Below are 67,702 nucleotides of genomic sequence, written 5' to 3' on the forward strand. Positions count from 1 at the left end.
GAGGACCCTGCGGCTGGGGCCGTGGACGCATGTTTTAGGAGACGCCGGGCACGAGGATGCAGAAGCATGGCCCGCCGGCCTCCGCACCCGGCTCTGCTCCGAACCCCGCGTGCCGCGTGTGCAGTCCTCACCCCGCACACGCCGCCCTGGTGTCGGGCGCCGCCTCCTCGCTAAGGCCGGCGGACTCGCGAAGGGGCCTGGAGGGTGAGAAGCCGGAGAGACGGCCCCAACACGCGACAAGTGAGACTGGGACTCGCGGGGGTTCCCGCCAGGAGTTAGCTACCGGGACCACGCCCTCCGTGACGGGACGGCGCCCCGCCCCAGGGCCGTCACCTGACCGCGCGCAGCCAATCAGTGTTTCATCCTCTCCCAGCCGCCGAAGTGTGGGCCTGGCGTTCGCAGCTCAGCCAATCCGGACGCGCCCCGGCCTCGCGGCCCCGCTTCCCCTCGCGAAGCCCAGAGCTGACAGTTCGGGCTTCAGTGGCTGGGCCGGTGTGGGCTGTGCCTGGGCCCGGTGAGCGGGAGCCGGGTCGCGGCGGGATCGGGATGGAGGCGGCCGCGGCACCGAGCAGGCATGCACGGGGGCGTGTGGCGAGTCGGCCTGGCGGCAGCGAAGAGAAGAGCCCGCCGGAGAGGTGCGCGCTGAGGGGGAAGGCGAGGGAAATCGCCGGCCCCCTCCCCCGGGATGTTCTCCAGGCGCCGCGGCGCTAGGGGTTGGCCTGTCCCGCCCAGGGAGGTCAGAAGCGGCGAGAGCGGGGCGCTGGTCACCCGCGGGGAGGAGCCCCCACGCGGGGTTGCAGCGCTGGCCGGCTGGCCACGGGAGAGGCCTGGGTTAGGGATGAGAGCTGGAGGGCGAGCTGATGCGAGGCGTGGTGTGGGGAGGGCCCCGGAGGGAGACGTGCGCTGTAGCCTGGTGACGTCCTGGAGTCACGGAGCCCGCCGCGCCGGTCAGGGCACGCCACGCGCGGGGGGAGGGAACGGCAGGTTAAAGGCCCCGAGCGCACCAACGAGCCTGGCCCGGGCCGGCGAGAGCGCGTCGGAGCAGTGGCCCGGCGGCGCCTCAGAGCCCAGGAAGCACTTTGGGGCGTATTTATTCTAAAGGTGTGGCGGAGCTTGGAGGTTTGAGCCCGGGAGGGATGCAATTTAATTTTTATTGTATCCTGGCTGCCTTGTGGAGAATAGGAATGGGGGTGGGGCAGGGAAGGAAGCAAGAAAAGCGACTGGGTCTCTATAATGATCTAGGAGGGAAGAAGTGGTGGCAGAAGCGAATGAACTGAGACCAAATCCGCTGGACCCGCTGATGCATTGGTGTTGGAGAGGAGGGATAAGAAGGATGCCTCCCACGCCACTGGCCTGAGCACCTGGGGAAGTAGGGATGAACTCAGGGAGAGTAGCGCGTCGGTCTGTGGGGGTGGGGGTGGGGGTGAGGGTGGAAGTGGCATTTTCTTGTTTGTGAATCTTGGCCCTCCTATTCAGTAATGTGTTAAATACTTTTTGTTTTGGGTAATCCTCTTTACCTGAATATGAAGAATAAATCAGACCAGCTCTTTCATTAGTCATTCTACTCTGATTGGGAGAGAACGAATGGGAGCTGGGAAGATGTCCCCTAGATCAGCGGGGGCCAGCCTTTCGGACCTCACGGACCACCAGTGGTTGGGGACTGCTGCCCTAAGGAGACCGAGTGGAGGGGAGATTCAGGGTGCCTTTTTGCCTGTTTAAATGGAATTTACCTTGTCCATACTATTGATAGCACTTTAAGGAAGTAGCAGGTAATGGAGCAGAGTAACCTGGAAAGTGTTCCTCTGAAATTCAAGCCATAAATGAGCCAAGCAGCAGATTGAAAAGCCAGTCACTCAGCTGACACTAGTAGCTTGAGGGGCTCTGGGTCACTTACTTATAGGAAGTGAGAGCCAAGCTGGGGCGCTGGCAGCTTTACATCACAGCAGGACTGGGAGTGTCCTAAAACTGGAACATCCAAGGATGGCTGGTCAAACTGCCCAAAGCCCCAGTGCCCTATCAGGAAACTCTGAACAATTTATAGACAAGATGCTGCATTAAAACATTCATGGTTAAAAACAAAAACAAAACCAGGCTGTCAGACCAGCGGTTTACTAGGAGTTGTAAATGCTCCGTTTTGCCGTCTCTGGGTTTGGGCCTGACTTGTGTCAGTGGGAAAAGAAACAGCCTGGTTGTGCTACAGCCGGGGCTGCGATGTCGAGACCAGTTCTGACCATGCTCCCACACACCATCCAGGTGTTCCAGTCTCTCAGGATGTGTTAAGGACTTGGTCTTGCTGTAAGAGAACAACTGATTTTTCCTAAGCATTGTAGGCTTTACAAATAGTAGACATAATTATGAAAAGCCACCTTAGCCAGTCAAACTTTAAGACTACTGAGAAGAAAGAACTGTCTGAATTGATACTCAAATTCCAGGAGAACATCATTCAAGCCCGTACACCAGCAGAATCAATAAGAGGCCAACCCCCGACAAATCTACGGTATAACAAATTTGGAATTAAAAGTCTCTGCCTCCTGCCGGGCCAAGGTAGCTCCGTGATTGAGTGTTGACCAGTGAACCAGGAAGTTGGCTTCGATTCCCAATCAGGGCAAATGCCCAAGTTTCCGGCTTGATCCCCAATGGCGGGCATGCAGGAGGCAGCTGATCATTGATTCTTTCTCATCATTGGTGTTTCCCTCTCCCTTCCTCTCTGAACTCAATAAAAATATATAGATATATAGATATATTTAAAAAGCCAAAGTCTCTTTATCTTTTTGTGCCACCTATTTTTCTTTTGAGTTACCTAAAATTGATTATTCGTTTCTCCTCACTAATAGAAGTATAGTATGTCCCATACTTGAAGAAGCTGGAAATTAACTCATGCATAGTTATAGTAGTTCTTAGTATAATATTATGATAAGCAGAGAAATATAAAGTAACATTTGTTCATATCTCTTTCTATTGTTTCACAGTTAGTAAGACAAAATGGAATATCAAATTTTTAATTAGTTTTTTCATGAGTCTGTGTTCCTATAGATTTTCCTTAAAAATCTTTAAGGAAAAAATGCTTTGCAATGTTTTTGCATTCAGAGCAGTTACTTTCTGTAGGATTAATTCTGAGATGTAGTAAGTAGTTAAAAAGGAATATATGCATTGATTAACAAATTGGAATTTGTTTGCAACTAATTGAAATAAAAAATTATATCAGTATCTATGTTACTTGCCAAACAGTATTATTTAAGAGTATAGGAAAAATTACAAATAAGATTTTAGATGTATGAATTAGGTTAAAAATAACTATAGGACTAAGCAATAATGTTAAATATCTCTTTCCTGATTATAAAGTCTTGGTATGGTGTTATGGCTAAATTGTATCTGAATTATAGCTTACACCCTCTTAAAATTTTGAATTATCTATAAAGAGAACTAAGTATATAATTGGCTTCCATGATGGTAAAATATATTTATAAAATTATATATTAAAAGGCTTAATGGAAATACATTAGAGTTTCAGAAGACTAAATATTTAAGCTTTGCTTCATGACAACTACCTATTGCATGTTACATAAAATAATTTCATTGTTTTATAAGGTGCTTTTAGTTTTCATGAACAGTTTGACAATTCTAGATGATACAACATTGATTAAATATTGTACTTTATTAAGGAGGGATCACAGAATTAGATTGTTTATGTTAACTGAACCCATAAAGGATGGGTTACTTTTTTTCCACATAGTGCAGAGCTCATGAAGAAAAGGACAAATGTCATGAAGGGCCAAACCTCTGACAGAATTGAATAAGTTTGGGCATGAATTATGCTTACATAGATTAAAATGATTTCCTAAAAACAAAAACAAAGTAACTGTTTAATAGTCATGGTTAGTAACTATGTTTGAATCTTCATGTGGCTTGGTTTAAACACTGTTGACTTAAAAATCAGGTAAAATAATTTCTAGTATCAGGCTGATTACCTAATGTATATAGTTAGGAAAATTTCTGAAGGTTTGTGATATGAGTAAGAAGAAACACAGGTAAATTCTACTGATGAGGATCTTTCTGAGAACGTGCCCTTCCTGTGACATTTACTTTGTGATCTTATGAACGGAGCCCTGCCATGTTCCAGCCATTGTTCTCGGTGCTGGCCTCCAAGCAGTGAGAGGAACTGGCAGAGCCCTTGCAGCTGACATCCTATTACTCTCCATTGATGCAGACAGGAATCAAGGGACAGGTCTAGGGAGAAACTGCTGGGTAGGAGGGGGTGGGAGGCTGCCGAGAGCCTCACCAGAAGGTCAAATTAGAGCAAAGATCAGAAAGAAGAAGTCGGGGAGCAATGGTCATTCTAGAAGGCAAAGAAACCTGCAAGTTCAAAGGGGAGAGCAGCAGGCCTGCCCCAGAGTCGACCTGCCCCCAGAGGGAGACGAAGAGGGAGAGAGTGGGAAGAATGGGTGCAGGGCTCACCCCGGCCTCAGCCTTCACAGAGAACTGGTGAAGCTATCAAAGCAAGCGGGGAAGAAAGGGCCTTTGGGACGCGCCGCTCCCCAGGCCGGCTTCGACCTGACCCCTGGCCCACGGACCCGATCACCAGTCCTTCTCAGGGGGGAACACGTGTAGGCTGAGGGCTCGCTGCTCTTGCTTTATTATTTATTAGCTCCTGTGATGTGATAGACCTGGTGCACCTGTAATCCCACTCCCATCTCCTTTCTTTCCTCCAGGAGGGTTTACATGGACTACAACGCAACCACCCCCCTGGAGCCAGAGGTTGTCCAGGCCGTGACGGAGGCCATGCGGGAAGCCTGGGGAAATCCCAGCAGCCCTTACCCGGCAGGTAATTCTAGGAGATGCGCACAGATGGCAGATAGGCTGCAGAGGCATCAGGGAAACGACACCACGCGGAGCACTTGGTTTTGAATAGATTTTCTGTGCACTGCAAGCCTAGCTTAATTCTTGGCAAGTTTTTTCTTTTTTTCGAGAAGTCCAACTTGGTATGTTGACCCTTGTTGTACCACCATCTTTAATCTTTAACATACGTTCCTGTCTCCCTTTCCAAGATGAACAGGATGTCTTAAGAGTTATAGCTGTGCCTCGAGCCCTGTAACGTATCTGTCTCAGTTGATCCTTATAAAGTTTGCAAAATAAGATTTTTAAATCATCAGGATCGAATATAATCCTGGCCTTTTAAAAAAAGAAAAGAAAATCACTTTTAAATTCTTTAATTATAAATATTCTTATTTCTCATTTAGTCTCATTTTAATGTAAAGTAATGCTTTTCAACCCTTTTCATCTAATGGCACATCTAAACTAATTATTAAAATTCTGTGGCACACCAAAAAAATGCTTTTTTTGCCCATCTGATGAAAAAATAGGTATAATTGTGATTGGTTTACAATAATAATAATAGTAATTACTTACCCTTTTTACTCCAAAGTGACGATGCCTATACTTGTGTATAAGGATTTCTGGTACCAAGAATTAACCAATCAGCTGAAACCTTAATATGTGTTGTGACCAATAAGATGCATCTCTATTATATGACCTATATATTTATGGTTCAAGATAGGCATTCACACCGGATGGCTACTGTGTGTTGGCTGTTGTCATTTTTTTATTTGACAATCTAAGGGAAAGAGGTCAATGCCCCTGGTTAAATAGTCATGTATTGCACATTTTTAAAAATTCTTGCAGCACACTGGTTGAAAATCACTGATGTAGAGCATTAAATTGGAGGTTTTGGAAAACAACTTAAAATCACTAGTTCCACAGCAGAGTTACATGATGTTTTTCAGCTGGTGAGCAAAATCGTACCCTTCTGATCTAATGTTTATTGGGGATAATAAAGATAAACTATCTTAACTGGATTACAGTGACCGAAGATAACATTCAAACCGACTACTGTCCTGGGATTTTGTAACACCTGGGTACAGTTTCACGGGCTATAGTGGACTTTCTTATCCATTTACTTTTGGAATTCCATAGCAACTTGATAACGGAAAGCATTTCTAAAAGCCGGTACTAGTCATCATTAGCATATTTGTTGGTTTATTTGGTGCATGTGTCTGGCTAAACTATACATTTCCTTGTCCCTAATATTTCCTCTAGTAAAATTGAGCTTTATGATACACTAAATGTGAGAATATGGAGAACAGTTAATTGCCAATAAAAAGCAATTAATATGAAGAAGTTTGGGAACCACCCCTCCAGGAGAAATAATGTTCTTGGCCCCATGAAGGTCGTCAATGGATTCTCAGTCCTTGTTTCCACAAATTAAGAGCCATAACTAAAAAATGCATCACAGTTCACTTTCTGTTGATACTCAGTAGGAATTCAGAAACATAAAGGAAAACCACCTTTATGACAGAATGACTTTATTAGGGGGTTGGCAGTTCCCCCGGGCCTGTCCAGTGGCATCTTCTGACACTCTTGAGGCCAGCCTGGCCTCACGTTAGAGACCTGGACTCACCTCCAAGGACCCAAGTCCTGCTCCACGACACACAACATGAGACTTCTGTGAGCGTTTTAACGTAGTCGTTCATCCAGCGTGCTTCACCTGCGCTTGCTCTGCGCCTGGTGGGTACAGCAGCAACAGCAAAGTCCCTGCCCTCATGAGGCTTCTGTTCTAGTGAGGGGGCAGACCGGGAGCCGACAAATGTGTGTTAGGTGAACAGGCTGTGGGGCCTGAGAGACAGGATGGATCTGGTCCTGTGGGGTGGGGAGGAGGGCACTGCCTTTGTGGTCGGACCTCTGAGGGTTCGGCATTCGCACCAAGGCGAACAGGACGCACTGCAGCTACAGGGAGTCATGGGTGAGAGGCGGGGTGTAGGCGGGTGGGCCTGGCTCTTACCTGACGGAGATGGCGAGTGCCTGGAGGGTTCTGAGCAGAGAAGAGACAGCGTTAACCCAGCTGTTAGGACAATTTTGAAAATGAAATTATTTTAATAAACACTGCCTTTATGGGATCTCATTTTGAGGGACACTATGTCTGTTCAAGTTTTATTTGTTTGTTCTTCTCAATAGGACTAAATAGTCAAAAAAGTTTGGAGACTGCTGGCAGTAGGCTACTTAAGTAAGCATGGCCATTACGGTTTTTAGAATTCCCCTCCTGGAGCCTTCCTTTCCGTGCCTCCTGACATTTGGTCCTGGTTTCCTGGAGCCAGTGAGCCTGGGAGGCGGCTGGGCTGCTTGCCCCTGTGTGAAAACAGGTGCTGCCCTGAGGCAGGGACCTCCTCGTTACCGGGGGGCCTGCACTGGGAGGCAGGGCATTGGACTTGATGCTGAGGGGTCATGAGTTCCAGTTCTGCTTATTTTTGTTGTTTTGCAGCGTGGCCTTAGGCTTTCCCGTTCTTTCATTCTCCTTTCGGGAAGAGCGGGAGGCAAAGCGATGGCCACAGCCTCCCTGTCCTCCGGCACCCTGTGAGGTGAAAAGCTTGAACAGGGACCTTCCACTCTAGGCTTCCCGCAGATTTGTTCCTGGCCCTCACTAGCTTCCGGGGATCTCAGCTGTGGTCCCTGAGTCACTAATACCTCTCTGCGGCCCTCTAACCGGGTTACTTCTAGGTGCTACACGTTACTGTGATTACACCGGCGGGACATGTTTCCTGTTAGAATTACCCACTCAGACCTCTCACTCCTTCATGGCTAGTCATTCTTTAAGCGTGTCAATTGCACTTGATGAAGTGACATTAATGAATGTCCATTTTGGTCCCTCAAGGTAGGAAGGCCAAGGATATTATTGATGCAGCTCGGGAGAACCTTGCAAAAATGATAGGCGGGAAGGCCCAAGACATCATCTTCACTTCTGGGGGCACTGAGGTAAGGTTTCTAAAGTTTCATCCTTTCAGCTGTAGTTTTTTGGCTTGTTTATTTATTTATTTATTTTTTTAAATTGATTTTTAGAGAGGGGAAGAGACAGGGAGAGAGAGATAGAAACATCAGTGATGAGAGAAAATCATCCATCAGCTGCTTCTGACTGGGAATCAAGCCCGCAACCTGGGCATGTGCCCCAACCAGGAATCCTGCCTTTATGGGATTTCTGGTTTAGTTTTAACAAGAAACAGAAGGGTGCCTGGCTGGTGTAGCTCAGTGGTTGAACATCAGCCTGTGAACCATGAAGTTACCCTTTCGATTCCCGGTCAGGGCACAAGCCCACCACACTCCCCTGTTGTCCACTTCTTTCTCTAGGAGACCAACGCTGTTAGCTTTGTGTCCTCCAGAGGTAATCTGTGGGTAAAATGCCAATAGACATGTGGGTTTATATCGTCTTTTCTCCTTCCTTCTGTACCTGCTCAGGGATCTTGGTGCACATACAAGCAAATGTGTATACACCTCGCCTTTCTGTGTAGTGTGTGGGACACTGTGTGTAACGTCAGCTGCCTCTACATTTAGCAAGTGTGTGCTCTTCTGGTGTCAGCCACAGAGCGCCCCTCAGTGTTTTTACATCTGCTCGTGCTCCGCTGAATAATGTTGCATCATTTATTTAACAAGCCCCGTCATTGATACGCATGGAAGGGCTCTCCAGGCATTCCCTGTTACAGCGCTGCAGTCAGTAGTCTCCTACGTCCATTGCCTTGCTTCTGTGCAAGGGCAGCCGTCGGACCAAGTCCCTGATAGACTCTGAGTCAGACTTTACTGATGGAGCTGCCAGAGTGCCCTGAGTCGAGGGGCTCCACCAGCAACGGGCCTGGGAAAGGTAGTGTTTTTTGACGGACTTTTAAGTTTGTTTTTTAAAAAATATATTTTATTGATTTTTTTACAGAGAGGAAGGGAGAGGGTTAGAGAACTATTGTAGAAACATTGTTGAGAGAGAAACATCGATCAGCTGCCTCCTGCACAGCCCCCACCGGGGATGTGCCCGCAACCAAGGTACATGCCCTTGACTGGAATCTTCTAGTCCGTATGCTGACGTTCTATCCACTGAGCCAAACCGGTTCCGGTAGGGTTTTTATGTTTTAAAAGTGCATAAGTTGCTTATGCAGACATCATCATGCAAAGCAGGTATAACTGACCAGAAATGAGTTCTGAGGTTTTTGAAAGTTTGAAACCCTCAGGTCTTTGCCGTTGGGCCTTTCAAAGGGCGCAGCTCAGGAACTGGCTTTCTCTTTCCGTCTTAGATGTTAGCCACGAGGAAGTCCCAACAGGAGAGGCTGCTGTCCCCAGTCTCCCCTCGGGGCAGTTTCTGTCAGTGGCTGTTTGCATGTCTCTGCAGTCCAATAATTTGGTGATCCGCTCGGTGGTGAGGCAGTTCCAAACCATCCACACCTCCAGGGGGGACACAGCCAAGCGGCCCAGCCCAGCGGAGGGGGCCACGCCCCATATCATCACCTGCACTGTGGAGCACGACTCCATCCGCCTGCCGCTGGAGCACCTGGCGGAGGAGCGAGTGGCCGGTGAGTGCCTGCCTGGACTGCAGCAGGGACGGCTGCCGCCCCGCCTGGCTGATCTGGTGGGGAGGGGCCCGGGGACAGGCTGAGCCATCGCCCTCCTGCACTCGGGCTTCCTGGCCGTCCTCACGTAGGGGACACAGCCTGACCCTCCTGGCTGCCCCCTGGGTGTCAGTAGATGCCATGAGGTTTTCTCTTAAAAAAGTGGCAATCAGATGTGTGTAGATGATGTTTCAGGCTCTTGTATACAATATTTAAATGGCATGTCTATAATGTCTATAAAATGCTAAATGGTGCTTTTCATTGTTTGATTTTAATAATTAAATTTTGGCTTCTACTCCTCATAGGAAGAAGGATCAAATAGGCATCCCCTTCAGGGGGTCAGCATCAGGGGGTCTTGGGGAGGCTGGGGCAGGTTGGCCCCGCCTCCCCCAGAGCAGTGCCTGGCAGCCTGAGGGAGGAGTCAGGCTTACCTGCAGTGACGATGGCCCTTCTTTCACTTTTCCTGTGATTCCAGGTTAAGACCACTGACTTGAAACCGTAAGAGCCATGGTTAAGTCTCCTTTACATAAATTATTTCTTCTGGTCGTCAGCTTTCCTACTGAATCTGCCTGGGAACCTGAAGGCGGACCTGGGAAAGCAGTTTTATCGCAGAGCTGAAGGGCTGTAACAGAACTGCTGGGGTAGGCCAGGTGTTGGTTTTCCTGTGTGAAGACTGGAAAGGTTTTCCTCCTCCTGGTCTTTCTGCTCTTGCCTGAGTGCACCAGTCTCATGAAGCGGGGAGAAGAAGGAAGCTCAGCTCTAACCTTCCTATTAGGTGGCAGTTCCTCAAATCCCTGCTGCCTCTTTTCTGTCTTACACGGGAAAGGCAACTTAGTATACAGTGTTATCAGTTCCTGTTGCCTTTTCCCTCTTAGTTAAAGTTACAGAAACGTTTACAAAGTATCAACATACTCATGATAGAAACAATGGAAACGTTATAGAAAGGTATCAAGTACAAAGTAAAGTGGCCCCCAGTCCTGTCCTACTCAAGCCCACCTGGAGTTTCTCTTATGGTTCACATTTCATTTTAATTACTTCCACCTTAATACTTAATCACTTACAAACGTAATCTCCGTTTCAGCTCAAGCATCTGTTTGCTGATACTCCCACCCCCATATAAAACGATGACTTTGACCATTTCATACCCCTTCCACCTCTCCCAATTGCTTTCTTTAAATAAATATATATTGGTTGCTTTCAGAGAGGAAAGGAGAGGGAGAGAGATAGAAACACCAACGATGAGAGAGAATCATTGATCGGCTGCCTCCTGCACACCCCACACTGGGATTGAGCCCAAAACCCCTTCATGTGCCCTGACAGGAGAATTGAACTGTGACCTCCTGGTTCGTAGGCCGATGCTCAGCCACTGAGCGACGACAGCCAGGCCAATTGCTTTCTTTATAAATCAGCTTTATGGAGATGTCATTTACATGCTGCAGAGGCCCTTAGGCTCCCTGATCTGGACTTCCATAGAAATGGAATCATGTAATGATATGTGATCTTTTGTGCCTGGCTTCTCTCAGCATAATGTTTTCAGGTTCATCCATACTGTAACTTGTGCCAGCACTTAATTTCTTGATGTGGATGAGTAAATCTCATTTCATGTGAATAATATTCTCATTTTATTCATCCATTCATCAGTTAAAGAGCATTTGTCATTATGATAATGCCAGTACGAGCATTTGTCTGTAATTGTATTTGAGTGTTTGTGGGCACCTTTTCATTCTCTTGGTTTTATACCTAGGAGCGGGACAGCTGGGTTTTTGCTAACGGTGTTTAACCTTAACCTTTGTTTCCAAAATAGCTGCACCATTTTGCATTCCCACCAGTAGTCATAAGGGTTTCAGTTTCTCTATATCCTCACCAACATTTATTAATGTCTGTATTATTTTTTTATATATTTATTTTTTAGAGAGAGGAAGGGAGAGGGAGAGACAGAGAGGAATATAGATGTGAGAGCAAAATATCAGTTGGCTGCCTCCTGCACACCCCCTACTGAGGATCGAGCCCACAACCTAGGCATGTGCCCTGACCAGGAATCAAACTGGCAGCCTTTCAGTGTATGGGACCATGCCCAACCAACTAAGCCACACCATCAAGAGCTTTATTTACAAGAGGCCTGGTGCACAAAATTTGTGCAAGAGTAGGCCTTCCTTTCCCCGGCTTCTAGTACCAGCTTCCCTCCCACACCTGGGACCTTGGCTTCCCTCCGGCTGCCAGCAGGCACCCGGGACCCGGGCTTCCCTCACAGCCCCAGCTTCATCTGGAAGGACGTCTGGGAGGATGTATGGTCTAATTAGCATATTATACTTTTATTATTATAGATTATAGCCATCTTAGTGGGTGTGAAGTGGAATCTCATTGTGGTTTTGACTTGCATTTCCCTGTGGCTATTGATATTGAGCATCTTCTTCATGAAAAGACAGTTCTGGCCAGGCTGCCCTCCCTTTGCCTCCTGTCCGTGTCCTGCAGCGGATGTGTGAGTTCTTCCCCTTCCCTCGGCCCTCCCTGTCCTGGAGCCCCTGGGCCTGCCCCTTCTGGCTTGGGCATGTGATGCCACCCACTTGCTGGGTGCAAGGCAGGGGTGTTCAGACACCAGAACCAGTCCTCTGCCTGCCTCGGTCATCAGCCCCACCCTGCTCTCCACACTGTGCACCCTGAACTTGGATGGTCACCGGATCTATTCAGACATTAATGTTCTGAGTTTGCTTATCCTATTTCTATTAATCAAATGCCACTCTTTCTGGGGATTCCTCAGCTTCCCTTATCTATAGGGGACACCTCTTAGAAATAGATCTGTTCTCTTGTTTCTGAGGGACCTTGAGGGGCAAAAGGGTGTGCTTGTCTTTTGTTTTGTTTTGTTTTGTTTTTAATCAGTATTATGTTCTCAATGTCCAGATGGCCCAGGTTCCTTCTAGCTACATTCTGAGAGAGAACAGATGAGTTACCATAGCCCTGGGGCAGTGCTATAAATGCCTTCTGTTGTCCCCTCAATGAATGCTAGGGGTCTCTGATCCTTTTTTATGATATGGGTGGGGAAATCACTTCCCAGATTCCTAGATCAGTGCTCCTCTACCTGAGGCCTGGTCTGTCTGCTTTAGCAAAGACACCATGTCTGGAAGAGCAGCCTTAAGTAAGAGCTTCTAACTGATGGAATGTGTGGGGTCTCCTGTCCTCTTCTGCGATCATGGCTTTTGTAAGGGTCAGACTGGTGAGTTAACAGGGACCACCATCCTTGCCTGTGTTGGGCAGCCTTGATTGGTTTACTGTCTTGGCTGCAGGGGCGGGCGGTGTCGGAGGCTTCCTCGCGCTTTTCTCCACTACCCGAGCTCTCACCCCGGAAGCCAAGGCACCAACTACTAAGTGTTCCCAGGTGTGTTCATGTTTGTGTTTGCTTTTGAACCCAAACCCTCTATTTAGTCACCCCACTGTTTTCCCTGTGCAGTGAGTGCCGGGAATGAGCACTGGCTCAGCACCGAGTGTGTGGAGGTCAAGTTCGTGGGCCCCTGAGACGCAGAAAGGAGAGCGTTCCACAAAGTGAACCCACCAACTGAGGCTTCATTAAAGAAGCGTTCAAGTCCATCATTTTGGTGGGATGGCAATTCCTTCTTTGTAGTTTTTAGAATGTTTACAATAAATTACGTTTGTAATCGTGGAAAATGCGTTTGTGAATCGTCAAGGAGGATTCTCACCTCGGTACTTTGTTTTATGCTCAGAGGTCACCTTCGTCCCTGTGTCCACGGTGAACGGGCAGGCAGAGGCTGACGACGTCCTGGCGGCCGTCCGCCCGGCCACATGCCTGGTGACCATCATGCTGGCGAATAACGAGACCGGCGTCGTCATGGTGAGTCCCTCCTTCCTCTTTCGCAGACCCGGTGGGAAGGGGGTGGTCAGCCCTGCCGGTATGTCCATCCTCTCAGCTGGGCCTCTTCCTCTGCTCTTATGTTTTTTAATTTTTATTTTTTTAAATGTATTTTATTGATTTTTACAGAGAGGAAGGGAGAGGGATACAAAGTTAGAAACATCAATGAGAGAGAATCAGTGATCAGCTGCCTCCTGCACACTCCCTACTGGGGATGTGCCCACAACCAAGGTACATGCCCTTGACTGGAATCGAACCTGGGACCCTTCAGTCCGCAGGTCGATGCTCTTATCTACTGAGCCAAACTCTTCCTCTGGCTTTTAATTCTGTAGTGTTTTTGGTCTGTCCCAATTAGTATCTCCTTCTTTCATTCAGTTTTCATCAAATCCAAGCAACATACCAACCCTTGATTTTTCCCTCTTCAGCCCATCCCTGAGATCAGCCAGCGAGTTAAAGCCCTGAACCAGGAGCGGACGGCTTCCGGGCTGCCTGCCGTTCTCCTGCACACGGATGCCGCGCAGGCCCTGGGGAAGAGGCGTGTGGACGTGGAGGACCTGGGCGTGGACTTCCTGACGATCGTGGGGCACAAGGTGCGCACCCAGAGGCCTCCTTCCCCCCCGGGGGAACATGGCTCCATGACCTGGAGGCTCGCCCTTTACCATCACCTGTCACCTCGGGCACCTGCGGGCCCACTGAGAGCTGGACCCTGGGATCCAGTGACAGCAACTCCCCGCTCGGAGGAGCTTACAGAAGGGGGCCAGCGACAGCTAGCGTGTCATGTGACGAGTGCCATGGCTGGGATAATGGGGCACCCAACCCATAGGGGCGGGAGGGGGCAGCCAGGAAAGGCAGTGGGAGGGCACTGAGGGTCAGGGGAGGTAGACACAGGTGGGCTAGCCAGGTGGTGTGTGTGCTCTGCAGCAGGGAGTGGCAGCCCGCTCAGTCCTCCCGCAAGGACGGAGATGCGGGCTTCAGGAAAGTGCTGCTTTCTCTCACGTGGTTTAAAGTGAGGCTCCTGAATGTAAAGGTTTAGTTCTGTGGCGCAGCTGTAAGGTGAAGAGAGGGCTGGCTCACGTGAAGACCTTGGCAGTGCAGGGGGCCTGGGCCTCTGATGCTTGGTTCTGCAGCTCAGGGCTTGCTGGGCTCCAGAGGCCGAGTGGCTGGCCTGGCACCGCGGCACCTAAAGCCCTTGTGGGATTTCTGTGTGAAAACGTGGACTCACACCCAGACACAGCCCTCGTCCAGCCTGCCCGCCTTCCGAAGGCTCCCGTGACTCCGGCATGTGCGGGGCACTGACCAGGCACAGCTGTGGGCCCGCACGGTGCAGTGACTCTGTGCCTCTCAGCGGTCAGTTTTCAACCTGGGAAGCTCCTTGCTTATAACAACTGCCTTCTCCTTTCAGTTCTATGGCCCCAGGATTGGAGCCCTGTATGTCCGAGGGCTCGGGGAACGGACCCCTCTGCACCCCATGCTGTTCGGAGGCGGACAAGAACGGAATTTCAGGCCGGGGTACGGTGGAGGTTAGCGAGGCTCTGGCTGCTGGCTGGGGTGTGCCCCCGGGCCGGCTCTCTCTGTCTCCGGCCACACATGGACCGCACAGCCCCTCACTGCTGAGCCAGCCCGGCTCTCCCTCCGAGCCCCCACTCAGCACTCACAGACCCACAGGCTTTTGGAGATGAAGGACATCTCTGTGTCTTTAAGTGCTTCAAAGTGTTGGTCTGTGTCCTGGACAGCATTGCTCAGTGGTTGGAGCATCAACCCACACGCTTAAGGGTTGCAGGTTCAATTCCCAGTCAAGGGCATGTATTTGGCTTTCAGGTTTGACCCCTGGCCCCAATCAGTGTTTCTCTCTCACATTGATTTATCTCGCCCATCCCACCCATCCCACACCTTACCCAGCATGACCTCAGAACAGATCCTGGACTTATGTACAATAAAATACAAAGCTGACACTTTGCGGGGAAACAAAAACGGAAAAAATTGCCCGGGCCTAGGACTTGGCAGCGCCTTCTCTGCCCCAAACCTCTAGTGACGGTTCATCCGTCCACAGTGGGGAGGCGCTGCTGGGCCTGTGGACGGAACAGGGAGGAAGAGCTCTCAGACTCCGCCCGTTGCAGTGGGGACCAAAGAGGCTGCTGAGGGTCTGCAGCAGGAGGGTGGTTTCCCCGGTCCGGGCAGAACTGTCATCGAGGACCGGGAGGGGAGAGGGGCCTGCCAGCTGCCACTGGGCAGACAGTAGGCTGCAGGAGGGCTGGGGGCCCGTGTGGCACATGTGTAGAAAGGGTGTTGGTGTGATTTTTGTCTTGTACATAAACGGATTCCTTCCTGGGACATCTGTCAGTTGGTTTGCATACAAATAGGATTGACTCCCTGTCTTACAGGACGGAGAACACCCCGATGATCGCCGGCCTCGGGAAGGTAAGCCTGTGACCCTGGGCAGGTGGCGGGAAACAGCCTTCCTCCCGTGTCTCCTCTCGCGGCTGCCACACTCACCGCCCTCGGACCCAGCGGTTCTCTGTGACCCCGCTGGCTGTCCCGAGTGTGACTCAGTTCTGACGCCGCCTGGAGGCGGCTGTCCCAAGAGACCCCACACTTCAGACTCTAGTCCCAAGTCCAGGTTGTCACCCGGGCTTCTGAGCGACGGGCTAAAATTAGCCCCCACCATTCAATTAATTTGCTGAGGGGCTCACAGAACTCAGATCCCTGGTCTCATAAAAGGATGTGATGCAGGGGAAACTCCCTGTGGAAGAGATGCAGAGGAAGGCCAGGGCTGTCACGCCCTGGGTGCCACCGCCAGAGCCCCACGTATCGACCCACCCTGAAGCTCCCCCTGCCCCGTACTTGGGTTTTTATGGGTTTCAATGGTCCTTAATTCCATATCCAGCCAGTCCTCTCTGGAGAATGGGGGTGGGGCTGAAAATCCCAGGCTCCTGAGATGGCCTGGACTTTTGGCAACCAGACCCCCACTCAGCAGCCACCCAGTGAGGCCTCATTAGAACAAAAGGTACTCCTGTCACCAGGGGAATTCCAAGGGTCCACGATGTATCCCACTCTCCCCTCCAGCATCCCCCTCTCCCCATGGGGCCGCCCACCATCCACGCCCTCACTTCTGGGATCTAGGAGGTGCCCTTGACCTTGCTCTTAATCCCATACTTGAGGCAGCAGCCAGGCCTGTCTGTCTGTCTCCACAGTAATAGTGAGGATCTGCCTCTTGTCGGCTTCCATGGCCACCGCCACGTGACCAGGTCATCCCCATCCTTTGCTGACACCTGCCAGCCTCTTCCCTTCTCCACACACGGAGTGGTGGGTGACCGTGCAGGTCGGATCCCCTTCCCAGAATCCTTTGTCCTGTGATTTAGGCTCAGGTCCCACTCACCTCGGTGGCTGCCCCTTCCCGACTCTGCGTGCCATCGCCACACCCCTCCCCCCGCATGCAGATCATCCACCCAGGCAGTGTGAAGCGCCCACCTGTCCCCGTGTGTGTGTCCGTCCATCCCTCCGTCCCTAGAACAGTAGGATGTGCTTTGAGGGCTGACATGCTTTTTTTTTTTTTTTTAATATTTTATTGATTTTTTTCAGAGATGAAGGGAGAGGGATAGAGAGTTAGAAACACCCATGAGAGAATCATCGATCAGCTGCCTCTTGCACACCCCCTGCTGGGGATGTGCCCGCAACCAAGGTACATACCCTTGACCGGAATCGAACCTGGGACCTTTCAGTCCACAGACCGACGCTCTATCCACTGAGCCAAACCGGTTTTGGCAAGGGCTGACATTCTTCCTGCCCTTAGGGCTGTGGCAGCTCTGATATGTAGCAGTTTCAGGAGATGCCTGGTCAAGTACATTCCTGTGGACCAAGTGCGGTGACACTCCGGGCACTTAGCTCAGTCACCAGGAATCGCCGCCCCTGCTCTGTGAAGCTTTGTGGTCCTTGGCTTTACAATACGTGGACGCCCTCCGTGTCCCTAGGCTGCTGAGCTGGTGGCAGAGAACTGCGAGGCTTACGAGGCCCACATGAGGGACGTGCGCGACTACCTGGAGGAGAGGCTGGTGGTGAGCGCCCCGTCAGCCCCAGGGGAGCGGGTGTCTTTGGGGCCTCATCTCCTGCTGCCAGTGGGCACTGAGGACGGGGACTCAGCCAGCTGGGCATGAGGCAGGAGCCAGAGCCAGAACCCAGAGAGCGACCCCGGCAGTGGGTTGCTTTCCAGACTCCAGACAGAGACGCACCAGAGACGGTGCCTTAGTGATCAGTGTAGATTCATGTGTCAGGATCTCGTCTCCTTGTTGGCTTTGCTTCCACAGCCAGTCTAGGTAGGTGCTTCCCAGTGGGAATTAGTTCATGTGTTGAGGTTGAGGTTTTGTTTCCAGGGAAAGTCTGAAGGTGAAGAAGGTGGAGGGGAGGGGAGAGAGGGCGGGGCGGGACTTTGGAGCCCTCACGGACCAACTGGACATTTCATCCATCTTCAGGCTGAATTCGGTAAGAAGAAAATCCACCTGAACAGCCAGTTTCCGGGGACTGAGCGGCTCCCCAACACCTGTAACTTCTCCTTCCGGGGACCCCAGCTCCAAGGTGATGACCCCAGCTCCTGGTCTCCCGGGCGTGGGGCGGGCTGGGCGGGGCTGTGGGCCGCCTGCTAAGGCACAGCGGCTGCCCTGTCCCAGGTGGCCTGGGCTGTCGCAGGCCTGCCTCTCCCACTGCTCGGCGCTCAGGCCCAGGAGGAGGGCGTGCGCAGTGCTCAGTGGTCCTCACGCCCAGCTGAAAGCGGTTCAAGAAGGAGATAAAATGAACTACATTTTAGGCTAGTTAATACTTTTTTTTCTTCTTTTTAAATATATTTTATTGACTTTTTACAGAGAGGAAGGGAGAGAGATAGAGAATTAGAAACATCAATGAGAGAAAAGCATTGATCATCTGCCACCTGCACACCTCCTACTGGGGATGTGCCCTTGACCGGAATCAAACCTGGGACCCCTCAGTCCGCAAGCCGGCGCTCTATCCACTGAGCCAAACTGGTAGTGCTAGTTCATCCTTATTTCCAGCAAATTTTACAATATATTTTATGAAAATTAGGGAAAGTAGATCAACTGAAAACTGGCTGTGAAGAGGGAAGCGTGCAAATCTAGGGGTTTCCCAGTTGCTGAGACACTGCTCCCATCAGGGAAGGAGAGAGCTGTCTGGAGTCCCTGGGCCAGTCCAGGGGTGACCTGCCGTGTTTCACTGGGAGGTGGAGTGAGCGCAGCTCCGGGCACACTCGCTGCTGAGGAGAAGAGATCCTCGCTGCTTCGTCCTGGGTGACGGAGGACGGGCAGCATCGCGGCTGCCTTACTGAGGCCCTGGGCTGCGCTGCCTTCTCAGCGGAACCGGGCGTGGTCACTGTGGGAACCCAAGTTCCTGTCCTTTCCCGCTTCCCGGGGCAGACTCTGTGTCACTGGCGGGGCCGAGATGCTTGTTACTGTTGTCGTCTCCGCCTGGAAGAAGAGGGAGGCCTCTGGCTTCACGAGGGCAGCCGCCTAGTGTCCTACCTTTAGAAAAGTCTAACTTACTGCCAGGACAACACTTACTAAGTGCGGCCGCTAATCAGAATTCCGCTCTTACTAGACAGTGGTGGGAAACGACATTTCTGAGGACAGTTTTGTGAGCAGAACAGTGCCTGCTCCTCCACAGCCTGGGAGAGGAAGCCTGCTCCCAGCCCCCTGTGGTTTCTCTCACTCTGCTGGGTGGGCGGGGGGCGCAGGGAGGGGCCCCCAGGACTCTCCGCCTCAGGGGACTGTGCTCTCTCCTCAGGCCGCTCGGTGCTGGCTCAGTGCAGGACGCTGCTGGCCAGCGTGGGGGCCGCGTGCCACTCGGACCAGGGGGACCGGTGAGTGCTCTCCAGGACGCAGCCCAGAGCTGTGCCGCCCGGTGGGGACATCGAAAGTGACCCTGTGCAGGCCTCCGGGGCAGGGCAGGACCTCAGCCTGAAGCAGGGCCAGGCTTGACCAGCAGCTCTCACCGTCCGGCAGGGGTGGGGAGGGGCAGGCATTAGGCCCAGGAGCCCGGTGTGGCAACCAGACTTCAGGTCAGGAGCAGCGAGGGCAGGTCGTTCAGATCCAGAAAAGGGCCTATGGGCGTGTCCCTCACCGAGCTTTCAGGAGCCATCGCTCAGGGGATGCTCACCATGATGCTCGGGATGATCTGAGTAGCCCATTTCTAAGCTGAGGAAACTGAGACAGAGAGGTCAAGATGGCAGCTGCACTCTGCAATCTTAACAGCCACAGAGGTGGGGAGGAGGGGACGAGGAGGGGCTGGCAGCACAGCTCAGGAGGCACAGGTGTCCCGTGTGGCCCCTGGGTGGGTGGGAGGGGGAGAGCGTGGAGGCAGGTGTCCACTGCCCTGTGGGTGGAGGCGGGACCCTGTGGCGGTGCCTCCTGTAACAGAAGTGAGGTATCCCAGCCAGGAAGAGCTGTGCTGTCACTGCCCAGCACGGTCCTCCTCTCGGCGGTGACAGGGTCAGCCGCAGATCGGCCCTAAGCTGGTACAGAGGTGATGAAATCCCCTGCTGCCTGGCCCGTACACGATGGCCTGGACCTGGGGTTTCAGGTGCTGAAGTCCAGCAGCCCACACTGCCTTGCTGTTGGGCCCCTGGCCTGTAGGTGGCCTGTGAAGGCAGAGTCTGCTCGGGGATTTGAGGACCCCCACGAGCTGCACACACCCAGCTTCAGAAGAGGCTCCATTCATAAATGTAGGCTGGACCCTTGTGCAAAAAGCCTTGTGCTGTGTGCTGTGAAAACCCAAACACTTGGTACGCCACAGCCTCCAACACTGGATGCAAAACACTCCACCGTGTGTGTGTGTGTGTGTGTGTGTGTGTGTGTATGTGTGTGTGTGTGTGTGTGTGAGTGTGTGTGTGTGTGTGTGTGTGTCTGCATGTCTCCGAGCCCTGGAAACCCCTGCGTGTTAGGACTGGAGGGCTGAGGCTCTGCGCTGGGAGAGCCAGAGGACTGACCGTGTGGGACTTCCTGGCATGAGAGGCCCGGGGTCTGGAGAACCAGGGAGGCTTTGGAGCTGGACTGGAAGAAGGGTGGCCGGGGATGCCTGCAGAGGGGTGGGGAGCTGGCCAAGAGCAGAGGGGGCCAGGCTCTGCCCTGTCTTTTCTCTGTGACAGCTAATGCTGGTCTCTCGCCCCTCCAGGCCGTCCCCGGTGCTGCTGAGCTGTGGCATCCCCTTCGACGTGGCCAGGAACGCGCTCCGGCTGAGCGTGGGCCGCAGCACCACCCGGGCCGAGGTGGACCTCGTGGTGCAGGACCTGAAGCAGGCCGTGGCCCGGCTGGAGGGCCAGGCCTAGTGTCGAGGCCACCTCACAGGAAGCCTTCCCTACAGAGTCGGTGGGCGGCAGCTCCCTCTCTGTACATGGGTCAGTGTGGAGCGGGTCCCCCGAGCACAAAGGCCCGGGACACACACACCTGAATGGGCCTATCGCTGTCACTGCTGTCCAGTGGCCCAGGTTGAAGTGGAGACACTTTGGCTGTGCCCACACTCCCCCTAGGAAGCGATTGCCCCCTTCATGGAAGGTGGCATTTTTATCAGGAAGATGAAATCCTAGTATTTATAATTGACTAGAGGACCGGTGCACAAAATTTTGTACACTTTGGGGGGAGTCCCTCAGCCTGGCCTGTGCCTTCTTGCAGTCCAGGATCCCTTGGTCCTTACCACCCGTCTGCAGTGGAGGCAGGAGAGGCTGCTGCCTCTGCCACCACCGCTACACTCAGCAGCTGTGAGCCCAGCTTCTGGCTGAGCGTTGCTCCCCCTGTGGAACACACTGACCACCAGGGGGCAGCTCCTGCATTGAGCATCCGCCCCCCTGGTGGTCAGTGCACATCATAGCGACCTGTCCTTCTGCCATTCAGTCAATTTGCATATTAGGATTTTATTACATAGGATTGTTACTATCATGGAAATAGGAAAGGAAACCTGGTCTTTGCTGCGATCACAGCCACTCTGTACATGTTTGCAGAGCCGTCAGTCTGCCTGTGCACCCATTCCTTGGGCCCTTGTCAAGCCCTTTCCAGGTGGCCAGGCCCAGGTCCCCCCATACCCAGCCCTGCCCATCCCTCAGGACTCGGGCCTCCCCACCCAGAGTCCTCAGGGCCCTCCTGTCTTTCCCCTCAATCGTTTACTCAGGGTCTCAGCTCACAGGGCACCGAGTTGGGGGTGGCCAGGCCCATGTGACTGGGTTGTTCCCAAGGTGGAAACCAGTTCCTCCCTCGCTCAGCTTTTACCTGATTTTACCTGCAGAAGGATTCTTCTATCCTCCCAAATGCTTTGTGAGATTCTGGAACACTTCAAATGCCATGTCCACACAGACTTCACATAGGAACAACTTTTTAATTCACACTTTTAATGTGCAATTTTAAGGCTCAAAGAACTAAAAAACAAAACAAAAAAACTCAATGACATTGAGGATACAATTGTTAAAAAACTAATAAAATAAAAAAACTAATAAAATATTCCATTGCCTGCATTGGGTGTATTCTGAGTGGGCGCTCCTCTCAGGGCTCCAGAGTGTAAGCTGCTTGTGCGGAAACCCCAGCTCATCACCATGCAGTCTCCCTTCAGCTTATGACATTCACCTGGAGCCTGGCTGGCGTGGCTCAGTGGTTGAGTGTTGACCTATGAACCAGAAGGTCACAAGTTGATTCCCAGGCTCCATCTCCAGGGTGGGGCATACAGGAGGCAGTCGATCGATGATTCTCATCATGGATGATTCTATATCTCCCTCTCCCTTATTCTCTGAAATCAATTTTAAAAATTAAAAAAAAAACAACAACAAAAAAAAAACCACAGTCACCTGATACTGTCTGGAAGTCCTGGGAAGGCAGGTGCCCGATGTGCAGTGTCCCCTCCAGGGAGGCTGTGGGTGCCCAGCTCCAGGTCTGGGAAGGGCACCTTGTGGCTCTGAAATAGGCACCTGAGACCTTTCTCTGCAGCCCCTCAGACTCTCACTGGTTGGTGGGTGGGCTGAGGTGGGGCCTTCAAACCCTCAGTCTCCCTTGGGGACTTCCTATCCAGTGCCCACCCTGTGCCCAAGGCTGGCCCTGCACAGCCAGCTGAGGCCGGGACCCAGCATTGGTTTCCAGGTGGGAAGGCTCCTTGTATGGCGATAGAGCCAAAGCATTTAGACCCCAGCACACCTGGTGGTAAGTTCCCCGGAAACAGCTCCATTGTAGGTGGGTCTGCCCTCCTGTGACAAATCTCCCAAGTGGCTTTCTCAGGCCAGCACGGGCTCAGGGCTGCTGCCCAGACGGGGAGCAGGCGCTGGGGGCCTGCCGCCCTCTTGAGAGGATCTTGTAACTAAGTTCCAGCTTTATGTGGGAAGTTCATGCCAGACTGAGACACTTCCTCGACCCTCGCCCCCCTCTCCCCCCCTCGCCCCCGGGAGGAAGAGGCATGGCCCAACAAGATGCAGTTCCACTGGCCAGTGCGCAGCCCCTGATCTTAACACAGCGTGAGCCCTCCCCCTGTACCCTGTGCCCTCTGCCCACCAGGACTCTGAGCACAGAGGAGTGGCTCAGGCAGAGCTTGTGGCCCAATCCCCAAGGCCTGCCCCCCTCCCACCCCGCCCCCCACCCTGCCGCCTCCCATCTGCCCTGCGGGCTGCTTATCGGGTAACCAGAGCTGGGAGCTGCGTCCACGCCTGAAACAGGAAGCCCAGGCCTGTGCGTGAGCCCTGAGAGCCTGCAGGTGCCTGGGCAGGAGGATGGAGGAGCAGCGGGCGCTCGTGGCCGCCAAGGACGGGGACCTGGCCACCTTGGAGCAGCTGCTGGAGGCTGGCGCCCTGGGCCCAGGCATCGTGGACGCCCTGGGGGCTGGCCTGGTGCACCACGCCACCCGGGCCGGCCACCTGGCCTGCGTCAAGTTCCTGGTGCAGCGGGCCAAGCTGCCCGGCAACCAGCGGGCCCACAACGGGGCCACCCCGGTGCACGACGCAGCTGCCACCGGCAGCCTGGCTGAGCTGTGCTGGCTGGTGCGTGAAGGGGGCTGCGGTCTGCAGGTGAGCACGGCTACAGGGAGGCAGTGTCCCTGTGAACAGAGGGGGGATGAGCTGTGAGCTAGAAGGTCCTCTGCCCTAGGCTGGCGCTCTCGCTCGCGCTCTCTCTCTCTCTCTCTCTCACTCTCTCGCTCTCTCTTTCTCTCTCTCGGACTCACCATGAAAACCCCACAGCTCAGTCTGTGCAATCTGTCTCTGCCTGCCCCCACCCCCACCCCTTCAACAACACAAAGCCCTTGCAAGCCAAGGCCACCTCCTAAACCACCTCGCATCCCCGTCGCCCCACCTCCCCGCACAGGAGCGCCTGGCCTTGCCAGTGGGGGTCCTGCCAGTTCTCATCAGGCCTGGTCCTGGGGCCTGACTCTCAGGATCTAGGAAGGGCCCACAGGCACGTGCAATGGGCACTTGGGCTCAGGAGCTGGAGCCCCGTGCGTGACTGAGGCCCTGATGCTAAAGAGAGGTCTCCAGGGTTCAGGGACGAGCTTTTGGGGGAATTTCCACCAGGGCCTGTCCTCCCCCTGTTCCTATCCGATTTCCCTTTGTGCGGAAAGACTGTGAGCAAGCTCTGACAGAGCCGTGTGGGCATCGGGGGCCCACCGGGTCCCAGGAGAGGGAAGACTCACTGGTCACAGCCTGAGGCTGCCACCAGGCGGGAGGGAGTGCTCCTGTCCTGCTGTGCCTGGGAGAAGGCCCCAGGCTGTGGCTTCCGCAGTGGAAATGCTCCGGCCAGGACCTGTGCTGGGGTGGGCACTCAGTGGCCGGGAGTGGGGGTTGGGGGTGGGGTTGGTAAGGCCAGGAGGCCGCCAAGCCTGGCACTGCACTGGCAGGGGTCACTGGCGGGCAAGTGGAAGCCTTTCTGACCGCTCGCAGAGATTGGGAAGGGGCACGACTGTGCTCTGACTGCACGTGGCAGGTCACAGATTTTAACCCAGACCTGGACTTGAGCCCTGGCCCTGCCTCTTTCTGTGAGCAGGTGGCCTCGGAAGAAAGGGCTTCCCTAGCCTTGGAGGGAGCAGGGGGAGAGGAGGGAGCAGAAGCTTCCAGCAGGCGGGGTCCCTGGCAGAGTGGACCCCAGGCTGGCTCTGGCCACACGGGTTCTGCCCAGCGGGGTGAGTCCAGACCTGCCACCCATTCCCCACCTGCCTGTGCCCCCGTAGGACCAAGACGCCTCGGGTGTCTCCCCACTACACCTGGCCGCCCGCTTCGCCCACCCGGTGCTGGTGGAGTGGCTGCTCCGAGAGGGCCATGCAGCCACACTGGAGACACTGGAGGGCGCCCTGCCGCTGCACCACGCTGCTGTCAGTGGGGACCTGACCTGCCTGAAGCTCCTGGCAGCTGCCCACCGCAGGTGAGGGGCTGGAGCGCCTCCTGTCGGCAGCCTGGGGCCTGGCCCGTGGGGAGGCTGCACCAGGGGCCAGAGAACAGCTGGTGAGCAGGCACACAGGGACGGGACACAGGGACGGGCAAGCTGGCTGTCCTCACGGCCCCACGTGTTCCCAAGACCTTGCATCTGAGCAGTGGAGCAGCGTTCTTATTCCTGGTCCCCCATCCCCGCTGCTTGGCGAAGGCCTTCGGGACTTGCTTTGCGGATCTTCCTCAGAGAGTTCACGCTGGCCATGGAGTCTCTTAGACCCACAGTTTTAAAGTATTTTCTGCCTTTGAAAACTGGGAGACTTCACATTAAAATATACGCACACACAGATGTACACACATGCACATACACACACACACACACACACACACACACACACACACACGGGAAGGACTGTGCCCCAGAGGCCAACATTCCCACTAGGCACCACTGCAGGAGCCAGAGGTGAAGTCTGTGTCAGCCTTGATAGGGGATGGCCTCTCCCTGAGAGTCACTGGCCCTGCAGCAGGTGGAGGCGGAGGGGATTCGGGAAATCCCAGGACCTGCTCCAGTCCATTCACACCGGCCCCAAATGCCAGGCCCGAGTGCCCATGGATGGGATGGATGTGCCTGGCTCACAATGTCCTCTTTTGCAGAGGAGGCTCAGCTCTGAGTTCACTGACCTGCCCACTGCAGGTCCCTGGGCTAGTCGCCCTGAGGCGCCCCCTGCTGGCCAAGCCCAGGGCGCACACCTTTGATGAGGAATGGGCGGAGCTGGATTCCAGCAGCCAGAGTCCAGTTCCCTTGGGCTTGGGCAATGGGGAAACCTGTGCAAGCCTACAAGTGGCTGGCTGGGACCCCTCAGCGGGTAAGGGAGCTGGAGCTGGCCAGTGCCGGGCCTCCCCTCCCCTCGGTCTGGGTCCTTAGCTGGATCAATCCCCACCCCCACCCCGTGACCCCTGGCCAAGCGCCCTCTGAACCTCGCCCTCCCCCTGCAGCAGCGTGAACCGGCGGACCCGCAGCGGCGCCTCCCCGCTGTACCTGGCCTGCCAGGAGGGCCACCTGCACCTCGCCCAATTCCTGGTGAAGGACTGCGGCGCCGACGTGCACCTGCGCGCCCTGGACGGCATGAGTGCGCTGCACGCCGCCGCCGCCCGCGGACACTACTCGCTAGTCGTCTGGCTGGTAAGGGGGACCGGATGCGGACTGGGGAGTCCCCTGAAGGATGGCCCCTGCTCCTGCCTACCCCCCAGGGCCCCTCCCAGCAAGCAGGGCCTGGCTGCGGTGGGGGCCCACCCCCTGAATCCCCGCAGAACCCGGGATTCACAGGGTTGTGGGGATGGGATGTGCTCGCCCATCACTCCCAGCAGCGTGGGCAGCAGGCTCAGGCAGGGCCCGGGATGCACACAGCTCCAGGCTGAGGCTGAGAGCCTGGCATCTACAGCCCTTCCCCACTCGCCCAGGGGCCTCCTCCTCGGCCCTTCCAGCAAGCCAGCCTCACTCCCAGGGGCCTTTGCATGTGCGGCCCCCTCTGCCTGGCAGCAGCTCCCCAGGGCCCCTCCACTGCCTGCCTGCCCACCTGGCTAGGATGGCAGCCACCCTGTGCCCAGCCTTCTGCTCTCCTGCCGTCTTTCCTCCATGGCACCAACACCGACACACTGTAATTTTGACTTCTTTATCTTGGTGCTTGTCTGTCCCTGCCCTGGGAGGCAGGGTCTCTGTCCAGCGGCTGTCTCAGGGCCTGGCATGAGGCCAGGGCTCTGGAGACGTGCAGTGAGCAAATGAATGAGGTCCTCAGGATGAGGTCCCGCTGCTCACCCGGGCCTCAGAGGCCGCCAGTGGTCACCGCCAGCCTCCCTTTTCCGGCCCCTCCCAGTCCCTCCCCCCAGGCACTCAGCACAGACCAGGTCTCCCTCCTCCTGGGGTCCTCCTGCCAAGTGGACCCTCCCCCGGAGAAAGCCTGAGGCCCTCCAGTTGTCACCCCCTGACAGCCTGGGGCGTGTCCTCACATCCCCTCCCCTGTAGGTGTGAGCCTCCCCTCCCTATATCTGTGAGCCCATCCATTTTAGACCTGGCCTCCCTCACCTGGAGGGACTCCTGGGCCCGGGGTGGGTCCTGGCCATCTCTGGGAGCAGGGCCGTGCGTAGCAGGCACTTCACATACGAAGTGAGCCCGCAGGCTGTGTGGTGCCCAGGACAGGTGGGTAGGAGGGCAGAGGGACCTCTGAGCCCCCCAGAGTCCCCCAGAGGCTCGCCCCAGGGAGAGCAGGTGGGGCCATGAGGTCCCAGGACCAGAAAGGACTTTCCAGATGGACTCCCACCCCCGCCCTGTAGAATGGCCGAGGGGGAGGGCAGCCTCCATCCAGCCTAGCCCGCCTGCGGCCAGGGCTGGGCACCCTTGCCCTCGGGGTGCTGGCTGGTGGGAGGCCTCTGTTCCTCACAGACACGCTGAGTATGGGGTGAGCCAGCAGAGCTTTGGGCCGTAGGTGACGCGTGGACCAAACAACCGAAGCCCGATCCTCCCCCAGAAGGAGCAGGAGGCCATTGACAGTGGCTCAACCCCGTGGGCACGTCTCCGCTGTTCCCCTGGCCTTGCCCTCGGGGTGAAAGTCAAGGCAGGAAGAGGGAGAAAAGGGGCACCCACATCCGCCAGCCCCTTCCCTCAGGAAGGCAGGGTTTTCCTGGAAGAGGCCCTTAGCGTCTTGTTGGTAGACTAGGTGATGACCATCCCGAGGCCACAGGTCAGTGTGCCCATAGAAGTGGGTGGGCAACCCTCAGGGTCTGCCCCTCACATCCCTGACGCCCAGCCGGGTGCTCTGGACCAGAGGCCACTGGTGCCCTCACAGAGGTGGGTTGCCAGCAGGACAGGGCCCAAGCCACAGGATGACCAGGGCCCGAGTCCAGCGCCCTGAGAGGCCTGCCAGGACCCGCTTCTGCATCTGTGCAGGGGGAGCCGAGGCTGTAAGCGTGGCTTGTGGTCTCCCAGGTGCCCTCGAGGTGTTTTGCTCATTGGATGGGTGAAACCAGCCCCTGGAGGTGTTCTGCTTAAGATTTGGGCTGGGGCCGAAACCGGTTTGGCTCAATGGATAGAGTGTCGGCTTGGGGACTGAAGGGTCCCAGGTTCGATTCCGGTCAAGGGCATGTACCTTGGTTGCGGGCATATCCCCAGTAGCGGGTGTGCAAGAGGCAGCTGATCGATGACTCTCTCATCGATGTTTCTAACTCTCTGTCTCTCTCCCTTCCTCTCTGTACAAAATCAATAAAATATATTTAAAAAAAAAGAAAAAAAGATTTGGGTTGGGGCTGAAACCGGTTTGGCTCAGTGGATAGAGCATCGGCCTATGGACTGAAAGGTCCAGGATTCGATTCTGGTCAAGGGCGTGTACCTTGGTTGCGGGCACATCCCCAGTGGGGTGTGTGCCAGAGGCAGCTGATCGATGTTTCTCTATCATTGATATTTCTAACTCTCTTCCTCTCTGTAAAAAATCAATAAAATGTTTTTAAAAAAGAAAAAAAAAAGAAAAGAAAAAAGATTTGGGCGGGGGCAGATGTGGGGACTGGAGGCGCCCAGTAAAACCAGATCTCACCCCCAACACGCTGTTCTGGAGGTGCCAGGCCCTGGGATGATGGCAGGCTGGGGGTGAGGGGCCAGCTCTGTCCCCGGACTTCCTGGGGAGTGGTGCCCCTGCCCCCACGGTCACCTCCCAGAGCTCCATGTCCTCCTCCTGGCGGCCGCCCCCAGGAGTGGTCCCCCATGCAGCCTCACCGGGCCCCTCTCCCCGCTGCCTCCAGGTCACCTTCACTGACATTGGCCTGACGGCACGGGACAACGAGGGGGCCACAGCCCTCCACTTCGCAGCTCGAGGCGGCCACACACCCATCCTGGACCGGCTGCTGCTGATGGGCACCCCCATCATGAGAGACTCCTGGGGCGGGACCCCCCTGCATGACGCCGCAGAGAACGGACAGATGGAGGTAAGGCAGCACCAGGGGGTTAGGGTTTAACTCATTAGTCAGTGAGGAAGCTGGGAATTCAAAGCGACTGTGTATCCACACACACACTTACCCCCAACGGGGGAGGGATGAGGAGGCAAATATACAGACAGACGGATGCAACCCGGTCGGTATGGCAGGCAGGGGATCGGCTGATTGTACTCCATCTGACACAGGCATTTTTGCCTTTCTCTGGACAAGAATCATTTGGCACATCGAAGGCAGTGAATGAGAGGCAGGGGCAGCGCAGAAGGTGTGTAATGACTCTTACCCATAAGGTGCCTTTCTGGTTTTCCCTGATATGCCCATTGGACTGCGTCCTCTGTTTCCTTGCACCTGAGCATTTGCAATAAGATGCACACTTATTACACTGCATCTTGTCCTCTTCACCTGTGTGTTAGTGTTAGAGGGGAATACAAATTATTTTCAAAGTATGTGTGCAGCCCAGCCAGTGTGGCCCAGTGGTTGAGCGTCAACCTATGAACCAGAAGGTCATGGTTTGATTCCCGATCAGGGCACGTGCCCAGGTTGCAGGCTTGATCTCCAGTGTGGGGCGTGCAGGAGGCAGCCAATCAATGACACTCTCATCATCATTGATGTTTCTGTCTCCCCCTCTCCCTTCCTCTCTAAAATCAATACAAATATATTTTTAAAAAATAAAAAATATGTGAGCAGGTAAATGATAGCATGTATGGCGTTCTCTTTAGAATCTTGAATGAGGTGTCAGGAAATATTTGTGATAATAAGGGCGCACTGAGGGCTGGCTTTAGCTCAGCGGTTCCTTCGAGTACAAAAAGGGTGCACTGGGACTGACGTTAGGAATGGGGGGCCCTGGACTAACTCATGCTCAAGGTGCCTTCCAGCCCTGCACCCTCTGAGGCTGCTCGGTTTGGGGCGATGGTGAAGGTCATGGGCTCTGAGAGCCATTGCTCTGCACCCAGGCTGCCTGCTTCCTGGTGTCTGAACGTGTGAGGCCTCTTATCCTTCCCGATGCCTTGTTTCACCTTGTGTAATACAGGCCTCTTAGGCCCCACAAGGTGGGGGAGCTGTGAGGAGTGGCCCAGGTGGCCACCCAAAATGGTGTCCGGCACAGTGAGGGACCATGGGAAGGCCTCACTGCCCCATCTCTGAGACAAGCTACCTCCTAGGGGTGAGCATGATGGTCCCCACAGTCCCAGCTGTGAAAGAGCTGGTGGGAGGTGGGCGGTGGAGGAAAAGGCCAGAAAAGTTTGCTGTTTTTAATGTGTTTTATTTCTACAGTTTTCAAAAAACTATATGACATTATTATTTTTTATTCAGTACATAAATAAAAACATATGCAAAAATACCCACAGGTTTACCCCCTTTTCCTCTCAGGCCCATTCCTTCTGGCAATTTGGGACCCCACATGGAATTCCTTTCCCTCGGTCTGAGAGAATGTTTTAGACAGTCCCTCAGACTGGGTTTGCTTCTTGTTCCTTTCGTTTGTCTGGAAACATCTTTTCATCTTCAGCACATTCTTGCTGGGTAGGGAACTGTAGCTTGGCAGTTTTTACATATTGGTGCTTTGAAAATGTCATTCATCACTTTCTGGCTTCCACCAAGAGGCCTGCGGGGGGAGTCACTGTTTGAAGATCATAGTTTCCCCTCTAACTGCTTTACTAGTAACGTGCCCTTCGTGTCTCGTCTTTCGCAGTTTCACTGTGATAGGACCAGGGTGGAAGGCTCTTACTCAGGACTAGTTGGACTTCTTGAGCTTGTGCTTGGTGTTTCTGCCTGTCTGTTAAATTCTCAGCCGTTCTCTCCTCAGACACACCCTCTGCATCCACTCTGCTGTCCCTCATTCTGCATTTTAGTTCTGGCTATAGCTGCTGGTTTTCTGTCTTCATCTTTCTGTCCGGCCGTGCTATATTCTGGATTGCTTCTTCAGGCCCATTTTCTGTTTACCAGTTCTTCAGCTTCAGTCCTTAACTTGGTTATTATTTTTACTAGAGGCCTGGTGAATTTGTGCACGGGTGGAGTCTGCCTGCGCATTGAGGCAGATCTGGCCAGGCTGGCTGTGGGGAGGGGGTGATGGGCCGGCCGGCCCTGCCCCCTGGTTGAACTCCCAGTCAAACTCCCATTTGAGGAGATAATTTGCATATTAGACTTTTATTATATAGGATGTTCTCCACCTCAGAATTAGTCATTTTCCAAATCTGCATGTGTCTGTTTTTATGATTTATCATTTCATGCCTGGTCTTTATGTCTGAAAGTCGTAAGCTCGGTTACATCGCAGTCGGTAGCCTGTTTCTTCAGGTCTGTTTGCTTGTGTCCTGGCCTCCTTCGTGGTGCTCCTGGCCTTGTGGACTGTCCGGTGAGAAATGATTTGCAGGAGTCAACTGAGGCCCGGGATGTTGTCTTGGTTGCCTCTGCCTGTTAGCAGGTGAGGGACTTGCCAGCCCAGAACCATCTGAGTCCACATTCCTGGTGAGGCTCCCTGGAGCGCCTGCAGGGGGAGCTGTGGTCTGGCTGGCTCTGGTGCACTTTCCTCTGAGCCCTCAGCCTGCAGCGGCAGGTGGTGGATCAGAGCCCACCTTCGGAGGCCCTGGCTTTTGCTGGTGCCCCTCCTCCCAGGCGGCTGCAAGGACTCCCAGGTCATGACCTTCTCCTGCATCAGCGCTCTGAGTGCTGGGCTCATCCCTCCGACGCTTGTCTTCTGGCTTGGCCTGGTGGCTCCTCGCTTGCTTGTTGCCTCTTCTGTGCTTCAGGAAGGGGACTTTCATGTCTCATCCATTTTCTGCGTCGCTGGGAGGCTCCGACCCACCTGCTCCGCTATGCCCTGACCTGGGTCCTTCCGCCCACCTGTCTGTGCTGCTGGCTCAGCCACCTCACAGGCGTCAGACTTCCGTCTGGCACAAGTCCCAGCTTCTTCATGTGAACACGGCACAGCCCTCTGAGAGTCGCTGTAAAAATGGAAACTGGTTATGTAGTTGCAGGCCAGGACAAGGGCTGCAAGGGCAAGGGGCAAGGTCGGGGTCAGGCTCCGAGCAGGGAGGACCCCAGACACGCCGCCTTCTTACCACCTGAGCCCTCAGCGAGTTCTTTACCTCGTACCTGGGTTGCCATACAGGACGGGGTGCTGGTACCTGCAGGGCTTGGTGCCAGGCTGGGCAGCTGTGGGTGCAGAGGACGCTGGGATTCTCAGGCGGGTTCCTCAGACGTTGGCAGCCTCAGCGCCCCACCTGGGAGCTGGGGGTGTGGTGCCAGCCCTCTGTGGTGCCTGTGAGTGCTGTGGGACTGCGCCCAGGGACAGTCCTCCCTCAGCCACGGTCCTGGGCAGCTCAGGCGCTCTGAGGGCACACCGGTGCCCTGGCTTGTCCTGACGTTATAGTTTCAGAATCAAGAACTACAGGTCTGCCGTGGTCACATGTGCCCTCCCTGCAGTGCTGCCAGACCCTGGTCTCCCACCACGTGGATCCCTCCCTGCGGGACGAAGATGGCTACACGGCAGCAGACCTGGCGGAGTACCACGGGCACCAGGACTGCGCCCAGTACCTGCGGGAGACGGCCCGGCCGGTGAGTCTCAGGGTCCCCAGCCATCCTAGCTGGGGGGGAGGGGGGGTGACAGCCCCTATGCCCCCACTCCCTACCTTGACAGACCAGTTAGCTAGAAAGATCCATGTGCAGGAAAAAGGTTCTGGGCCAGGGCTGAGCCAGCCCCACAGCTCAGCTGGCTGGGCGCTGGGACTAGGGATGAGCCAGCAGCCATGACTGGGCAATGACCAGTCCTGTGACGGGGCTGTGATGGGGCTGTGACAGGGCTGCCATCTACCGGACCCTCACGGCCAGTGCTCCCAGGGGTGACGCTGTGTCAGACTGAGGTTCCCCACGGGTGGGAGCAAGACGTTGCGTTCTAGGTGAGGTGACCCTCATGAGGCCCAGCCAGCCCTTTGCAGCCCAGGAGGCAGCAGCTGCCAGTCCCCCCTCTGGCCGTGGCTTGTGACCTTGACCCTCCCTGAGCCACTACACAGTCTGTGAGGACAGGGGTCTCGTCCGCAGCACGTGACAGGCCACAGTGTTTGTGGAACAAACAGGAGCAGACCGGTGGGTGAGCAAATGGATAATATAAGGGTGTGGATGGACAGACCAATGGGTGGGGGTGGACAGATGTGATGGTGGATGGGCAGACCAATGGGTGGGGGTGGACAGATGTGATGGTAGATGGACAGACCAATGGGTGGGGGTGGACAGATATGATGGTGGATGGACAGACCAATGGGTGGGGGTGGACAGATGTGATGGTGGATGGACAGACCAATGCGTTGGGATGGACAGATATGATGGTGGATGGACAGACCAATGGGTGGGGGTGGACAGATATGATGGTGGATGGACAGACCAATGGGTGGGGGTGGACAGATATGTGGGTGGAGTCAGCAGTTTAGTCAGCGTGGAGTCTAGCTACCCCCATTCCAATCTGCCCTTCTCCTTAGTGGGCACCCCGGGATGACTGGACCCCACTTCAGCTGAGAGCCCTGAGGCCCAGAGAGCTGCCACGCCTCTGGGCCAGGTCTCACAGCTGTGCCTCCTCGTCCTCCAGGGCGTCAGGACTGGGGTGGGCAGGGCTGCAGTCCTTCCCGGGCCTGGACCCAGGCACAGTCCTCCCTCGGCCATCGCCGGCCATGGTCCTGGGGCAGCTTAGGCGCTCGGGGGCATGCTGAGCCCTGGCTTGTCCTGACGTTATAGTTTCGGAAGCAAGAACTGCAGGTCTGCTGCAGTAATTTACTCCCTAACCATTTCACTGAACATCCGATGTTTGGTTAGAGGCTGTGTCCCTGGCTTGGGCTGGAGGCGTTGGGGACCTCAGCGAGCTGCTGGTGTGGTGGGCGGAGCCTCACTGTCCATCCGCCAGGGATGCCCGGCCCCCTGTGTCCCTCCCAGCCCCGGTGTGGTCGCTGGGTCTGGGTCGGCCTGGCAGATGAGATGAGGAGGCAGGGTGGGGGCTGCTTGGCTGCCAGGGAGCAGGCCCCATCCCGGGTCCCTTGCCGGGCCCCCACCCAGCCACACTGCAATGGCCTGGCCCACCCTCCGACCCCGGGCTCCTCCGGCCCTGTGCCCCACTCCCTAGGGGGACGGGGCTGAGTGTGCTCTGCGGACCCCTGGGAGTGGCCCACCGCAGGTTACCTGGTGGTTCTCCGGGTTCTGGCTGGCTTCTTGGTGACACCACGGGATCCAAGGCAGAGATGCCCCAGACCAGCCTGAGCTGTGTGTGCAGGCCCCCACCCGCTGCAGGCCAGGGGCACCTGCCCATCCACACGCCCCCCTGTGACGGTGGAGAGCGGGTGGGCTTGTCCGCCTCCTTCCGCCTCCCCCAGCCCCTCGGCCTGCATCCGGGCTGACGGCGGGCCCGGCGCATTCAAACACAGACCCTCAGCTACGGGGGGGTCTCAGGACCCATCCGGGTCTCAGGGTTGGACCTGCGGCCTCTCTCTTCTCCCTCAGCGAGCACCGGGGCAGCAGGACTCCGGCCCCACTCCCAGGCGCAGGCGTGGCCCTGCGGGCGGGAGGGCGGCCGGCAGCTGGGGGCCGCGGCCCGGGAGGCTGCGCGCCTGATGCAATATTGATGGAAACGCAATATCCAGAGGTCACCGCGCTGGCCTCTTCCCGTGTCAGGCTCGGGGGAGGTGGTGAAAGCCATAGCCACGGCTCCCCAGAGAGGCAGCCCGGGGCCTGGGGCTGGGCCCGTGGAGACGAGACCCCCTCCGTGGTCTGCAGGGCAGTGGGGGTCTGCATGCCGCTGGGGAAGTGCAGGCCCTGCCTCAACCTCTCCACCTGGACTTCAGCCGAGTCCTTCTGCTCCCTGGGCAGCCCCTCTGCACACAGGGGACTGGGGGACTCCCTCTTCCGAGGCCGGTGTGAGTGAGGTCCTGGTGGCAGCAGTTTGGAGCCGCAGCCCAGAGTGGCAAGCCAGGTTCCCCACATCTCCATGGCATCCACTGTCCCGCTTGCCCCTGCCCCATCCCCATTACCACCAGGATTGGGGCGGCTCTGCCCGGCAGGTGGTGAGTATCTCTGAGCCTCAGTTTTCTCATCTGTAAAATGGGATTGGAGGAGCCTCGTTGAAGGGTAAAAGAGACACCCATTGACCACTCAGAACTATCCCAGTACCCCCTCCCCCTGATGCAGAAGGGTCCTGAATCCTCTTTGTTTTACAGATGGGGAAACTGAGGCCCAGAGAAGGCAAGGCCTCCCCCCGAGGCCTCCTCCCCAAGGGAGGGGCAGGCCTGGCTGAATCTCAGCGTGGCGACAGGTGTCCAGCCCAGCTGCAGGTCATGATTTGGCCGGCCGGGTGGCATTACAGGCCTGTAACCCGGCTGTCCTCAATGTATAATGCATGGTCAGCTCAGCGCTGCTCAAATCTCACCAAAAACACAGTGAAGACTGCAGGCCGTGGGAAAGGCGCCAGCCTTGGGGCAGTTGCCCAGTTTGGGGGTAACGCGCCCGCAGTCAGGAGCCCACAGGTCGGGACTGTCGGCCGCTTCGTCTGGTCCCTGTGGATGTGGTTCCTGTCCAGCCTCAGTGGGGAACGCAGGGGTGTGGGACGCCCATTGCCGGGGGAACGCGGCAGCAGACCCCTGTCTTAGCTAAAATGCAGAGGTCACAGGGACACCGCAGGGACGAGGCCTGTGCCAAGGTGCCAGCCCTGCCAGGCTCTCTCCTTAACTCCCACCTGCAGCATTTTTCCAGGAAGCCGAGGCCCAAGGCACCTCCCCAGAGCTGCTCCTGGGAGCGGTGAGCAGGACTCAGCCCCGGGGACAGGTGGCACAGGCCTCCCAGCTGCACGGAGGCCCAAGTTCCCTACCTCTCCCACTCCCCCTGGGTCCCCGAGCAAGTCCCAGCTCCCTGCCTCTCCCACGCTCCCCCCATGAAGGGCAGCTGCCACCCGGGGAGGGAGGTTCTTGCCCCTCCCCCGAGCAGATTCCATGGGCTCCCAGGGTAGCTGGGAGCAGGGCCCGCAGGCAAGCCCACAGCCCTGTCCTGGCTGAGTGGGGCCAGGCATGGGAGTGGCCCTTTGGGGAGGGCCCTGCTCAGCCCTCCTCTGTCCACCAGCCTGTCACCGCCAGCGTCTGTAGCTGTGCCTCGGGGCCTGGAGTCTGACTGGCCCCGTTTGCAGCTCCTAAGCCAGGCTGTGTCCGCCTCATGGACGCTGGGAGAAGACACGAGCCTCCTGGGTCTGAGGCACAGGGTGAAGGGTCTTGTTGGGTCCCTTTGCCCCCCAAGCCCCAGGGTTGTGTGATAGAGGCCCAGGTGGCTGCTCTGCACCCAGGACGTTTGCGTCACAGCTGAGGACCCCAGAGCCTGGGCAGCCCTGTTTTATAGCGAGCAGTAAGCAGCCTGCGCCTCTGTCTGGGACCCCGCTGCACACACGGCCCCGAGAAACGCCAGGAGAAGAGCAGCAGGACGGGGCACACTTAGTAGATGGAGAGGCCCACCGCCTGCCTCTCCCTCCACTGCGGGTGCCCTGGGCCCGATCCCAGGGCACTGATTCGAGGGGCTCCCGTCCTGGCAGGCGTAAGGATTGGGGTCCCCGGGTCGCCTCGTCCCAGCTGCTGGGCCTTGAGAAAGCCCCTTGCCCCTGTGCCCGGGGCTGTCCTGGGGGTGCAGGTACCGTCCTGAGGGATCCCGCTGGGTGGTCTCTCCCTCCCATGTGCCCGGGATCTCAGGTCCCCTGAGGGTCGGCCTCCCCGGGCCTGCCCTGTGGAGGGTTAAGGTGCGTGGTAAGGGATCCCACATGCGGCCCCAGCCCGCCTGGCCACCTGACACCTCTGCCTTCAAATATTCATGCGATGCCTCCCATCCCTGGGGAAGCAGCTGTGACAGCCCCGACAGCCCAGGACACCACAGCGCCCCGTGCTCCCAGCCCAGCCCCGACTCCACAGGTCCTCTGGGCTCCGGGAGACCACCCTGCGCCTGCCGAAGCTCCCCGGCTGCTGTGCAAGGAGCGAGGTGTGAGGTGGGTGGTGGCGGGCAGACGGGGTCTCGGGCTGTGTTCCCGTCCGGTGGCCATGGTGGACGGAGAGGCCTGGACAGGACTGTGACGCGGAGCCGGAGGCAGTGGGTGAAGACCTGTGGCGAGGGCTCCCCCATGCAAGGCTCTGTGTGAAGTGAAAATGCAGGCCTCCCGCCTTCTGAGCCAGGAAGAATTTCAAGGCAGAGCTGGGCGTGGGCCCCGGCCCGGCCATGCATCCCCTATGGGTCCATTAAACCCGGTTCTGGTCCTCTGGCTCTCTCCAGCACCACCCAGGGGGCCCCAGGAGGGAGGGGTGCGGAGCTGCAGTCTGCTGGCTGGGGCAGGGTGCTTGGGTTGGGAGAAGGCAGCGTACAGCCTGACTAGCTGAGCCGGAATGGGGCAGCCTCATGCCAGGCAGCACCGAGACACCCGGCCCGGCCAGGACCCTGGGCGTCCACCAGCTGAGAGACGGGGCCGGACAGCCTTCAGCTTTAAACCAAAAGGCTCTGGTCTGGGGTCCTGGAGGACAGCTCAGGAGTCCTCCTGGGGAATTTCTGTGCCACCTACGTGGGACAGGCAGCGGCGGGCAGTGAGCACAGTCCTGCTGCTGGCAACACCTGCTGTCAGGGCAGCCTGCACGCCTGGGGCCCGGCTCAGCCAGGCCCGGAGCCCACCCGGCCAGGCGTCTTGGCTCCCGGCGGTCAGTGCCAAAGCTAAGGCTGAGCTGGGGGAGCGCCTCCAAGCCAAGGCTCTTTCCAGCTGCTCACCCGTCAGTGCTTGGGGGCAGAGAGGTGGCCAAGGACAGGATTGTGCCCTGCCGCAGACACGGGGCAGGCTGTGGGGTAAATGGGGGGTGATCCAGTCGCCCCAGCATGGATTCCCAGACCCCATGCTCCCAGGGCCAGTCTTGGTGTCTGATTCCAGGCAGCCCGGAGGGCAGCCAGGACACTGCGTGATAGGTCTTGGGCACAGTACCCCGCCCTGAGGTGTGGTCAGCCCATGGCCCCTGCTTGTGGCTAAGAAGAGTTTCAAGTTCCTTGTGGTTTTCCCCTAAGCCTAGGGGCCAGGCCCCTGCTCTCCTCGGAGGGGACCACCCTAGGTGGTTCGTCTCAGCACAGATGTCGGGGCCAGTCTGGGAGGGTGTGTGCGCGCACATCTCTTGAAAGGCCAAAGAGAGGTGAGCTCAAGCTGGACACCAGGTCCTAAGCCAGCACCTGGAGCTGCCGAGTTAAGCTGCCTCTAGAGGGAGCCCATGAGCTCGGCCTTGAGATAGGGATTCCCTGGTGGTGGCGGTGGTGGCAGTGGTGGTGGTGGTGGTGGTGGTGGTGGTGGTGGTGGTGGTATCAGTGGCATTGGGGGGGCACAGTGAGTGGTGGCACTCAGACAAGTGCGTGGGTGTTTGGGAGCCCTGGTCACCCGGTGTGGAGGGAGTAGAGAGACATGGGGGACAGAACCGGGAGGGATACTTGACCGCCTCCAGGCCTGTTCTAAGATGCACGAAATGGGCCAGGCTAGCCTGGACACCCCTCACCTTCACCCGGGCCTCCCGCTGACCAGGCCTGTCCACCCCCAGGTGCCGCTCCTGATGACACCCCCGCCCCCACCATTCCCCCCTCCTCCACTGTCGGCTGCGAGGCGCTCCCCAGAGGATGGAAGAGGAGGCTCAGGTCTCAGGAGCCCCACCGGTGAGTACGCTTCTCCAGGGAGGACAGGCCTGGGCCATGGGTGCCAGGAGTGGGCACTGTTGGCCTCACCCCCGAGGTCCTTTGAGGGGTTGGAGGTGGCAGGGATAGCTGACTCCAGGCAACTATGCTCAGGATGCTCAGGACCTGGTTGAGGTCACCCCCTCCCACTGCCCAACCCCCAACTTCTTCTAGATTTCCTTTGTTGTCTTCGTGTTTTAAAGGGAGACCAGTTAAACAGCCTCCTGCCCCGGCAGGGTCCCTGTGAGCTCTGAGCCGCTGGGGCCTGGCTCCCCGCCTGTGTGATGATGGGCAGCCCCCTCCCTCTCTGGTCCCCCAGTCCAGAGGGGGAAACCCCTACAGACACAGCGGGGACAGGGACACAGTCCGTAAACTGCAGGTCACCACCGGCCCTGCGTTTATGAGGATGGAACGGAGCAGCTGAGAAATGTTCGCAGTGAGGGCGGCAGCAGTTCATGGGGCACATGGTCGTCATGTAGGACCGTGTGGGCCGGGGGTGATGCAGAATGTGTTTCTCATCAGTGTGGGGCCTTGGTGTGGGCATCTGTATGGGGTTCAGGGGCACGGAGGGTGGTACAGGACAGGCTTTGTGGCCCAATGGGCTGCTTCAGGTCCCCAGACCACTGGCGGTAGCAGGACTGGGAAGAGGAGAACTGGCCGTGCAATGGGATGATCACAATAGAACGCAGGCTCTCCCTCCAGCCAGCCTCTGGAGGCCTGAGCACACTCCCGGGTGCTTCTGAGAGAAGGGGGCCAGCTGGATCGTTGGCTCCAAACCCCATGTCCTTCAGGGAGGCGGCTCTACCCCAGGTCCCGGGGCTTCTGCTCCCCAGCCCCCTGCCCGGAAGCCCCTCTAATTCCAGTTCCCCTTCCGCCCAGCAGCAGCATCGCTCAGCCCCGCCTGGCCCGGCCAGCCCGACCAGCCTCCTCCGCGGGAGCCGATGACCCACTCGGTCCCCCTGGGGATCAGCACCTGCGCCGTGGCCATCGCTACGGTGCGTCCTCACTGTCCACGTCTCCGTCTGCCACGGCCCCCAGCCCAGCCGCAGGGCCCAGCCAGCGTTCCGTGATGGGAGCCCAGGCCAGGCCGCTGGGCAGCCTGAACTCAGGGATGCTGCTGTCATGATATAGAGAAGCAGCATCCATGGAGAGGGTGGCCTGGTGCCCACTGCCCTCGGCCTTGGAGCTCTCGGCCAGCCCAGGACCCGTGGGGGGAGGGAGAACCCACTTCCTTTCTGTCCTCTTTCTGGGCATGAGGCCCCCACAAATCCTGCCCTCCGTTTCTTAAATGGGTCCTGGGCACTCTCAGCGGCTGAGATTCCTGTGCAGGTTTGGGAAACGCTGCAGTGCTCTCCGTCTTGGAGTTATGGGGGCCCGGGGAGTGTGGGGGGGGAGTGGGAGGAGCCCCTTAAAGGCCCTGACAAGCCCTGCAGTCCAGAATTGGCCACCAGACTCTGTCTATGCAACTGTTCTGCAAACTTGTTTGCCCATCTGCATGGCATACTCTGAGCAACTCCTTCCGGGCCAGATACAGCAGAGCAGGAGGAATCTCTCCTTGCCTCTCACCCAGCAATCCCCGCCCCTTCCCTCCCCCTCCCCCCCCCTGCCTCGATACCACAGGGGACACTGCTGTCCTTGGTCTCCCCACCCTCCCTGGCCAGCCCCACCGCCCCTCCTCCCTGGGCTGCGCTGGCCCCAGGTGGCCCTCCCTTCCTCTCCCTGGCAGGGCGCCCGAGGGGCCCCGAATTACCTGCTCTTGTTGGCACAGGGGGCAGAGACGGCGGCGGCGGGGGATACCCCCCAGGGCCTGGCCGCACTGCAGCTGGATGGACTGCCCTCTGGCGACCTCGATGGGCTGGTGCCCACGCGTGACGAGCGCGGCCGGCCCATCCCCGAGTGGAAGCGGCAGGTGATGGTGCGGAAGCTGCAGGCACGCCTGGGCGCCGACCCTGCCCGGGAAGCTCAGGTGGGGCTGGGCCAGGGGGGTGGGGAGAGAGGGGCGGGGCCCGGCGGGAGGGGTGGAGCCAGAGGATAGAGGACGGGGTGGGGGGTGAGGAGGAGGCAGGAGGGGGATGAGAGCTTCGTCCTGGCAGGTGGACATGGAAGGTGGGGTCCTGAGGCAGAATGGGTTGGCCCAAGGGAGGACCAGGAGGAGGCAGGAGTGGAGTGAATGAGGGACAGTGGGCAGAGGTGAGGTCAGATAAGGGACAGGCAGAATATTACAGGACCTCTCACTGCAAGGCCTCTGGGGAGCCTTTGAAAGTCTGAGCAGAGCCCTGGCTGGTGGCTCAATGGTTAGAGCATCCGCCTGAGGACCCAAGGGTCACGGGTTCATTCCAAGGGTCCATACAGGGCACATACTCCGGTTGTGGTTGCACGTTCGATCTCTGGCCCTGGTCGGGTTTGGTTTAGTGTGTCACTCTCACATCGATGTTTCTCTCTCCCTGTCTCCTCCCTCCCTTCCACTCTGAAAATCAATGGAAAAAATATCCTCCGGAGAGGATTTAAAAAACAAACAAACAAAAAAAAACACCTGAGCAGAGAAAGGGCTGTGGTCCGAGGTGGACTTTGCCAGGCCCCCCTGCCTGCCGTGTGGACAGCAGTCCTAGAGACCTACCCTTGAGGGACACGGTTTTGTCTGAACGAGGTGCTCTGCACCCCTTGCCGCAGAGCAGCCCCTGCAGAACAGTAATACCCTCACGTGAGGCTGTTTAAGTTCATGAACAGGAAATAAACGTCAAAGCCCCTCCTGGAACAGCGGCCACTCCCTGCCCACGGGCTCCTGAGCCAAATACCTACTGACTGGCTCTCAGAGCTCAGTGCAGAGCGTGCCTGGCACCAGACAGTTTAGGCCTCTTGGCAACCAGGCGGTAGGTAGCTCGCCTGTGAAATGGGCGCCTCCTCCAGGGGTTCTGAGAGGTAATCAAGAGCCCCGGGGCCTGGACCCAGAGGGAGCCCAGCTCAGGGTCCCTCCATGACTGACCCCGAAGACTCTGAGCACTGGGGCAGGGCTGTGTCTGGTGCGGGGGGCGGGGGGGAGAGGAGGGGTTCTGGGGTGAGCCATGGGGAGAACCCAGAGCACAGTGGTTGAGGCTGCCGTCCTCCAAGGCCGCCTTCTGGCCCAGAAGGCTCTGGGGTGGGGCAGGAGGGGCAGGAGGGGCAGGAGGACTCTGAGGAGAGAGAGCCTATGCATTGAACATCCGGGAGATGAGAGGAAGAGGTTAGGCAGAGCAGACACCCCAGCTTCTTCGAAGGGGATTGTCCTGAGCTTCAGTCTCTAAGTCCAGGCAAGAGCCAGCGGCTGTCCAGGGCTGGGCTCCCCAGCGGCACCGGGCGCCGGCCACCTCGGGGAGCTCGAGTCCAGCAGGAAGGAGCATGCCCTCCCAGCCACCCCGCTGACCGGCCCTTCTCTGCCCAGGAGGACAGCGGGAGGAGCGCGGGCCCCACAGAGCAGGCGGCCTGGCGGTACTCGCAGACCCACCAGGCCATCCTGGGCCCCTTCGGGGAGCTGCTGACGGAGGACGACCTGGTGTACCTGGAGAAGCAGATCGCCGACCTGCAGCTGCGAAGACGCTGCCAGGAGTACGAGAGCCAGCTGGGCCAGCTGGCGGCTGAGCTGCAGGCCCTGCTGCCCGAGCCCCTGGTTAGCATCACCGTCAACAGCCACTTCCTGCCCCGGGCGCCAGGGCTGGAGGGCGAGGAGGCCCCCTGCCCGGCGCCCGAGCCCTCGGGCCCTGAGGTGGCCGCGGAGGCCGTGCCCGGCGGGCAGCCCCTGCCCTTCTGGTGCAGCCACGTCGCCCGGCTGGTGCGCAGCATGTCGCTGCTGCTGAAGGGCATGAACGGGCTGGTGCAGGGGGAGGAGAAGCCGGCCGGGCAGGCCCCACAGGAGGCCGGCAGGGAGGCCCCCGCCGGCCCCCCGCAGAGCGAGGCCCAGCGTGAGATCCAGGAGTGCGGGGTGTCCGTGCGGACGCTGCGTGGCAACTTCGAGTCGGCCCCCTGCCTTCCCTGCATCCCAAACCTAGGACCCCCCTGCGAGGCAGGGGTCCAGCCCGGGCAGTGCCCCCGCGGCTGCTGGCCCGCCCCACCGCAGCCCCGGGCCGGCCCGATGGGAGGGGAGCCCGGGCCGGGCGACACGGAGGAGGCCAGCGACTCCGGCATCAGCTGTGAGGAGGCCCCGTCGGAGGCGGGCGCCGGGCACGGCCCCGACCTGGCCAACCTGCGGAAGGAGCGCATCGTCATGCTGTTCCTCAGCCACTGGAAGAAGTCGGCCTACACGCCCGCGCTCAAGACGGCCGCCTGCCGGACCCTGGAGGCCCGCCGCGCGGGGACCCTGGTGGCCAGGGCCCCCCCGCCGCCCGCCCCCCCGCCCAGCGAGGGCCCCCGGCTGGGCCACCTGTGGCAGCAGCGGACCATCATCGCCCACCTGCTGGGCAACTGGAAGGCCATCCTGGCGCACGTGCCCGCCCGGCAGCTGCGGCGGCTGAGCCGGCGGCCCCAGGGCCTCCTGTCCCCCGAGCAGTTCCTGCCCCACGTGGACGGGGCGCCCGTGCCCTATGGCAGCCTCACGCTGGACCTCTTCATGCTGGGCTACTTCCAGCTGCTAGAGTGCGACCTGCCCGCCGAGGAGAGGAAGATGCGCCACCTGCTCTGCTTCGAGGTCTTCGAGCACCTGGGCGCCCACGGCTGGGAGGCCGCGCGGGCCTTCCACAAGGCCGTGACCGACGAGGTGGCCGCTGGCCGCCGGGCCTGGACCGACGGCTTCGAGGACATCAAGGCCCGCTTCTTTGGCGCCCACCGCGGTGCCGCCTGGGACGCCGAGCCCGGCCGCACGGCGGGCCTGACCCCGCTCGGGCCCCCGCCCCACACCGCCGGCCCCGGCCCCAGAGGCGGCCCCGAGCCCGCAGCTCAGCCGCTGGGGTCCGGCTCCCCGGGGGGCAGCTTCAACAGCGAGGACATCTGTGGCTACATCGACCGCAGCTTCGCCTTCTGGAAGGAGAAAGAGGCTGAGATGTTCAGCTTCGGAGACTGAGGCGGCGGGCAGCCCCTTCCGGAGGGGCCTTGGGGGTGGTTCTCTCTCCTCTTGTCCTTTTGCATCCACCTGGTGGCCGGGGGAGCCCCCGGCCAGGCGGGCAGACACTCGGCGTGCTAGTGCCCTCCGGTCCCGCCCTTGACAGAGCTTCCTCCTCAGCTCTGGGCTCAGCCTCAGAATCCTTCTCACCCCTCAGTCCAAGGAGCCCCTCTCTCAACTCTCCCCCGGCCCTGAAGTTGACAAAGGGCTGTCCCAGCTGCAGGCCCCTCTGCCCGACTGTCCCCTGGCAATGTGGGTGCCAGCCCGTGCTTTCCGTGGGTCCTCCTCCCGGTGCCTGGGGGTCCTGCCCCTCAGTTTCTCTGGGGCTGGTGGTCCAGACCTGTGTGCCCTGCAGGGGTTCTGCCTCGGTTTCTCCTGCGGGCCCCAGGCCTGTCCCTCCACGGCCCCTGGCCTCTGTTTCCCTATCTGAGGGAACTGGAGTCTGTGGCAGAGGCCTCCTGTCAGACAGAACTGCCCTCCGAATCCTCCGGGTCAGGGAGGTGCTTCACACCGGTGCATCCTGCTCGCCCACTGCCACCGCTGACAGGGGCCCACCCCGGGATTACAGGGGATCCGGGTCCCTGTGGGGCTCCTGCCCTCAGTTTGACAGCCCTGCCGCAGGGACAGCTGAGACAGGCAGTGTGGGGGCGGGGCCTCAGGAACTTCCTCTGGCTGCCACCTCCCTGTGGCCACAAGGGCAGCAGACGAGTGGGATGGGCCAGCCCACCCGGGGTCCCACACGGGGAGACACGTGGGAGCTGTAGAGTCGGGAGTGTGGGGCGGCCAAGGCTGCCAGGCCCGGAGAGGAGGGCGTGAATTTGCTAAATAAAGACTCCGTTCCTGGCCAGTCTTCACGCTGCGCTTGCTGCCCCGGGGAGAGCTGCCTGTGCCCAGAGCGGGTCCCGGCACTGGGTGGGCACCGAGACCGAGTCCTCACCTCAGCGTCACCGTCCTCAGCCCCGCAGAGCCTCCACTTCCTCGTCTGTAAGCGGGGTGCAGCGCAGGCCTGCCCTCCCAGGGTCATGGTCAGGGCAGACTGAGGTCCGGTATGGGGGCCTCTGTCCTGAGACCACAGCCACACCGGCCCACCTGCAGTCATTATTCAAGGAGCAGGTTCCAGTGAGCAGAGCGCCCACCCTGGCTCCCACAGACACCCCCACGCTGTTCCCCAGCTCTTGGCCCCAAAGCGTGACTGATGGAGCCAGACTGGAGCTGCCTGGGCTGCGTGAGCCCCGGGGCCGGGGGTTGGGGGGGGGGGGCGGGAGCGTCAGAAGAAGTGGGCATTCGATGTCTCCATCCCTGTGCTGCCTTCAGGATCTTGTTCTAAGGGCCGGGCAACAGTGGGGGGCAGGATGGGGGAGAGGTGGACAAGGCCTGGCCTCAGAGGTGGTCTTCTGGCTGGGGTGCTCAGAAGAGCACTGGGGCCAGGACACCATATGGGACATCCCTGCACATTCACTGTGGCCAGGGGCGAGTCCCTCAGCCTCTGGACCGGAGTTTCCCAGCAGGGGGTTTGGACCAAGGCCAGCAGGGGGTGCCTCCCAAGCAGCCTGGGTCCTGGGAGGACATGGGGTCGGGGTGGGCTGCCAGGAGAGGGGCGAGGTGGACGCTCACACCCAGGTTTGAGGCCTGGACGGAGGAAGAAAGCACCTCAGGAGACACCCTGCTTCCTGAGGGATCTTATATAAACTTGGGGTTCTGGGCAGCCCCACCCCTTCTGAGCCCCTCGGCTTGGCCGGTGCTGGGAGAGCTGGTACTTTTCACGACGCTCCAGGTGATTCTGATGCTCAGCAGCCTGAACCCCTGCCCACTAGCAGCTCTTGTGTGGGGAGCAGGGTCCCCTGCAGTAGACGCTGGCCCGTCAGGCCCGTCCGAGGACCCCAGAGCCGCTGCCCACACGGCAGACTTCAGTGAGGTGACCAGGCCCGGAACAAGGTGAACCCCAGGGCTTCCCGACGAGTTAGAAATGCACTGGAGAGAGGGGAGCCCTGTGCTCTCCCAAGAAGGCCCAGCTGCCCTGGCCGGGTAGCTCGGTTGGTGAGTGCGTCATCCTAATACACCAAGGAGGTGGTAGACTTGGTCCCTGGCCAGGCCACATGGGAGAATCAACCAAGGGTCCCGCTAGCCTGGCTTGGTGGTTGAACACCAACCTGTGGACCAGGAGGTCACAGTTCGATTCCTGGTCAGGACAGAAGTGATCTTCCAAGTCTTGGTATCAAGCAGGTACCACGCCTCCCACCTTCGCTGCTCCCATCTCCGGGGACGCCGCGGCCGTGCTGGGCACGGCCCTGCGCAGGGGCCGATGTGTGAGGAGCAGAGGCCACCTGCCCAGGCCAGCCTGTGGAGCCTCCTTGGTGCCAGTGAAGAGATCCTGAAGAAGAGCCACCCAGAAACTGGGAGAGATCATTCATGTTTGCTGTTGTCAGACCCTAGACGGTGGGGCCATTTGTTACGCTGCAGCAGCAAACACATACAACAGACGAGAACTTTTCAGATGGGAAGAGATCATGGTTGTGGAGCAATCGTCCATCCAACCAGCTGGTTCTGATCCCAGAAAACGGTCACTCGGATCCTCAGGCCAGAAAGGTGAGACGCCACCCCCAGAGAGCTCTGCCCTGAGACACATATGCCACATACAGCACGATCTCAGGGAGGAAGGAATTGTCCATAATAGTCTCAAGGACATTGTCAACGAATTAAGGGAGAGGACCTCATGGCCCCATGCCCCAAATAAATCCCAGGTGGAATAAGATACCCTGAGCAAGTAAGGCCACCAGACACCGGCAGAGGGGCTGGGAGGGCTGGGCGTGCAGGCGCCAGGCAAGTACAGGGACAGCGACACCTCCCCACAGAGACAGTGCGTCACTCGCCAGAGCTGGACGACTCTGGGCTGCAAGGTGACTGCACTTTAACGTGGTGATTTCGCTTTCCGCATCTACCTGGGGACATAATCGGAGTGGCACTATATTCCTTATCCTTGTCCAGAGCCACTCCCAATCGAGTGTCTGTCATAGAGGTGACTGGGCAGCGCCTCCAACGTCCGGAGCTGCGGCGGATCCCTGTTAGGGTGAGATTAAAGTCATGCTCTCCAGACACCACGCACACCAGCCGTGCTCAGATGTGAGTAAGTGACAAAGCAGGACCAGCGCCTCCCAGCAGGCCCTCTAACCTAGGGGTGTCAAACTCAATCAGAGAAGGGGCCAAAATCTAAAATCCAGCCTAAATCGAGGGCCGAATGGTTTACTGAACAGTCATAAACTGTCATTGTGATGGAAACGCAGCGGAGTGCAGTGATGACAGCGCGGTGCGGGCCACATTGCAAGGCCTGGTGGGATGGATTTGGCCCGCGGGCCTTGTGTTTGACACATGTGCTCTAACCACTGTGTGAACGGGTTTGTCTTACTGGCTGCGTTTTCTGCTTTACACTTTTCTGTGTTTTCCAAAATCTCCGCACTGAGCACGTGTGGCTTTTGTCATAGAAAGAAACCAGCAGCGCACTTTACAAAACTGCACCCCCGAGCGGCGATCTGTGGATGGAGATCCGGCTTGAGCCCTGGTATTGAGTTTCCCAAACCGACCTGTCATTCAAGGCACTGGGCCTCCGATCCCCGTGTCCCCGGAAGGCCTCCGTGCGGTGCCCACGCTGGGCGCTCTGGTGACAGCAGCGTCTCGTCAGAAACCCTGTCCTCGCTTCCTCCAGCGTCAACCCTGGGGATCTGCCTGCAAATGGGGGGAGGTGAGGGGTGGTGCAGGCACACACAGTCCTCTGTTCCCAATCCACCACCCTTCCCTTCCATGCTAATGCCCAAGGCTCAGGGAGTCCTGAGACTGTCCAGGGCCTAGGGCTGGGCTGGGCGGGGCTGGGCTGAGGAGGGCAGCATAGATCCAGAAGACCTGTGAGTGTGCGGTCTGGAAGCGCCCAGTGAACATGTGATTCGCAATCACTCACCGCAGTCCTTGTGGAGCAGCTGTGCCCCCCACTGGAATGCATGCATCCTGAGAGCTCACTGCCATCTCCTCAGCAGGGAGCAGGGCCAGCAGCCGGGCCCAAGCTGTCATGCCCTGCTCCTCTTGAGAAATTACCTAACATTGCCAGGCATGAGGGCTGTCACCCTGGGGTCCATTCAGGCCCCTCAGCACTGTAAGAGCATCAGCCAGCCTGCCTGGTGTGGCTCGGTGGTTGGGTGTCGACCCACAAACCAAGTGGTCGCCAGTTCAGTTCCTGGTCAGAGCACATTCCTAGATTTCGGTCTTGATCCCCAGTGTGGGAGATAGCCCATCGATGTTTCTCATTGATGTTTCTCTCTCTCTCTCTCTCTCTCATCAATAAAAGCATATTTTTTAAAAAGAGCATCAGCCAGTCCCTAGTGGACATTGGGAGGCCCTGCCTGTCGGACTTGGCCCCACTGGTACGGCCCCAGGCACCTGGAAGAGGGTGTCAGTAAGGCCTTTGGGAAGGAAGGGGGGCTGACGGGTGGAAGCTCCCACCTGCCCCCCCCAGGGGGCTCCTCTCAGAAGCTTTGCTCTGAGATTTCGGAGACGCCTCTCGGTGCCCCAGCGCAGAACGTGGTGGCCTCGGACGCGAGGGCCCGGTGACGTGTGCCCAGCACTGCCGGGAGGCCCTGCTGCTGGATTTCAGACGACCCATTCCTCAGCCCTCTTCGGCTCTCGCACTAACACAGACTCCACGGCAGCCCGAGGCCACGGCCAGAATACCCTGGGGTCAAGGTCTCAGGGTGCCGCATCCTGCCACCAGCCTGGAGGGGACTCGGGGTGCTCCTCAGCCCTCGCCAACGGGGACCCCGTGTGGAAGCCTCTGCTGACCACCTGCCTGTGTTTGTGGTCAGCACTCGTCCCACGTGGCCGAGAACAAGAGGCACGTAGATGCCCGTCAGTAACCGGGGAGAAGCGAGTGCCGTCAGCTGAGCTGGTGCCCCCGAATTCCCAGCACAGACTCCCCGTCCCATCTCCCAGACGAGGAAGGGGGAGGGAGCGGCGCCCCTCCGTCAGCCCACGGGGAGGGGTGAAGCCCAGACTCACCCCCTGCTGGAACGTCCAGCTCTGTCCCGGCCCCGGGTCCCAGAGGCCTCGGCCCTCCTGCCGCGATGCGGCTCGTTTGGGCTTTCGGAGTGGACAGCCCCGGAGGAGACCACACCAATCTCCTCCCCCACCGCCCGCGCCCCCGCCCTCCCGCCCGATGCAGACAGAGGCTAAAAATACCCCTTCGGCCCCACGTGGCCACGCAGCCCGGCAGGCCCTCCATGCCCCTGGGCCAGCTGGCCAGTCTGTTCTCCGGCCGGAGTCCTCAGCAGGGGCCCACGGAGAGGTAGGTCAGGGGGCTCTGGAGCGGGCAGACGGGAGGGGGAGGGAGACTGGGAGACAGTGGATTACCGTGGCAACGCCCGTGGGCTTGGTGACCACAGTGCCGGACACCTCCACGGTCAGAGCGGGCCGTGGCTCCCCCAGGACACTGGATTCGAGATCGTGGTCAAGCCCAGCCCTCAGGGTGGGGTGGGGACTCAGACTTTCCTCTGTGCCCAGCAAGGGGGAGGCTGGACCGCACCCCAACTGCAGCCGGGGCCACAGCGCCCGGCATTCGGCTGGAGCTGGATTAAGGCCCTTCCTTTGCTGCCCTGCCTGCTCAGCCCACCTCACCCCCGGCCCAGACAGGCTCCGGGTGAGGCTCTGGGACCCTCCAGAAGCGCCACCCCGGGCTGTTACTGCAGGGTGGCAGGTGGCCGCAGACAAGCCTGTAGCCCCGCAGGAATGCGGTTGGGCACTCCCACCGCTGGGGCCCGTCATGGTAGCAGTGGGCCAAAGGGACCCAGCAATGACGGGAATGCGAGGTCTGGGGACAGTGGCTGCCAACTAATCTGCTAACCCCCTTCGGAGAGCAGAGCTGCCATCACAGGCCAGAGGGCCTGGGGGAGTGAGGGGGGAGGCAGGCATCAGCCAGGGCCAGCTGACCCGTCCTCTCCTGGCGTGAGCCCGAGAAGGTGCTCAGGGCCCCAGGTGGGTTCCCTGGGTCCGCGCCTGCTCTGCAGGATGGGGATGGGCACCAGCAGGAGGGGCGGGACCGTCAGCTCAGCGAGGCCTCCCACCCAGGGGCCTGCGCAGCTCACCGCTTGTTTCTGGGGCTCCGTCCCCAGGGACGACGGCTGCAGAAGGCGCTCCCTGGAGGACAGGCTGTTTCTCTGGCTGCAGCTCCTTGCAGCTGTGGGGAAGGCCAGGCCAAAGCCTCCATGCAAACTGCTTCCTTCTCTGGGGAGGCCTCCTTAGAGTGAAATATCAGAAGAGCACAGATCAGCATGCGCGTAACTAAGTAAGCCCAGAGGTGGACTTGCTGACTCGGACGAGATGAGCCCTGGGCTGTGAAATCAGAAAGTTTACCTTGGTTTGTCCTTACCAACCTGTACCCAGAGACGACGGGAACCGGGGGGTTCCGCAGGGGCTTCCCAGTCTGGCTCCCCCGCTTCCTGCGGCGTGACCCTAAGCAAGTGCTGCTTTGTGCCTCAGTTTCCTCACCTGTAAAAGGGACGCGAAGAGCCCGCATGGCTGTGTGGTGAGGGGATGTGGCCAAGCACACGGGAGCCTCAGCGAGAGCTGCTGCAGAGACGCGGTCACACGGCCCCTTCACCTCAGCTCTCAGTCTGCAGATGAGGAAACCGGAGCGGCCGCGGCTCCCCCAGGACACCAGCAGGGTCACAGCAGGCCGAGGCTCCGCGGGACCAGGGGCAGAGGGGCAGGCAGCCTCTCCAACGTCCCCAACGCCCTCCCCGGCCACGGCGGGTTGGGGAGCGGGGGAGGCCACTGGGTGCTCCGCCGAGGCCTGTGGGTGGGGGAGGACCGATGCGAACGAGACCACGAGCCCCAGCTGACCTGCTTCCCTCTCGCCCCAGGAGCTTCTTCCCGGGGGCTGGCCGCGTCGGCTCCGCAGCCATGGTTCGGAACGTGGACGACCTGGACTTCCACCTGCCCTCGCACGCCCAGGACATGCTGGACGGGCTGCAGAGGCTGCGCGCGCAGCCCAAGCTGGCCGACGTCACGCTGCTGGTGGGCGGCCGGGAGCTGCCCTGCCACCGCGGCCTCCTGGCGCTCAGCAGCCCCTACTTCCACGCCATGTTCGCGGGCGACTTTGCCGAGAGCTTCTCGGCGCGCGTGGAGCTGTGGGACGTGGAGGCCGCCGTGGTGGGGCAGCTGGTGGACTTCGTGTACACGGGCCGGCTGACCATCACCCAGGCCAACGTGGAGGCCCTGACCCGCACGGCCGCGCGCCTCCACTTCCCCGCCGTGCAGAAGGTGTGCGGCCGGTACCTGCAGCAGCAGCTGGATGCCACCAACTGCCTGGGCATCTGTGAGTTCGGGGAGCAGCAGGGGCTGCTGGGCGTGGTGGCCAAGGCCTGGGCCTTCCTGCGGGAGAACTTCGAGGCGGTGGCGCGGGAGGACGAGTTCCTGCAGCTGTCCCAGGACCGGCTGGCCGCCTGCCTGGCCAGCGACCTGCTGCAGACACAGCCGGAACAGAGCCGGCTGGAGGCCCTGCTGCGCTGGGTGCGCCACGACCCCCAGGCCCGGGCCGCCCACCTGCCTGAGCTGCTCGGCTTGGTGCGCCTGGACGCCGTGCCCAGGCCCTGCGTGCAGCGGCTGCTGGCCACAGAGCCGCTCATCCTGGAGTCGGAGGCGTGTCAAGCAGCCCTGTCCCAGGGCCATGATGGGGTGAGTGGGGGAGGGGGCAGCTCAGGCACTCCACCTGCCTGGGGATGGAGAGGGCACCGTTCGCCCCCACGTGCAGATTGTGCTCGGGCGTGTCAAATGTGAGGAGGAGGGGACAGGAGCGCAGACAGGCGTGGCGGCCGCTGCCACCTGCCCCTTAGGAGGCCGTGGAGCTCTAATGGGTGCAGTTTCCTCTCTGTGCTGGCAGCGGGCCTGGCGGGCAGGGCAGGCCCTGGTGAAGTGACAGGCCAGGGTGTGGCTGGGACAGGGAGCCGGCAGGTCCACCTGCTGCTTGCTCAGGGCCTTGCTCCGGAGGATGTCTCAGCAACCAAGTCCAGAGACAAAACCGTGCTCAGGCCAGGGACGAGGTGCAAGGTGGCCCTGCACCGCCAGGCGCAGAGGGCCAGCTCGAGGCAGAGCCAGCTGGGGCCCCGCCCTGTGAGGGAGTCACCTTGTAATTGCTGGTGGAGGGAGGTGCAGGCAACCATGGGAGGGGCCAGAGGGCCAGTGGAACCCCTGGGTCCTGGGAGCTCTGGACAGTGGCTGCTTACCAGCTAGGGTGGGACCAGGTCAGCATTTCCCACCTGCCAGGGCCATCGAGTCGGGAGCAGGGATCCAGGCGCAGGGGGAGGCTTATGGGGGGCTTGGGGACAGCGTCTGGGGTCAGTTCCAAAGGGGGGTGCAGAAAGGCCTGGGCAGGCACGTGGTGGCCACTGGAAGGAGAGCTGCTCTCACACTCAGGGCACAGGGCAGCTGCCCTACCTCTCGCTGTTCTGTACTTTGATGCAGTCACCACACATATGGGCACACGTACACACATGGGCACATACATGCACATGCATGGGCACACACACTGAACCTTACCCACCCACACATGTGCACCAACACGGAAGCACCCAAAGCTGTCCCCAAATGTCAAGGCTACTTACCACCCGCCTCAGAAAACACCGCCAAGGCCTGCGAGCGCTGGGCCCTGGGCGCGGACACCCTTCCCTCTGACCGCAGCCCCTGGCCCACAGGCGCCGCCGGCCCTGCCGCAGCAGCTGGAGGAGGTCCTGGTGGTGGTGGGCGGCCGGGCCCTGGAGGAGGCCGAGGAGGGCGCCGAGGAGCCCGCCCCCCATCTCGAGAACTTCGCCTTCTACAACGCCAAAGCCAGTGAGTACGTTGGCACCGAGCTCCGCCTGCCGCCTGACAGGAGCCCCTGTGAGGAGCTCAGAGAACAGGCCCATCCTGGGTGTGCCCGGGCCTCAGGGGGCGGTGGGCGAGACGGGGGGAGGGGATGTGGACGGTGGGGGGCACCGCAGGCCCCTCTCCCTTCACCCAAAGCCCTCGGTATTGTCTTTTAGGCCGTGGGGCCCCAATAAGAGGTTCTGCTGCCCAGACCACACGGTATGGGATGGGTGACCTGGCAGCTGCTTCCTCTTGGTGCCCTGTGCCCTGAGTGCCCCTATGGCCTCAGGGTGGGGTGCAGCCCCAATGGGATTCTAATTGCAGCCTCGGAGCAGCTCACTTTACCTCCCTGAGCCTCAGTTTCCTCACCTGTGAAATGGGCTCCTTCGCACAGTTGAAATGCGGAGCCAACAGGCAGGTCCCTGCCCTGCCCTGCCCTCTAACGCGCCTCTCCTGCGGGGGATGGGGAGGGCACGCTGGCCCAGGCAGCCTTTGGGCTGCACTGATGCAGGCTGCTGGTGTCCTGGGGCTGCGGGGCAGGTGGCCAGCCAGCTCCATGGCATCAGGGGCTGGTGGGCTTGGGGCGGGCTGTCCCGGGTCAGGGGCTGACGAAGGGATTTCGGGCCTGACATCAGAAAATGAGCTCAGCTGACTCAGTGCGGAAGCAGCTGTCCCTCGGATCCCACTGGGAGGGGGGTGAGGGGGGAGGTGCTGGCAGGCAAAGGCCTGGTGACTGACTACTGGGCACTCCCCATGGGGTGGCACAGACATGAGTCAGGAGGGCACACAGCCCCTGCCCAGCAAGGCCCCAAGTTCTGCGTGTTCTGAAAACTGTTGTCAACAACAAGCAGACTTTTCCAAGGGACGTCCCCAAGGCTGTGCCCCTCCCACAGCCTTCCATAAAACCCCAAATGTGTCCGCTTACAGGACGTAACTGTGCCCACCTTTATTGTCTTGTTTCTATGTCCTCAACGTGTCTTCTCAGCACTCCTTCCTCCGCTCACCTCACGCAGCTCCATGAAGGCAGGTCTGACTTGGTGCCTTCCTCTGTCCTAGAAGCCACCTCTGCTGAGCAGTCGCTGTGTGACAGACACATGCCACCCCGTGTAGTCCCCACACATCCCTGGGGGGTGGGAGTCACCCCCATTCCAAGAGGAAGGACCTGTGGCCAGGGCTTCCCCCGGCCACACAGCTGGTGCTGAGAGCTGGTGTGGACCACTCTGCCATCCAGTCTGGATGCCCCCGGCCCACGTGAGCACAGAAGGGGCTCAGGGCAAATGCGTGAGGAATTCGGGAAGGAATGATGCTTCTGTTATAACCCACTAGTGACTAGAGACCAGGCCCTTTAACCTATCACCCCTCTGACTGAGGTGGGACCAGGCCAAAAGGCCCATTCGGGGTCAGTGGGGTCAACCGCAGGGTCGTGTGGGAGCAGCCTCTGGGGCCTGGCCGCCTCTCGGCTCACCCTGGGTTGTGCTGTGTCCAGTCTGGGTGCCAGGCTCCAGGGGGCCACCAGAGGCCAGGCCTGCAATGCACATGGAGCACCAGGGGCGCCCCCCCTCCCCCACTGGGGTGGCCCCCACTCCTGCGGCAGCTGAGTGGCCCCTTACCCTTTTGCGGTGAGGGGATGTCTCTGCACCACTGAGCAGAGGGGGTTTGGGGGTGCAGGCCCCAGCAGGGAGCTCTGGTGCTGACCCTGCCTCTCTCCTCCTGCCAGAGAGGTGGACGCCGCTCCCCGACTTCCCTGACTTCCACAAGTGGGGCTTCTCCCTGGCCGCGCTGAACAACAGCGTCTACGTCACAGGTGGGCAGGCGGGGCTCCCCCTGCGCTTAGGGGGACCCACAGTTTAGTCAAGACTCTTGCTGAGCTTTTCAGGGTGTGAAACGAGGAAATTTTAGGGCCATGGGGCCACATGAGGGTGCAGGGAACAGTCCCTGCCTGACGTGGCCGCCAGGTGGCCTTGCCACGCTCCTGCAGCCCGGTCCTCCCAAGACGGAACTGTGTGATGGGGGAGGGGTCATTCTTTTTTAAAAATATATTTTATTGATTTTTTTATAGAGAGGAAAGGAGAAGGATAGAGAGCTAGAAACATCGATGAGAGAGAAACATTGATCAGCTGCCTCCTGCACATCCCCTATTGGAAATGTGCCTGAAACCAAGGTACATGCCCTTGACCAGAATCGAACCTGGGACCTTTCAGTCCACAGGCTGATGCTCTAGCCACTGAGCCAAACCGGTTAGGGCCACGGGTGGGCTTTTAAACCACTGATCTTTTGCCCGTTATTTGTGGAGGAGCAGGAGGGACCTCTCCAAGCCACCCTGCTAGACGGAGCCACCGTGGTCCCCCCGGCCTGGTGTCCGTCAGCACGGAGGCCTGGCCTGGGGAGAAGGGGGCAGGGCTCTTGATGCTCAGAGACCCCAGGCTGATGGGCACCTTAGGGACAGAACCTCTCCCGGCAGGTGGCTCTCGAGGCACCAAGACGGACACCTGGTCAACCACCCAGGCCTGGTGCTTCCCAATGAAGGAGGCGGCCTGGAAGCCGGTGGCACCCATGCTGAAGGCCCGCACAAACCATGCCAGCTCCGCGCTCAACGGGGAGATCTATGTCATCGGCGGTAAGGCTGCCCCCTCCGCCGTCCCCAGGCTGCCTCCTGCTCCTCAGAGGCCCCCTGGGGGCCTCGCAATCCTGCAACAACGGCTCCCCACCTCCACCCCCTCACTGGGTACCAGAGAGCCCCCATGCACTGCCCCCATCCTGCCTTTGGAGCTCACTGTCTGGGGTAAACAGGACCCACGCCAGGGCTTCCGGGCAGGCTGGGCAGTGGAATTCCCATCTGGACAGTGCCACCTGGACATCCAGGGACACGGGAAACAGGACGAGTCAGTCCCCAGAAGGAGACCCTTGAGGGGCTGGCCTCCAGCCGCCAGCGGAGGGCTACTCCCATTCCAGAACCTCAGCTCGGGGTCCCCTCCTCAGGGAAGTCCCTGGGGTAGGGAGATCCACAGTGGGTCCCTTTGCTGTCACCCTTGCCCCACCATGCCCCCTGCAGCCCTGTCCCGCCCCCACAGGCACCACCCTGGACGTGGTGGAGGTGGAGAGCTACGACCCCTACACAGACACCTGGACGCCGGTCAGCCCCGCCCTGAAGTACGTCAGCAATTTCTCCGCGGCCAGCTGCCAGGGCCGGCTCTACCTGGTGGGCTCCAGCGCCTGCAAGTACAATGCGCTGGCCCTGCAGTGCTACAACCCCATCACAGGTGGGAATCCCCGCGGACACGTGGGGCCCAGGGGTCACTGCACAGAGCAACAGCCCCCACCCAACTAGCGGTCAGGGGGGCTGGGGCAGAGTGGCCTAGGGCGGGTGACAGGGAAGCCCAGCCCCAGATCTGGGACGCTGGCTGGCTGCAGTATGTGCCTGGAACTGGCCGCATGGGCCCGGAGCGGTGGCCTGGACCCACAGGGCTCAGTGGCAGCAGCTCGGTCTCTGCGCTTGGGACAGAGTTTGGCTCCAGCTGGGCTGCTCTGGCTCAGTGGCTCTTCCAGCCCCATCTCTCACCCTCTGTTCTGTCCCCTGGACAGTGGACATGATACTGGGACCCACTTTGCAGGGTGGGTGTGAGGATCCCACAGGAGGCCGGCTGGGCCCAGGGTCAGGTGGGGCCCCAGGTTAGCAGACCAAGGAGACAGGGCAAGAAGGAGGCAGAGGCCGAAACTGGCTTGGCTCAGTGGATAGAGCGTGGGCCTGTGGACTGAAGGGTCCCAGGTTTGATTCTGGTCAAGGGCATGTACCTTGGCTGTGGGTACATCCCCAGTGGGGGATGTGCAAGAGGCAGCTGGTCAATGATTCTCTCTCATCGATGTTCCTAACTCTCTATCCCTCTCTTTTCCTCTCTATAAAAAAGTCAATAAAATAAAAAAAATTTTTTAAAAAAAGGAGGCAGAGGCCCAGGGTGCTGGTGAGGGTGGGTTGGCCCCCACACCAAGGTCCTGCTCAGGACCTGAGGATGAGGCTCTGAGGGCCTCCTGCCCCTGAGCCCCTCCCGCAAGCCCCCCATGTCCCCTCTGCCTGTCCAGAGACCTTGGGGTGCGAGCAGTGGGCTCGGGTCTGTGGACCCCTACCTCCCAGGCCAGGGCTCCCTTCCTGGCTCAGCAGGGGGTGCTGTCCTGGAGGAGCCTCAGACCCTGTGTCCCCGCAGAAGCGTGGAGTATGATCGCCTCGCCCTTCCTCCCCAAGTACCTGTCCTCGCCGCGCTGTGCGGCTCTGCAGGGGGCGCTCTACCTGGTCGGCGACAACACCAAGAAGGTCTACGTGTACGACCCCGGGGCCAACCTGTGGCAGAAGGTGGGCCTCAGCCTTGCCTCCCAGTGTGACTCCCACCCCCGGAATGCTGACTCCACACAGAGCAAGCCTGTGGGCAGCGGGGCCTGGGGTGTCCCCACAGGGAGGACAGTGAAGGGGAGATGAGGGCCCAGCGTGAGGATGGGAGAGCCAAGAACCGGGGGTACTGGTCACTGAGTGCTCGGTCCCCAGCATGGGGCGGCTGTCCTCCTTGTTGGGCGCAAAAGCAGGCTCAGCCAGAGGTGCTTCACCACAGCTGAGGACCAGGCCCAGAGGGAGGGAGTCTTCCGTCCACAGAGGTAGTCAAGCCAGGGTGCAGATTCCTGAGCTGGGGGTGAGGTAGGGGCAGCCAGCTTCTTAGCACCTCCTTCTCCTCTAGCCACTGGCCCAGGGCAGGGAGTAGGAAGTGGGCATTTTGAGACTCACCCTCAGGGAGCCCTGACCTTTCTCCGGTGTCTCCTGGAGAAGGAGGGCAGTGCCCAGAGCCCTCAATGCCTCAGCACTGGTCAGTGTTGCCCCCCGCCACCTGCCCTGAGATCCTCAGTCCTGGAGCCCCAGGAGGTGGCTCTGCTTCCTGCAGCTGCCCCAGGGCCTGGCCACACAGGGCCTCCGAGATCCCACTGCCCACAGCTGTCCTTGGGCGTCAGTGCTCAGCTGACCAGTGCCCCATTACGGTGGCACAGCAGGTGCAGGGCACACGCTGCCAGGCGGGGCTTTCTTCCCGGGCCTGCTTAACTGGGCCTCGGCTCACGCCACTGCCCTGGGCAGGGTCCCAGCCATATAGCTGCACTTGCCCTCTCCAGGCCCGAGGCGGGTAGTGGGGTGTGTAGGGGGCGGGGGCACCCATTACTGCCTTCCGGTGCAGGCCACAGACAAACCTCTCCTTATTGCTATCCAGGCTCTTCCAGAAGCACCCACATCTCTCTCGGGCCTTAGGCGGCTGCTGGCCCTGACCCCCACCCCCACCCAGGACACTCCTGAAGCCATGAGCCAAGGCCAGGGGTGTTGAAGCAGCTGGGGAGGGGGAAAGCCTGGCCCCCAGCTGAGAGAAGGGCCCATGGAGCAAGTGGTCCCACACATGTGTCTGCGGCTGAGGCCACATCTGTCCCCTTTAAGAGAGCAGCTGAGAATCAGAGGCTCAGCCCAGACCTCACCTGGGAGGCAGCTCCAGGCTCAGGGCTCCTGTCCCCTCACTCCAGCTTCCAGGAATGAGCAGATCTGGGCCCTAGGGAACACGAAGGGGCTGGAAACATCGTCCTGGGCTGGGGGCCGGAGCATGGGGGTGCTGTGGGGCCTCCCCACAGAAGGAGCTGGAAGGGAAAGAGAGTCACAGGGAGCCAGAGTGACATCCCAGGTCCCGGGTGTGCTGGTGCCCTGGGTGGGACGTTCCTCTCTGCATGTCCCCTGGTCACCACACTCCGGCCACCACCGGACACTGACCACTGACCACTGCCCGCCACAGGTGCAGTCCCTGCACAGCCTGCACGAGAACGGCGCGCTGGTGCCGCTGGGCAACGCGCTGTACCTGACGGGCGGCCGCTGGCAGGGCATGGAGGGTGACTACCACGTGGAGATGGAGGCCTACGACCCCAGGAGGGACGCCTGGGTCCGCCTCGGCGCCCTGCCCCGCCTCTGGCTCTACCACTGCGCCTCCACCGTCTTCCTGGACGTCTCCAAGTGGACCCAGCCCTTCAGCCCTGTACAGCAGCACTGAGGGCTCCCGCACACCCCGGAGCAGCCAGCCGTTTGGTTTTGCTTGTTTGTTAACTCGGCGAGGGCCGGATCCAGGGCACCAGGGACATCAGAGGGACATGGTTTTGGTCTCCACGGCCACCACACCAACTCTGAGCTAACCAGCGGCAAGGGCTAGGATTCTGACGCCCAAATAGACGGTGAAGAGCTCCCCAGCCCACAGGGGAGTCTGAGACCTCAGAGGAAGGAGCGAGGAGTGAGAACCCAATGGGCCGGAGAGGAAGATGTGCAAATGAGGGGTGATACAGAGTGGCCCCGGCTGCTGGGGAGGGGGCAGCCCGGCCCCCAGCAGCATGCCCACGGCCAGCAGCCACCCTCTCTGGGATTCCAGCTCCAGCTCCAGAGCCCACTGGTATAGCTCAGGTGGCTGCTGGCTCGCCCCTCCTTCTCGACCTCTGCTTATTGGAGCCCATTTCCCTAAGGCTGCTTCTGGGGACAAAGGAGGACCCCGCTCAGCTTTGCTGTGCCACGCCCCTGGGAGGGCAGCACCCACTCGGACGGGAGGAAGGAGCCGTGTGTGGTGGACAGGAGCTCCGGGGCAGGACAGTGAAGCCGCCTCAGGGGGGTGAGCAGGAGGGCTGCTCTCAGCCAGGGTTTCTGTTTCTTGGGGTGGTTTGCATCCAAAGGTTCTTCATCAGGAAGTCCTCAGCGGGATGCCATGTGGGGTAAGATGCAGGGAGTGAGGACGGGGGCAGGGATCCTGTAGGGACTTCTGGGGAAGCCTCTCAGGCACTTGTGGCCTGTTGCCAGGCAGCCTCCTGGGCAAGGGCTCCTCCTGCCAGCACATAGCAGGACGCAGGTGGTCAGGCTCCCTGCTCCTTCTTACTCATCCCGAACAAGGCCTGTCACCAGGGAACAATGGAGGGCTTTCGCTGGGTGCTGAGAAGCGTCCAGCTTTGTTACTGACTCTGTCAGGGTCACAGGCCCACAGCTTGGCTCCAGTCCCATACAGCCTGGCCGAGGCCCTGGTAGTTCCAGTATCTCTCCCTCTGGCCTGGGGATCCTCTCCAGGGCCACCCCCTGGGCTCCTCCTTGAACCCCACCAGGGACCAGAGGTGCTTCCAGCACCCTGGTTCTGAGGGAGGGTTCCTGGGCCCCCAGCTTCATGGATCAGACCCACTTTGCTTCCAGACCTGACTCCTCAAGCCCATTTCTTGTGGAGAATGAGTTTGCCCTCAGGCCCCAGGTGCCGAGGGGCCTCCTAGGAACACCAGCCCCAGACCCCTGTTCAGCTGGTGGAGCGGGTAAAAATGAGGGTGAAGGTTCCTGGGACCCTTGAATCTCTCTGTACGAAAATTCTGTGAAACACTTAAGTTATTGAAGGTGCTCAGCCAAGAGCTGTTTCAAAACAAAGACTCAGAGGTTGAAATGGACTTACTTTGATCACAAACGGGTGTTTGAAGGGCTGGTGTCCTGGGATTGGACTTGCTTTCTGCTCTTGCACATCCTCAGCAACGGGGGGCAATACCTAGGACAGGAGCCCCTCTTCTGACTGGCTGAGCTGCCCTTATTTGGGGAGCCTGGATCAGACCAATTATTCCCTTCAGGAAGAGGGTTAATGAAGGGCCATTTCCCAGGTGTGGGCAAAGCCTCCCAGGGCTAGCGGAGCTGTCACCACCCCTCTGCCCCAGGGACAAGGGGCGGGGCAGATGCAGACTCCAGAGCTGGGCAGAGAGGACTGCCAAGGAGCTGGGCCTTTGCTAAAGGAACACAGCCACTGCCCACTGCCACCTGCAACCCAGTGGGGAGGAGGTGGCAAAATAGGGACCCAACCCCACTCTCATTTTTGCCCCGCAGTCTCTCCATAGTGTTTCCCCCACCAAACCCAACCAGAATCAGAGGGAAGACAGGCCATTGCCACTGTGCATAGTGGCCAGCCTGAGGGGACAGACAGCAGGCGGAGAAGGGTGGACAGGGTGCCATGGGCCCATGGAAGCTTTGTAGCATGCCACCGCACACTCACAAGGCATAACAGGACAGGTGTAACTCACTCAAGGAACATCCACAGAGCAAGCTAAGCCATCCTCTTCCCCTTATCAAAGTCCCAGGGAAACAAGGACTCTTTAGAACACATGTGTCAAACACAAGGCCCGCGGGCCAAATCCGTCCCGCCAGGCCTTGCAATGTGGCCCGCACCGCGCTGTCATCACTGCACTCCGCTGCGTTTCCATCACAATGACAGTTTATGACTGTTCAGTAAACCATTCGGCCCGCGATTTAGGCTGGATTTTAGATTTTGGCCCCTTCTCTGATTGAGTTCGACACCCCTACTTTAGAAGGTTTGGGGCTACTGTGGACTTCCAGAAAGGGGGGTGGACAACATTGGAACATGCACAGAAGCCCACCAAATTGTCAGGCCCACGAGAACGAGGGCGGGAAACCATCTCCTCAGCACCAGGGTGTTCTGTCTGCCAGGTAAGTGTGTGCTGTCTTTCCCACAGACAATGTTGGGTAAACTGAGGTACCACCACCTTACCCAGCAGACCCCAGTCTTCAGTGACCACACAATATCCTCCAAAGCCAGGCTCAGCATAGCCAACTTGTGCTCAGCTTCCTTAAGGTCCCAGGTGAGTCAGGGTCTGGGGATATTTCCAACCACTTCCATCTGACTTGGGTTTTCTAGGGTATCCCAGACAGGACCCTTTTATTATTGAACATCTTCCCTGGACTAGGGACAGTGATTGCTAGTATCAGGCAGTTGACACTCCCATGAAAATGTATGTAATTAAATGAACTGGTCATATGACAATTCACTGTAGTTAATTTCAAGCACTGTTCCACTTGGTAGGTCAACCAGTTGGCCCAGTGGAAACAAACTATCAATACAACAGTTTATTTAAAAGAAACAAATTCTTTTTATTAATTTCAGAGAAGAACAGAGGGGGAGAGAGAGAGAGAGAGAGAGAGAGAGAGAGAGAGAGAGAGAGAGAGGGAGAGAGAGACTCATCAGTGACGAGAGAGAATCACAGATCAGCTGCCTCCTGCACACTCCCTACTGGGGACCAAGCTGCAATCAGGGCATATACCCTGACTGGGAATCAAACCATGATCTCCTGGTTCATAGGTCACCACTCAACCACTGAGCCACACCAGTCAGGCAGCAGGTTTAGAATAACGTTGTTTCATTCAACATCATTCCATTACAATGTTGATGAGATGCCGTACGAACTTGACTCTTGTCTCTATTAGTTATCCTATGGTAAAATTGGTTTTCTATATGCCCTGGTTATGCTTAAAGTCCTGGAACCCATCGAAGATGTTAGGTGAGGAATCACTGTATTGACCTGGAATCTGAGAGTGACTCACAGAGTGGGTGGTCAGATCCACAAACGAGGTGAGGATGCTCACTCTCCCTGGGCTGTGTCACTCATCATCCGTTCCAGTGAGAGACTCAGCCTGAAGCAAAGCGTGGCTGCCGTTGAGTCTCCTGAGCCCTCAGCACCAGCATGGAAGGCGGCCAGGCATGCCGCTGATGAGTGAAGCATGACATGGACTGTGATGAGCCCTTCGTGGAGGAAGTTCTTCCCTGGGTGGAATGAACGCCCGGGAGCCCACATGACTTCCTCAAAGTTGACAGACTGTCCCAAGGCTTCTCAGGACCAGGGGCTGGAGTGATATTGGACACAGCCAACTTGGACTCAGCTCCCTTTGGTTCCCAGGTGAGCCACCATCACATTTAAGAATTTTATTCTTGCCGAAACCGGTTTGGCTCAGTGGATAGAGCATCAGCCTGCGGACTCAAGGGTCCTGGGTTCGATTCTGGTCAAGGGCATGTACCTTGGTTATGGGCACATCCCCAGTGGGAGGTGTGCAGGAGGCGCCTGATCAATGTTTCTAACTCTCTATCCCTCTTCCTTCCTCTCTGAGTAAAAAAATCAATGAAATATATTAAAAAAAAAAAAATTTTATTCTTGTTCAGCTGGTGTGGTTCAATGGTTAAGCGTCAACCTATGAACTGGGAAGTCATGGTTTGATTCCCGGTCAGGACACATGCCTGGGCTTCTGACTCAATTTTGTAAGGGGCGTAGGCAGCAAATCAGTGATTCTTTTTTTTTTTTTTTAAATCAATCTTTATTGTTCATATTATTACAAAAGTTCCTCATTTTTCCCCCAAATCAGTGATTCTTTATCATTATTGATCTCTCTCTCTCTCTCTCTCCCTCTCTGAAATCAATAAAAAGTATTTTTAAAATATTACTTATTCTCTGATATTTTTTAAAAAATTGATTCTTGACAAAATGGCAAATATAGTAATGGATATCTACCCTTTTTGCATTCAATTGAAAGGTGAACTAAAGTGTAATTTTTAAAAATTATCTATTAGAAGCATGATGTTACCGGTAAGACGATGAGACCTCGTTTCCTGTCTTAAAGGAAAGAATTCAGTCAAGAGAGAAAGTGCAGCAAAGGAAGGAAGGATTTATTGCCGCAGCAAACACACACTTAAGGTGGAACGTTTGTGAAAGCTGGGGACAGTGAGCCAAGGACAGGTCTAGCACAGAAGAAGCAATAAGAAAGCCTAGGCTGGGCTGCTTTGGCTCCTGGGAAGTCAGAGGAAAGAGGGCCTTGGAGACAGATTGGGGATAATCCTGGGATGAGCTGCCAATGCCCAACGCTCCCCTGGTTGCAGGTCTCATGGGGTCCCTTAGAGCACATGTGTCAAACACAAGGCCCGCGGGCCAAATCCGTCCCGCCAGGCCTTGCAATGTGGCCCGCACCGCGCTGTCATCACTGCACTCCGCTGCGTTTCCATCACAATGACAGTTTATGACTGTTCAGTAAACCATTCGGCCCGCGATTTAGGCTGGATTTTAGATTTTGGTCCCTTCTCTGATTGAGTTCGACACCCCTACCTTAGAGGGAAGAAGGGGGGAGGGAAAGGCCCGGGTATGCTCCCCTGGTGGAGAGCATGTGCTGGGTCCTCTGCTCAGAGGGTAGTCATCTCTCTTGCATGTGGGTATTTTAGGGAAGGCCTCAGGGGAGCTCTTAATAGAATATTCATCAGCTTTCCAGGTGTGTCTTTTCAAGGTCATGGTCTCCTCTGATTGATCAGCCCCCAGGGCAGGAAGTCATTAGTCAATGCAGCTGGTCCTGAGGCAGCCGAGGCATAGCTTGTCTGGTTTCCTTGCTTTTCCAGGCCTGGAGTTGAAATACAGCCGAGGCCTAGATGTTATCCTTAGGGAGGAAAGGGTCAAGGGTCTAAATTGCACAACCAGCGATATGAGAGATCAGGGGGTCTACACCGCATGACCAGCGATATGCTAGGGGAGGGAAGGTTACCTGAGGGTGAGGTTCTTGTTTTTCCCAGTGTTGTCCCTTGTGACCGTCTCAGTCCATTGTCCTTACTCACTTCACGTCCATCTGACTGCCTATCACAATAACACTTGTAGAAAATAACCCAAGGGACCCTCTAGGCAGACGTGAAAAAGGTAAGATTGCCCAAGGACCTGCCCACGAGGGGCTGACTCCTAGCAGCTGACCTTGCACCTGACAACAGTGGGAACTGAGTCAAGGTATGCTGACTGAAGCCGAGTCTGTGGATTCTTCCGAGATACCGACCTCCCTCAAGATGAGGGAGTCAGACCTGGATGAGGTTTCATTTGGTGGCGTTGTGAGCTTGGGCCAGTCCTAAGACTTGAGCCTCAGTGTCTTCCTCTGAGCCAGGGGGGCAATCACATGATTGGAGAGTTAGATGATGACCCACTTGCGGGAAGGGCTCTACTCTAGCAAACAGCAATGGTCGCCTGCCTGGATGCCAGGAGGGAGGCCAAGAGCATGTCGACTTCACGCTCCCATCGTCTTGGGGGGCAAAGGGAGCTTTTATTCCCATGACTTCATCCGCAGAGGTCCTTCCCTTGGAGGAAGAGAGGAGAGCGGAACAGCTTGACTGCGTCAGACTGCGGGGCCGGCAGGGCTGAGGCCGTGACGTGAGGGCCCAAGAATGAGGATTAGGTTTCAGCCAGGCACAGAGGCGAGGGGGGGAGGCCACCCTGTGCTCCGCCGGGCCCCCACGGCGGCCCCTCGCTCCGCACCTCCACTTGGGATCTGTTCATCCCCCGTGGGCTGCTGTGGGGAGGGGCCTCTAGAGCCATTGGCACCCTGTTTCTGGGGACGTCTGCTGGGTGATTCTTTGCTAAGCCCCCGCCTCCTCTGACAGGCGTGGTTTGGGATATGTGATCCCAGAAACACCTGGGGCCCACCTGCAGGCCCCCACCCTCCGAACCCTCCTGCCCGGGCCAGGCCGTGTCGTCACCTCAGATAGTGTTACAGGCGCTGCCCAGCACCGGAACCAATTTGATTTGGGTCCTCGGTAGGCCTGTGACATCACCAGGATTGTTCACTGTTTGGGAAAATCTCTGTTTTCACATGGCAACGGCTCCGGTCCTCCCTGCATCTCTGAAATAAATAAAAATATATTCTAAAATAAAAAATGAATACCTCCGAGCTGATCCTAGAGCTCCTATCTCACACAGCTAGAATAGGAAGGGCCCTAATGGCAGACCATGTGTCTGTGAAGATGTGGCCGAGCCTCATGGGCAAGAGGGCCTGGCCTTGGCCTGAGCCCAGGCCGTGTGCCCACACCTCCCTGGGCTCATCCCTGGGCTGTGAGAAGGGATGAGGCGCTGGGTGCGGCCCTTCCCAGAGCAGCATCTCCTGGGGGAAGGAGCCCCCGTCTCCGGGCCTATCACAGCCTTTAGCCCAGAGCACCCCTCCCTCGGCGTCCTCTGGTCCCAGATGAAGCCTCCCCATATGAAGGGAAGTGAACAAAATGTTAATACTCAGCACACGCCCCAGCACACACAAACACGTCACTCCAAGTCCAGCGCCAGGCCTCCAACAGACTTCCTTGTGGGGCCGGAAACAGAAGCCACCAAGGCATTCTTCTTTCTCGGAGAGCTTCCCAGCGACACTCTGAAAGCCTGGGGGCACATGTCCTTAGTTGTCATAAAACTGCCAAATGTTTGCAGACGAAGCGAGCGCCTATACTGTGCTCAGTCATGTTTCTCATGGGCATTGCGATTGTTTTCATTCCACGGGTAATTTTTCCACTGCTAAACAAAGGCAGAACTCCGCCGTCCGAATTTGCTGTGAAAGACATCCTCAGAGAGTAGCAGGGCCCAGGGCTCCTGGGGACACACCTTTTCAGGCGGGCAGGGTATGTTTTTCTTTAAACACCCCACCCCAAAAAACTCTATCAGCATCCCCACATCCTACAGGTAGAGGGTTGGGATCACAAGATCAATTAGCACCTAAAACCAGGCTTTTTCTACAGCGAGGGCATTTCCTGTTTGCCCGTCTGGGACAGGAAGCCACCCCTGGGGCAGGGCGTGAGGGGCTCAGCAACAGAGACTGTGGGTGAGGCAGGGTTCCCCGGACGCAGGGCTCCTGTCCCAGGCGGTAGAGCAGGGCCACCAGAGAGCCCAGCGTGCGGCCCTCGTGCCATTAACTTGGGAGAGGGACAGACGGGCAGTGGGCATTGTGGACAAAAAAAGGCCACATAGCCGAAACCGGTTTGGCTCAGTGGTAGAGCGTCAATCTGCGGACTGAAAGGTCCCAGGTTCGATTCTGGTCAAGGGCATGTACATTGGTTGGGGGCACATCCCCAGTGGGGGTGTGTGCAGGAGGCAGCTGGTCGATGTTTCTCTCTCATCAACGTTTCTGACTCTCTATCCCTCTCCCTTCCTCTCTGTAAAAAATCAATAAGATATATTTTTTTTAAAAAGGGGGGGGGGGCGGCACATCCTAAACCTGACAAGCTCAAGGGAGGCCAACATGATGTCCCTACAAACTCAGAGGCCAGAGGCCGAAAGTAACCACAGAGGATGGTCTGATCTAAGAGAAGTCAAGGTCACAGTCACGTCCTAGGTGGTGGCTTCCTAGAGGGACAAAGGTCGCTCTTTACTTGAACTGAGCCCATCTATTATCTTTTTGCATCTTAGATGATATATCTTTGAGATAGCAGAGTAATCTCCTTTTGCCCGGCCCCTCAGAGCACAACTTCCCAGCTGAGCAAGAGACACACAGTTCTTCATTGTTTCCGCATAGTCTCCAGGTGCTGTAAACGCGGGATCGTTAACTATCCTGCACCCGCCCCTCACTCAAAAGAATTCTGTTTTACTTTTCCCAGTCCCAGAGATTTCCCCGCTTTGCTTTCTCCCATCCCTTAATTTACTGTTAATGGAGTTAATGTGACCCTCTTTAGGGCTAATTCTAATGCATAAAATAAGCTGTAAACTGCCCCCCCCCCCCCCCCCCGAGAATTTCCTCAATCTATTGAGATCTTGCTTCCCAGCAGCTGTCATTTTGGCTCAAATAAACTCATAAAAGTTATCCACAGGTTTGGACGTTTCTTACATCAACACGAAGTAGTCGCCAAAATTCCACAGAAACCCACCGAGGACTACCCTGTGGACCCATTGTGCCCCACCTGCTCCCTGTTTGCATTGGGTGAACCATCAATGATGAGAGAGAACCATTGATTGGCTGCCTCCTGCACACCCCATACTAGGGATCAAGCCCGCAGCCCAGGCATGTGCCCTTGACTGGAATCATCCCCATGACTCCTAGATGCTCTATCCACTGAGCCAAACCAGCTAGGGCCTGCATGACTTTTTCTTGGAATTCTGAACTTCCTTGTTTTAAGGTAGGAGGCCCTGGGCTAGTCTTAAGGACAGAAGGAGAAAAATAAAGGTGGCTGGCTGGTTTTTGTTTTGTTTTTTTTAATTTTGGCTTTTCAATTGGAATTGCTTACTGAGAGATCTGAACAAAACCCTTGAGTAGATAAATGAGAATCTGAGTGTGTTCAGCTCCAAAAACAAGGGGCATTTTCTCCCTCCAGTTTGAATTTTGGGTATTCTTAGGTGACTAAGAATCTATGTGGAGGGGACAGAAGGTACCCCTCGGGATGAGCAGGACCCAGAAGGGAAACAGGCTGAAGAAGCTCCAGAGGAAGAACGAGCTACTGCTCTAGGACACCTTTCCTACGAATGTTCTTCCTGTTCCGTGAAAATAACAAAAACATAGAGATCATCATAGACCTAAGGCTACTACAGTCAACAACCAGACTCGGTAGCCGAAGGGCTTCCTCCCCAGCTCTGCTGTAGACGTGTTATGTAAACACAGAGAAGAGATAGTTAGGAGCTCCCCTTAGTGAAGTTCCGCTGGCTGAATCTCTACCGAACGCCCATCACACTCAGATTCCTGAGTTAGCTGACTGGCTTCTTACGAAGTTCTCCTCTCTCTGCACCTAATAGTACTTTAACTCCATGTAACAGTTTTAACCCAGCAATGCCACTACCTTCTTTGCAGGATGAGCATCCGCTATTGTATTTTGCTTATT

The 67,702-nt window shown here is 57.9% G+C and overlaps 3 protein-coding genes across 6 annotated transcripts; all 3 read left to right on the plus strand.

Annotated features, from left to right (window-relative positions):
* The first annotated feature begins 415 nt into the window (after positions 1-415).
* SCLY (selenocysteine lyase) lies at positions 416-20,979 on the plus strand. Of its 4 annotated transcripts, none has more exons than XM_036420953.2 (12): positions 416-635; positions 4,710-4,822; positions 7,703-7,803; positions 9,197-9,377; positions 13,130-13,257; positions 13,701-13,865; positions 14,678-14,784; positions 15,657-15,693; positions 17,244-17,327; positions 17,742-17,844; positions 19,060-19,135; positions 20,446-20,979. In XM_036420953.2, exons 1-12 carry the CDS (start codon positions 547-549, stop codon positions 20,597-20,599), a joined length of 1,338 nt encoding a protein of 445 aa, XP_036276846.1. In that variant the 5' UTR covers positions 416-546; the 3' UTR covers positions 20,600-20,979. The 4 variants fall into 4 exon arrangements, with proteins under 4 accessions (XP_036276846.1, XP_045431605.1, XP_036276849.1 ...); XM_045575648.1 differs by lacking the exon at positions 416-635 and adding an exon at positions 2,276-2,295; XM_045575649.1 differs by lacking the exon at positions 19,060-19,135 and having other exon boundaries at positions 20,446-20,608.
* Positions 20,980-22,683: 1,704 nt separating this feature from the next.
* On the plus strand, positions 22,684-43,999 carry ESPNL (espin like). Its single transcript, XM_036420950.2, has 9 exons — positions 22,684-23,305; positions 24,460-24,650; positions 25,652-25,838; positions 28,445-28,627; positions 32,051-32,182; positions 38,191-38,302; positions 39,203-39,315; positions 40,089-40,286; positions 41,739-43,999. The coding sequence occupies exons 1-9, from the start codon at positions 23,012-23,014 to the stop codon at positions 43,347-43,349; spliced, it is 3,021 nt and encodes a 1,006-aa protein (XP_036276843.1). The 5' UTR covers positions 22,684-23,011; the 3' UTR covers positions 43,350-43,999.
* Positions 44,000-48,672: 4,673 nt separating this feature from the next.
* On the plus strand, positions 48,673-58,553 carry KLHL30 (kelch like family member 30). The gene is made up of 8 exons (XM_036420951.2): positions 48,673-48,714; positions 50,288-51,101; positions 52,118-52,253; positions 53,986-54,072; positions 54,730-54,885; positions 55,340-55,528; positions 56,468-56,613; positions 58,073-58,553. The coding sequence occupies exons 2-8, from the start codon at positions 50,328-50,330 to the stop codon at positions 58,322-58,324; spliced, it is 1,740 nt and encodes a 579-aa protein (XP_036276844.1). The 5' UTR covers positions 48,673-48,714; positions 50,288-50,327; the 3' UTR covers positions 58,325-58,553.
* Positions 58,554-67,702: the final 9,149 nt, after the last annotated feature.

This window comes from Pipistrellus kuhlii, unplaced genomic scaffold (genome assembly GCF_014108245.1).
Source record: "Pipistrellus kuhlii isolate mPipKuh1 unplaced genomic scaffold, mPipKuh1.p scaffold_m20_p_7, whole genome shotgun sequence".
In the NCBI taxonomy this organism is placed as follows: Eukaryota; Metazoa; Chordata; class Mammalia; order Chiroptera; family Vespertilionidae; genus Pipistrellus; species Pipistrellus kuhlii.

Bases quoted from the DNA above. Each gene is read 5' to 3' on its own strand.
- SCLY (XM_036420953.2), top strand. From the start codon at position 547: ATGGAGGCGGCCGCGGCACCGAGCAGGCATGCACGGGGGCGTGTGGCG. The intron at 13,258-13,700 runs GTGAGTCCCTCC...TTCCCTCTTCAG, and splicing joins ACGAGACCGGCGTCGTCATG to CCCATCCCTGAGATCAGCCA. The intron at 19,136-20,445 runs GTGAGTGCTCTC...TCGCCCCTCCAG, and splicing joins CACTCGGACCAGGGGGACCG to GCCGTCCCCGGTGCTGCTGA.
- ESPNL (XM_036420950.2), top strand. From the start codon at position 23,012: ATGGAGGAGCAGCGGGCGCTCGTGGCCGCCAAGGACGGGGACCTGGCC. The intron at 28,628-32,050 runs GTAAGGCAGCAC...CCCTCCCTGCAG, and splicing joins CAGAGAACGGACAGATGGAG to TGCTGCCAGACCCTGGTCTC. The intron at 39,316-40,088 runs GTGCGTCCTCAC...TTGTTGGCACAG, and splicing joins GCGCCGTGGCCATCGCTACG to GGGGCAGAGACGGCGGCGGC.
- KLHL30 (XM_036420951.2), top strand. From the start codon at position 50,328: ATGGTTCGGAACGTGGACGACCTGGACTTCCACCTGCCCTCGCACGCC. The intron at 54,886-55,339 runs GTAAGGCTGCCC...CCGCCCCCACAG, and splicing joins GGAGATCTATGTCATCGGCG to GCACCACCCTGGACGTGGTG. The intron at 56,614-58,072 runs GTGGGCCTCAGC...TGCCCGCCACAG, and splicing joins GGGCCAACCTGTGGCAGAAG to GTGCAGTCCCTGCACAGCCT.